The 68,951-nt window shown below is 38.8% G+C and overlaps 7 protein-coding genes and 1 long non-coding RNA gene across 13 annotated transcripts in view; 6 read left to right on the top strand and 2 right to left on the bottom strand.

The window, feature by feature from the left end:
* Positions 1 to 392, bottom strand: part of LOC132111544 (uncharacterized) — a 3,588-nt gene extending 3,196 nt beyond the window's left edge. For both annotated transcript variants that reach the window (XR_009424822.1, XR_009424824.1), the window contains exon 1: positions 191 to 392. This is a non-coding gene — a long non-coding RNA (uncharacterized LOC132111544). The remainder of the gene's footprint in view (positions 1 to 190) is intronic.
* A 280-nt stretch (positions 393 to 672) lies between these two features.
* gcat (glycine C-acetyltransferase) lies at positions 673 to 4,826 on the top strand. The gene is made up of 9 exons (XM_059551592.1): positions 673 to 996; positions 1,755 to 1,885; positions 1,971 to 2,072; positions 2,162 to 2,308; positions 2,548 to 2,702; positions 3,444 to 3,526; positions 3,671 to 3,842; positions 4,136 to 4,257; positions 4,365 to 4,826. Exons 1-9 carry the CDS (start codon positions 774 to 776, stop codon positions 4,514 to 4,516), a joined length of 1,287 nt encoding a protein of 428 aa, XP_059407575.1. The 5' UTR covers positions 673 to 773; the 3' UTR covers positions 4,517 to 4,826.
* A 7,221-nt stretch (positions 4,827 to 12,047) lies between these two features.
* On the top strand, positions 12,048 to 19,111 carry LOC132141927 (DNA replication licensing factor mcm5-like). Its single transcript, XM_059551580.1, has 16 exons — positions 12,048 to 12,390; positions 12,934 to 13,060; positions 13,331 to 13,459; positions 13,615 to 13,787; positions 13,960 to 14,115; positions 15,279 to 15,448; positions 15,535 to 15,706; positions 15,787 to 15,898; positions 16,712 to 16,855; positions 16,955 to 17,020; positions 17,118 to 17,294; positions 17,386 to 17,498; positions 17,571 to 17,699; positions 17,826 to 17,968; positions 18,492 to 18,619; positions 18,721 to 19,111. The coding sequence occupies exons 1-16, from the start codon at positions 12,221 to 12,223 to the stop codon at positions 18,820 to 18,822; spliced, it is 2,211 nt and encodes a 736-aa protein (XP_059407563.1). The 5' UTR covers positions 12,048 to 12,220; the 3' UTR covers positions 18,823 to 19,111.
* Positions 19,112 to 19,150: 39 nt separating this feature from the next.
* Positions 19,151 to 28,503, bottom strand: LOC132141939 (heme oxygenase-like). The gene is made up of 5 exons (XM_059551586.1): positions 28,361 to 28,503; positions 20,385 to 20,600; positions 20,020 to 20,292; positions 19,627 to 19,675; positions 19,151 to 19,543 (listed from the first exon to the last, which is right to left on the bottom strand). The coding sequence occupies exons 1-5, from the start codon at positions 28,403 to 28,405 to the stop codon at positions 19,428 to 19,430; spliced, it is 699 nt and encodes a 232-aa protein (XP_059407569.1). The 5' UTR covers positions 28,406 to 28,503; the 3' UTR covers positions 19,151 to 19,427.
* A 1,767-nt stretch (positions 28,504 to 30,270) lies between these two features.
* Positions 30,271 to 36,210, top strand: foxred2 (FAD-dependent oxidoreductase domain containing 2). Its single transcript, XM_059551570.1, has 10 exons — positions 30,271 to 30,406; positions 30,799 to 31,030; positions 31,612 to 31,917; positions 32,028 to 32,279; positions 32,510 to 32,839; positions 33,635 to 33,801; positions 33,894 to 34,059; positions 34,697 to 34,923; positions 35,032 to 35,202; positions 35,626 to 36,210. Exons 2-10 carry the CDS (start codon positions 30,804 to 30,806, stop codon positions 35,856 to 35,858), a joined length of 2,079 nt encoding a protein of 692 aa, XP_059407553.1. The 5' UTR covers positions 30,271 to 30,406; positions 30,799 to 30,803; the 3' UTR covers positions 35,859 to 36,210.
* Positions 36,211 to 36,833: 623 nt separating this feature from the next.
* On the top strand, positions 36,834 to 41,803 carry ankrd54 (ankyrin repeat domain 54). The gene is made up of 8 exons (XM_059551560.1): positions 36,834 to 37,483; positions 38,504 to 38,551; positions 38,648 to 38,746; positions 39,690 to 39,761; positions 39,844 to 39,891; positions 40,001 to 40,125; positions 40,402 to 40,509; positions 41,465 to 41,803. Exons 1-8 carry the CDS (start codon positions 37,120 to 37,122, stop codon positions 41,537 to 41,539), a joined length of 939 nt encoding a protein of 312 aa, XP_059407543.1. The 5' UTR covers positions 36,834 to 37,119; the 3' UTR covers positions 41,540 to 41,803.
* A 236-nt stretch (positions 41,804 to 42,039) lies between these two features.
* Positions 42,040 to 57,937, top strand: LOC132141874 (HMG box-containing protein 4-like). 5 transcript variants are annotated; one of them, XM_059551538.1, is made up of 14 exons: positions 42,040 to 42,086; positions 42,247 to 42,356; positions 46,023 to 46,102; positions 46,186 to 46,325; positions 47,479 to 47,557; positions 48,453 to 49,082; positions 50,680 to 50,895; positions 50,993 to 51,165; positions 51,252 to 51,333; positions 51,418 to 51,482; positions 53,512 to 53,614; positions 56,502 to 56,671; positions 56,752 to 56,874; positions 57,018 to 57,937. In XM_059551538.1, the coding sequence occupies exons 3-14, from the start codon at positions 46,060 to 46,062 to the stop codon at positions 57,060 to 57,062; spliced, it is 1,869 nt and encodes a 622-aa protein (XP_059407521.1). In that variant the 5' UTR covers positions 42,040 to 42,086; positions 42,247 to 42,356; positions 46,023 to 46,059; the 3' UTR covers positions 57,063 to 57,937. The 5 variants fall into 5 exon arrangements, with proteins under 5 accessions (XP_059407521.1, XP_059407525.1, XP_059407537.1 ...); XM_059551554.1 differs by lacking the exon at positions 42,040 to 42,086 and adding an exon at positions 46,541 to 46,791 and having other exon boundaries at positions 42,106 to 42,356; XM_059551542.1 differs by lacking the exon at positions 42,247 to 42,356 and having other exon boundaries at positions 42,047 to 42,086.
* Positions 57,938 to 59,028: 1,091 nt separating this feature from the next.
* On the top strand, positions 59,029 to 63,841 carry si:dkeyp-69e1.8 (uncharacterized protein LOC100001340 homolog). Its single transcript, XM_059518856.1, has 3 exons — positions 59,029 to 59,610; positions 61,713 to 61,867; positions 62,894 to 63,841. The coding sequence occupies exons 1-3, from the start codon at positions 59,517 to 59,519 to the stop codon at positions 63,668 to 63,670; spliced, it is 1,026 nt and encodes a 341-aa protein (XP_059374839.1). The 5' UTR covers positions 59,029 to 59,516; the 3' UTR covers positions 63,671 to 63,841.
* The last annotated feature ends 5,110 nt before the right edge of the window (positions 63,842 to 68,951 follow it).

The following is a 68,951-nucleotide window of genomic DNA, read 5'->3' as shown; positions in this document are numbered from 1 at the left end:
AAACATACGAGTTGCACATAAAATGTTTAATATTTGTAACTAACCTTAGTCTAAAGTAGATCATAACCACTAATAAAATACTATAAATAACCCGAACTGCTCTGTGTTCGTAATGGCTGCAAGTACATTCTTTTTTGTTCTAAAGATAAAAATGTAGGGAAACACTAACGTTAGTTTCATTAAAGCTTACCTTTTAAAGTTTTCCCCTCTCGCTCCTTTGCCTTCAAGGAGGTCCAATACAGTGCTAAAAAGGTTAAAGACGTACGTTGCCATGTTTAACACACATTTTCATAACCCTTCTCGAGAGTATTTTTTCTTCTGCAGAGCGCTGTTGTTGCGAGATATTACCGCGAAAATGACGTGCTCAAGTTCCACACTCACTGGTCAAACGGAAGTCCTCTGTCCAACATCTCTTTTTATCTGGTTCTACATTCGCCCATTAATTTTTATGATCCTTCAGGTGTACAATAGAGCTTACAGTAGCAGTCGCTGACAATAACATATCTATCTATCTATCTAGAAAGCTAGAGCGTGTGTAAGTTGCTCGTTAGGCATCATATTTCTCTGCTGAAGCGCTGCGTTATAGTTACATTCTGCAGCCTGTTTCTTTAAATCGCAGACACCTCAGTTGCGCTACCATTGGACAAAGAGTGCAGCGCCCGCTCAGTGGCTGATATGTGGACGCCCATGTAAGTGACATATATCCGCCACCACGTCACTTGTACAGTCCCAATACTTCTGCTGTACTGACTGTGACAGACAGTGCTGGAGAAATGTCCCTTCGCTCCGCGGCTCGTGTCCTCAGTGCTCCCCTCAGGAGGGTGTCTCAGCCCCGCGCTGCTGGTGCGAGCAGAGCGTACGCGTCCGCGGCTCAAGCGGCGCTGTCGGTGCTGGAGAGCGAGCTGGACGCGATCCGGAACGCGGGCACATGGAAGGGGGAGCGGGTGATCACCTCCCAGCAGGGCCCGCGGATCTCCGTGGACGGCAGCAGAGGCGGTGAGCAGCACAGCAGAGTCTGTTATCACACAACATAATCCGTGGCTAATACAGAAGAATGATATGATTAGGCTGTGCATTCCTGGAGACCCCTGTCCTGGGGAAACGAAGTCAATAGCTTGCTGCTGCTTTAGTTTTCAACTTGCTGCATAAAAAAAAAAAAAAAAAAAAAAAAAAACTATAATTATGACAACACCTGTTTCCCTTATAAAATTCAACTTTATTTGTAGCTGCATGAGAAACTATAAAGCAAAGATATTTGAAATGAGTAGAATTTATGATTCTCAATATTTTAAAACTTTTCTATAGGTTTATGTTTTGATGCCTGAAATTAGTACTGCAGAGTAGACAAAAACATTATATTTAGTAATGTTATATACAATAACAGTAGTATTCATATAAAAATGTATTGTATGTTTATTGTATGCACAATTTCTTTAACCAAAAATATTTATTTTTTTATTAAAGATTTTATATATGTAATCATTATTATATATTTTAATACAATTATTTATTTTAATACAATTTAAGTTAAAAGTTTGGACGCATATGACTGAATTTGTTTATTTATCCTCTTAAAAATCTTCTAAAAGTTCTATGAGTAGTTCTCTGTTTACTAGTGTTTTATATTAGTTATTAAAGTACTTTTTGTAAATGTGTAATGTCCAAATGTGTAATGCACAACTACCGTAGCAGAGCTGAATTATTTTTTGTTTCTCTTCATCTTCTGATCCCATATTCCTCCCTTTTTGTTTCAGACATATTGAATTTCTGTGCAAATAACTACCTGGGTTTATCCAGTCATCCGGAGGTGGTGAAGGCAGGAATAGATGCCCTGCAGAAGTATGGCGCTGGCCTTAGTTCAGTTCGCTTCATCTGTGGCACACAGGTGAGAACAAATACTGTATCTGAACACACTGATAGCAGTGCTTACTGATGCCTTAAGATATATCTGTTAACTGTCTGTTCTCTAGAGCATCCACAAGAACTTGGAAAAGAAACTAGCCCAGTTTCATGAAAGAGAAGACTGCATTCTGTATGCAAGCTGCTTCGATGCTAACGCTGGTCTGTTTGAGGTCTGTTTTAACCGATCCTTATGTTATCCTGAGGTAAATAGCACCACTGCAAATAAACTGTAACGGTACATTGGCGCTCGTTGCATTAGGTCCTGTTGGGTCCTGATGATGCGGTGTTGTCTGATGAACTAAACCACGCATCTATTATCGATGGCATTCGATTGTGCCGTGCCAAGAGGTTCCGCTACAAACACATGGATCTGAATGACCTGGAAGAAAAGCTGAAAGAATCACAGGTAGATCACTGGATTTCATGCAAATCAGAGGTTGCACTGAAAGCTTCAAGCGGTTTATGCACATGGTGATATTTGAGTAATGTTTGTACTAAACTGACTGTGTTTTGGCTTGATAATGATTGGTTTGATGCAAAACAGAAAATATAATGCAACAATTTAAGTAGAAATGTAGAAACTTAATTCAAAAATTTTTTAGAAAATGATTTCTCGGTTCATGCACTGTATTTGTTTGTTTACAGTCCTCTCGTCTGAGGTTGGTGGTCACAGACGGCGTGTTCTCCATGGATGGTGATGTGGCTCCTCTGCAGGGTATCTGTGATCTGGCTGAGCAGTACGGTGCCTTGGTCTTCATTGATGAATGTCATGCCACGGGATTCTTGGGTCCCCGTGGTCGGTGAGTAAAAGAAAAACGTTGGGTTCCAGAAATAAAAATGCATGCTTTCATGTTCTCCATCAGGGCTTTGATTTTTAATTACATAAAATGTATTATATTTATTATATTTTATTTTCGTATATATATATGTGTGTTTGTGTGTTAGTATACATACTGTATTAGGGCCGTGTAAATAAATTTTATATATATATATATATATATATATATATATATATATATATATATATATATATATATATATATATATATATATATATATATATTATTTTTTTTTTTTTTTTTTTTTTTTTTTTTTTTTAATATAATATATATATATATATTTTTTTCCCAGCTTTTCTTCACTATCATGTAGGCCCATTTGTGTATATGTATATATATGTATGCTTGTATTGTAATATTTTGTAAAACATAAAATGCATTGCTTCTGTATGTATAATTAATAGCTTTAGATCAATAGTTTTAAATGTATCCATCGTTTTTATAGATTATCATTAGCAGTGCTTTATGTAAGTAGTTCTATCCTTCACTAACTAAGTAGACAGTCTATTTTTTTCCGAATTTCAAAAACCTTTGTAGCTCGTTGATTTGGTTCATGGCTTTATTATTCTTTAATGATTATGCTTTTTTTCCTGGAATGAAAGCAACAGAAAAAATGAGCAGGCATCAGAGTGTGTCACTCAAAGCCAAAATATCATATTATATTATTCTCCAAGTGGATGTTCATGCATTAATTTCCCACAGAGGAACAGATGAGTTGCTGGGAGTGATGGACAGGGTTCACATTGTGAATTCCACTCTGGGAAAAGCACTAGGAGGAGCTGCTGGTGTGTATAAATATCAAACATCATCTTTATGTAGTTAAGCTACTATGTCAGACAAAATAACACATTACATCGCAACCTTTCTTTGCTAAGAAGCCTGAAGCAATTTCAGTCATTTCAAACATGTACATTTCTAACTCTCTGCAGGTGGTTACACTGTCGGACCCAAGGCTTTGATTGAGCTTCTGAGACAGCGATCTCGTCCGTACCTCTTCTCAAACTCCCTCCCTCCTCCCGTGGTGGGCTGTGCCACTCGTGCTGTGGAACTGCTGCTGGCATCCAATGAAATTGCTCAGTCCATGGCAGCTAAAACCATGAGGTTGGACTTGAGTGGGCGCTCTGTGACATTTGTAGATTGGGTTCTGCCTTTTAGCTAGCGTTCGTGATCTCTTTTTGTGGAAACTAGATAAGCAGCCGAGTTTATAAAACAAACAGAGTGTGCTGTTCAAAGCAGCAGTCTGTCTGGGATGACATAGCTGTCAAAACAAAAAGAGCTGACTTTTGCTGGTTCAGTATGAAAGTATGAATGCTTTTAAGAATAAAGGTTTTTTTGGAGTTCATTGAGCTAATGATAACAATGGTCTGTTTTGTGCCTTTTCTTCTTTCCGAAAGGTTCAGAAACAACATGACCCAGGCAGGGTTCACCATTTCTGGCACAGCTCATCCCATCTGTCCTGTGATGCTGGGAGATGCTCGTCTGGCTTCACTTATGGCTGACGACATGCTAAAACTAGGTAAGAATTCAGACGTTGTATAGTCCATCTACATTTTTTTTTTTCAAAACAAATTATGCAAGCCTGGCAGCCTGTTTAAAACAATGGCTTTCTCACTTTGTCATCAGGAGTTTATGTGATCGGTTTCTCCTACCCAGTCGTTCCCAAAGGAAAAGCCCGAATTCGAGTCCAGATCTCTGCAGCGCACACTGACGAGGACATTGATCGTGCCATAGATGCCTTCATACAGACCGGCAGGAAGCATGGTGTCATTTCCTAATGTCAGCAACACAACTGACAAAGCTGTGGACTATTAGAGTGAGGCTTAAGTTACATATCATAGCAAAAAAAATTATCCTGCGATCAGTTAAGGTCAAAGATTATTTGTATATTTTTTGGTATTGAAGGAATAATTGACTCTATGCTTTAATAGTTGCTTTTTACAGCAGTCTTCTACACCAGAGATATACCAAATGTGTCGACTTTTTTTCAGCTAAGACGTCACATTAGCATTATTAGCACGTTTGTACTGATCATGCTCATGCGGCAGCTGTCCAAAGGTGGGTAAAAATTAAATGTCTCCTAGATTATTTACATGAGTTGACTACTTTATTTTACTACTTTCATAACCTACAAAATACAAGTTCTCTCATACAGCTGTATGAAATCAGACCTTGATCTTGATGTTTAATAAACAAAAATTTGTGTAGTGCAATGTCCATACAAACAATTTATCAAACAACATGCCCAAAGGGGGCATGCTTTTACAATTGAAACATCAAAACGGGTAACAAAATTTTAATATTTAGGTCTGTGGATTTATTCAAAATTAACATGGAAAATCCATAGTGACTACATTGTGAAGAAGTGTGGTAAATTACTAAATCTAATGAGATGTATAGTAGGCCAAGAATGGGGGGCAAATAAACAATCAATGATCACCTTATACTGTGCACTTCCACAACCTGTTTTAGATTATGTATTATATATGGATCTGCATCAATCAGTATGCTTATAAAGTTAGATCTTATTCAAGCATGATCTTTGAGATGTATTACAGGTGCAATTAAGACAACTCCAATCTCAGAAATGGAAGTTGAAACAGGAGACTGCCCGTTAAATATAAGATGTAAAAAATGATCTGTTGCTTACTGGATAAGTTTACAAGGGCATAATTCAGATCGTCCTACAAAATCAATATTCGAGGAGAGTTGTGAGACTATGAACTTAGCAGGAACAGGGTTTGCGTTTTAAGTAAAGGATTGGGTTTAAAAATATACAATTCATAATATGTACCTAGACTGAAATCACACTCCAGCACAGTCAGAAGGTGGCTCTATGCAACCCGCCAATAAACCCATGTAGTGTATTTTCGTCGGCCATGGATCTGAGGAATCAAATTGTCTCAGGGTTCTGTTTCCAGAAGAAAGATTTTATTCTCAAGAGAAAATAAAACCGAGAAAGCTCTGCAGAACAGTCTGTCGAGTCTGTGTCGGTTCTCTATTTTATACAGTGCTTCTGAAGGCGTGCCCATGTTCAATACATTTCATGCATATGGTTCTGTTTATCAACTCTTTTACCTTTTATGGCGGTCTCTCCAGCTTGCTTTTAGGATGTAGAATTTATTTTAAGTGAAACGAGGAGGCCTAATCATATATTTTGTCTTATGTCAAAATAGGGTGTCCAACTTTACTATATGCTGTATTTTGGTAATGTCTGCACCAAGGAGGTCTGATCATATATTTTGTCTAATATCCAAATAGAGTGTGCAGATGCACCATATACTACACCCCTGCACTCTCTGCACATTCCATTCTCAGGCAGGCCTCTACATACAGTCAAAAGCATGATTATAACAGTAGAATAACTTGATACATAAATGGCTAGAGTCACATTGATTATGCCTGATTAGTTTACATATTGACCAATAAAAATCTTCCACATTCTCCCCTTTGAGACTTAATAGGTCTCACATTTGATTATTTTTATCCAGAGTGCTACTCCATAATCCAGTCATAATAGTTACACTACCTAGTGACTAAATAAGTCACATTGTATTATCACCAGTGACTAGATTATGAAATTCCACTCTGAGGGATTACTGGACCAAACATCTCTCTTCTAATTTGACAAGGAGGGAGTAAAAGATCCAGTCTCCCTAACCCCTCATTAAAGATAAAACAATGTTCAGCACTTCAGTAAATGCTCCTTCTGGAGCAGTATTATTTGGTATATAAATACAGCATTGTCCCCCAAACATAACACATACTTTTCCTTCTTCTTCAGTTTCCAAACAATCTAGAGCTTTTCCATTTTGCTCTTTTCATTCTATTTGTTGCATCCAATTGCTCTATATTTTCCCTTCAAATCTTCCTACATCCACATTTCCCTTCTCATAACCTTCAAATTCTTCATCTGCCATTACTTGACATTATCTTTCTACTTTTTCTTTTCCATTTCTTGGCCCACATCTGCTCCCAATATTTTGATCTCAGTAGCAGTCCCATCACTCTCTCATTCCATCTTCACCAGGGAGACTCTTTGCGAGTCGTTGCAATGGTCTTTCCATCGTTGGCAAGGGTGGGTCGTTACTAGCATGCCCTTCATCCCTCACTTCATGCTGTGTGGAGTTGTTGAAGCTGGTTGGCGTATTTTAAGGTTAGAGATGTGAACTCAGGTGTCACTCTGTAACCGTTTTGCTGATTAATGCAAGGCTCTCCCTTGAGATCATAACTGCACCCTCACTGGTTCTCTTTGATGGAGCGAAGCATTCCTTGGCCTTACTAGAACTGCTGTCACCTGTAAATGGAAAAGAGTTTTTTGTTAGTGATATAAAGCATGCTAATTTGTTCATCTTGCTAGTCGTCCTTCTTGGTGAGACCTGTGGAAATGTAATGTGGGTTGAGGGCTGTCTTGGCCCCTTTTTGAGCTTTCACAATTCCAGTGCTGTCCTTACAATGAGAAAAGAGTGAATACCCATTTTCTATAATATAATAAAGAATTTGGTTTTTAGCATCCTTGCTATTTTTCAATTCATTTCAAATTTATTCTCGACAATTTGCTAATTCAGTTATCTCTTTTTGTTTTATAAACTGAGTTCAATTATATTACTGGATAATTTCCTATCTTGCTCAGTAGCATAGGCCTTTTGACCTGGAAAACACTCAACCCACTTTATTTATTTTAACAGTCAGAAAGACAATATTTTATCCTTTTGACACAGAATCAGCTCCATCATGATATGCTGAAAAAGAAAGTTAGATGTGGGGTGGACAGAGCAAGCTTGCTTTGCTCTGCCTTCCCATGTTATACGCTGCGCATGTGTGGCACTGTTTTTCTTTCTGCCACAACAATGACCTAGGTACTGACCAGGAAACTTAACCAAATTCATCCATGGTCATTATTTTACTGGGCATAAATTTGCCCTGTGGGCCCACATTCATATTTGTATACAGCTGTTTTGGCAAATTGATTGAATTGCCTCAGTGTCTCGTCAGACACTCTCTTTCATGCCATACAAAACCATCATTCATACTTTTTCACACAGACTTTCACACCCCTTTTTGGCCAAAAACATATTTTTTCTCAAAATGTCATCTGATTGTGAAATTAATTATTTTAGCTGTGGAACGGCACATTTTGTGTAGGATAACATGAACCTTTTATGTTAGACTCTACTTAGCGTAGACCTGGTATCCTTCCACATAGTTTCTAGATGTCACGCAGCTGGGCAATATCAGTCGCCATAAAGTTTAGTTTAACACCGCTCTATAAACTTCTTTTTCTTTCTTTCCTTTCTTTTTCCAAAATCTAATAGATTGATTTGTTTAGAATATTAGGCCTAGGCATTGGGCATTTGAGAGAGCCAATTATAATTTCCCAAATGTCTCTTGTTTGTCTAATTTAAAGTTTAGTCAAATAATTTTTTGTTATTGCTCATGAGCTACTCTGAGAAGAGGATTGGAGATCTCTGCATAATTTAGGATCCATGACCATCAACATTTCCATCTTGTTATCCCCAGTGATTACAGCATATGTGATTTCATGATTTTGGATCTTTGGAATAATTTTTATTATTTTATTAAATCTAACCCTAGAAAGTTACCTTTAAACAAAATGGAGTGACCAATATTTCTATTTTCTCAACCATATATATATATATATATATATATATATATATATATATATATATATATATTTATTTATTTCCCTATTTTGCATTTAGATACCCTTTTTTATTTTTTTTTTATTTTCCCCCAAAAGGGTTCAGCATTGTTGTCAAGTTTTCAGTTGTGCTTTTTCCCCAGTTGGTTAATGAAACAGCCTTACTATGCCAAATCCAGCTCCATGTTTATCTGATTGGTGAGTCAAGTACTCACTTCTGTCTGTCAAAATAATTTTTTCTTTAAGATATAAGACTGGACTGGTACCTATTGAAAAGCAGATTGAGAGAGTTAGTTAAAACACTGAATTTAAAGAAGTGCTGTGAGACCAGTGAATAATCAATATTTAAATAGTTAATAAAATAATAAAATAAAATAATTAACATTTGAAGCAGTCTCTATAGTGTTCATTGAATATGCAGCACCTGTGCACTGAAGGGATGGAAGTCCTTCTGGTGACATCATCAGCCTGGGCTGTTGTACTGGGTCATCAGTCTGTGATGGCACTCAAAGACCTGATGTTGTGGTGTACGGTCTCCATTGTTTCTCTGCTTCTTCTCAGTCTGGCTTCTGGTTGCTTTCTGCCAGAGTTCTGTAGTTCACGATGCTCTCTTCACCCTCAGGAAAAGTCTCAAGTGAAAGATTCACCTTTTCCTGCTTTAATTCAGTCTTTCTCCTTGCTGAAGAGTGCTCTCCTCTTTCAGGAGGGTATATCATCCATCAGCCCCTCCCTCTTCTTCTCTTTGTAGCTGTGTTTGCTGCTTTGCCATTTCTCGACAGACTCCAGTTCATTGCGTCCTTTTGTCAAGGCACTGTTCCAGAAGTCATCTGAAATTTTAACACTCAAGAGACTGCATTAATCAAATGTAGCTATGTAACTTCTGACCAAATTGTGTCTGAGCAGTCAGCTCTTTTTATGATTTTCACTTTTCAACCTCTTCTTTCAGAGGTCCCTTTAATAAAAACAAAATCATCTGGCTGAAAACAGCAGTTCTCTTATTCTATGTTAGTAAAGCAAGTTCTTCATTGCAGAAAAATAGCAAGCATTTTTTTCTCTTCTTTGCAAGATGCAGAAATCATCTACCTTTATTATCAAAGTATACTACAATAAAACAAAATAAACCCTTTTATAACAGCAAGACATGCATATGGTAAAATAAAGGCTGATCATCATTTTTCTTCTAAATTTGCATACATGATTCAGAAAAATCTGGTATTGGTGAATTAATGTTTCCTAACCAACATAAAATCATTCCTATTATTGTAAATAAAATAATTTAATTTAAATATTTGAGCAACTAGTTCCCTTCCTTTTTGTAACCACAATTCCTATTAACTTGGTCACCCAATCTTGCTCTCATTCCACATTGCACTACACAGGTAATTCTTTTTTATTTTTTATAACTCAAGCCCAATCTCTGAAACTCTGTAATGGATTAACTTCCATACTGTGTCCCAGGGATAACAAGATACAAATTTTAGATGTCTTCACATATTAGATATAAAGTTTTAAGCACATGCATCTTCTAAATTCATCTATTAATATAAGTTATTAAATAATAAATGCATATCTTATTTTAATTAATTTATTATTATTTCTATATTCCACCATATCTGCCATCTCTATATTAGTCCATTTCTTGGAACATCTTTATTTATTTTTCTCTAAAACAACCTTCATACAGTTAACTTTATTGTTTTAGGGCTCCTGCACTTATCCTTTCTCAACACCAGCCATGCACGCCCGTCTCTGTAACCTAATCACTCCCAAGTGATGGTCCAGGAGGGGAGTGCACCTCTTGCTCCACCAGATATAGGATCTATTTTCTCACACCAACACAGCCAGTCACACAGACACTTACATTAAAACGTACATAAATACAGAGTACTCTACACTCTCCTGAGTGACCTGTCAGCTCTACTCGCTCTTTCACTGATACACTTCCTCAACAAAGTAAAAATCAGTACTATACAGGATTTTCTGCCTTCCCTAAGGACTTTTTCCGCCTTTCCGTTTCAGACCTCTGTTTCTTACATATACAGAGCGGTATCCAAAGCTCTTTTCCTCTATAATACATCTGGCTCACGTGTATTGCTGTCCCTTATCGGCCCAGCCCACAATGAACACAGACCATTGCATGCAATGTATTTCTGCCTACACTATCCAGATTAAAATCAGGCCTTTTCCAAAAGACCTTTCAGTAAACCAAATATGTATATGCAGTTTTTCTTCTGGAAACAAAACCCTCCATTTTTATTTAATTAGTTCTAAATTTGGAAGAGCAGATTTTAAGTGACCTTACCGCTCAGAACTGACCAGTCAACAACACACACTAATTATATAAGCAAAAATGCTTACCTTATTCTATGGTGGCCACCACTGTGTGTGTGTGTTGCTCATCAGTCAGCTCAAAAGCGGCCGTCCACTCTGCTGCTCCTTTCCAGTCCCATCTGGGGTGCCAAATGTAGTGTATTTTCGTCGGCCATGGATCTGAGGAATCAAATTGTCTCAGGGTTCTGTTTCCAGAAGAAAGATTTTATTCTCAAGAGAAAATAAAACCGAGAAAGCTCTGCAGAACAGTCTGTCGAGTCTGTGTCGGTTCTCTATTTTATACAGTGCTTCTGAAGGCGTGCCCATGTTCAATACATTTCATGCATATGGTTCTGTTTATCAACTCTTTTACCTTTTATGGCGGTCTCTCCAGCTTGCTTTTAGGATGTAGAATTTATTTTAAGTGAAACGAGGAGGCCTAATCATATATTTTGTCTTATGTCAAAATAGGGTGTCCAACTTTACTATATGCTGTATTTTGGTAATGTCTGCACCAAGGAGGTCTGATCATATATTTTGTCTAATGTCCAAATAGAGTGTGCAGATGCACCATATACTACACCCCTGCACTCTCTGCGCATTCCATTCTCAGGCAGGCCTCTACGTACAGTCAAAAGCATGATTATAACAGTAGAATAACTTGATGCATAAATGGCTAGAGTCACATTGATTATGCCTGATTAGTTTACATATTGACCAATAAAAATCTTCCACACCCACAGAAGACAAATATTCAAGTCAAGCATTAAAGAAAAAAATAATGTAACAACCGCTAAAATGGAAGATGGTTATCTAATTGTAAAACCCATAAATACTGTAATTAAGGTGTAACATTTAAAACCTGACAATTACAAGTAAAACTCTTGTCCTGACACCGTTCAAGTGTTAATTTAAAATCTACTTTTATTTCATATATGACTTTAGTATTGTTGGTTTTGAGTTCACTTGTTTATGAAACTTGCTTTAACAATTATGTAATAACATTTGAGTTTTAGTGTAAGACTAAATTTAAAAAAAAATTTAAATTCAGTTTTGTGTGTCTTAAAACCTTACAGTAACTTTGCTTTCTATTTCATAACTATTAACATTCATTTTTATATAAATAAGATTTTGTTGACGTGTTAGTCTCCTTCCAACAAAAGCTGAAATTCCGCGCCAAACAGAACATCTAGTTCCGGTCCCTGCTCTTTGCTTTGTGTGTTTCCCGCCAGTACGCTACTTTGGTGCCAACTTTTTCGTGACGTACATCTTCAGAACGCCCTGTGGACCAATAAGAGGGTCGGAAAATTGAATGTGGGCGGAGTCTGAGTTCAGCGCGAGGCAGGGCTAGAGGTTTTGCCGCGAAATCCAGCGCGCGTGTTGCGAGGAGACACTGCTGTTTCTGATCCACACAGCGTTATAATAACAGTATTGAAGCTTAGCACTGACAGCACGTATTTAAGTAATATTTTATTGAACGTTTATTACAAGGAGTCGGAATATTAGCAGAATGTCGGGGTTTGATGATCCAGGAGTTTATTACAGTGACAGTTTTGGAGGAGGTGAAGGCATTGGGGATGAAGGGGTCGTGAAACGCAGCCAGATCAAAAAGAAGTTCCGTGAGTTTTTGAGACAATTCAGAGTCGGCACCGATCGCACCGGATTCACCTACAAATACAGGTAACGTTATCGGTTTATCAAATGTTCTTCTTGCGTCCCGGTGGGTTTTCTTCTTCAAAGTGACGAAATACTGTTTGCATAACTAGTACACTATAATTTGTCTGTGTTAATCATTGACTATTGTCTATGTTATTATTATTATATCCGAACATAACCGCGTTAAATTTGCCGCAGATTCTCCTTTAACTTATGTCCGGTTCGCGAACGCATTGTTCATTTGAGTGATTCATTTGAATCGATTCACAACATGTTAGGTTGTCTTCACAACACGTTTATCTCACGTAATTGCCTGCGTGCATCATAACCCTGCAATTACTGTATAGAAATACAAAAAATGAATTCTGAGAGCAAATAAATGATGTCACTAGCGAAGCTGCAAATCGTTTTTGAGTCGTTTGAATGAAAATATTTGTTCGAAAGAATCGATTCATTTTGAACGAACTCCATTTTGCCTAATATAATGAACATTGTAACTTATAAAACAGTTTGACATCTTTCATTTGGTATTTTTCAATACTTGTTAATTGTGTGTTTGGTTTCCAGAGATGAACTCAAGAGGCATTATACTTTGGGAGAGTATTGGATTGAGGTGGAGATGGAGGATCTTGCCAGTTTTGATGAAGATCTGTCAGACTGTCTGTACAAAATGCCTTCTGAGAACCTGCCTTTGGTAAGGACAGACTTACAAAAATAACTTTCTTTCCATACAAATATTGGAACTCTTACTGAGGTTGTGTTGGATTTGTTTACACAGCATACAATTATTATTTATGGTTTTATTTTATTTTATTGTGTTTTATGTTTATATTAAACTACTGACATATTCTAATTTATTATCAAGTGTTTATAACTTTCCAGCATGCTGTATTATATTTCTGAAATGCGTGAGTGCTGCTTGAACATCATCTGTTTGTTATATTTTACATTGATTGATTGACAGTTGGAGGAGGCGGCGCAGGAAGTGGCTGATGAGGTCACACGTCCGCGGCCAGTAGGAGAAGAGACTGTGCAGGACATTCAGGTCATGCTGAAGAGTGACGCCCACCCAGCCTCCATCCGTAACCTGAAAGTGAGGAATCAGACTAGTAACAAAAGCATTATAAATCAAAACCGATGCATCATTTTTACTCTGCTTCTAACTTGAAGTGTTTTTGTGTGGCACGTTCATACTTCTACATTACGTTCATACGTGTTTTTTCTGCCCGTCTCTTTCATCTTCTGCAGTCGGAGCAGGTGTCTCGTCTCGTGAAGATTCCCGGTATTATCATATCCTCTACGGCTGTGAGAGCCAAAGCCACCAAAGTGTGTCTTCAGTGCCGCGGATGCAGAGCGGTCATCAGCAGCATCCCTCTGCCCCCGGGACTGCAGGGTTACGCTCTGCCCCGCAAGTGCAACACGTTAGTGTTTTGAAAAATACCTGCTTCATTCTGTTTAGAAATACTGTAGCACTAATTCAGTATGCGCTAGTATGACAACAAACTTAGATACAATAACATCTGTCTTGATACAGAGTTATAAGCATGTTTTTATACCAATAATTTATTTCTTTACATTTTTTTTGTCCTGCAGTGAGCAGGCGGGCCGTGTCAAGTGCCCCGTGGATCCGTATTTCATTATTCCAGACAAATGTGTGTGTGTGGACTTCCAGACTCTACGTCTGCAGGAAGCTCCTGATGCTGTTCCTCACGGAGAGATGCCACGACACATGCAGCTCTACTGCGACAGGTGCAAGTTGTCACATGATGCTGATTTTTATTTTTTTAGTATATGTTATGGCTTGAATGCATGCATTCACTGCATTATGAATAGAATTCAGCAGTTACAATTTAAACTAAATATATTTCTGAGCAGAACCATTTCACATCTCCAAGCGTATCTGAACTAATCATTTGATTTAATGATCCAATGACGCATGCTGAATTTGAAACTGCATGCTGTTTTTACTATTATTATTTTGCCTTTTATGACAGAAATAGTAGTAATAGCATGTTAGTAAGTGGTTCCGAATTTAGCAAGTTACTATTTTATTTTCTGAATGAATCAGCTGTTTTGAATGAATAGTTTGTGACTAAAGGGATGGTTCACCCAAAGATGGAAAAATGTAATCATTTTATTTCTTCTGTGGACTGCAAAGCAAGTGATTTTGAAGAATGGTAGTCACCAGGCAGTTTCAGTTCAGTATGTTCAGACAGTCCAGTGGAAATCAATGGGAACCAAAACTGTTGAGTTCTACAGACAGAAAGAAATGTATACAGGTTTGGTGCGACGTGTGGGTCGATGATGACCCATGTTCCATTTTAGGTGAAATATTCTTTGAAGAACTTGGTGAACTTTAAGATGCATATTTTACCTTTGTGGAACTCAACGAATCATTCATTAAGACAGGGATTTTTCCTGCCACCTAGTGGACGTTTTAGTTTTATATTTAAAGTGTCATTTCATTTGGCTAAAATTTGGATTCAACATTTTTTTTTTTTTTTTTACAATTTTAGTTATTAATTCAAGTGTAATGTGGTAAGAGCATTTATGCCAGCTATGGACTGCATGAAATAGTAAATTACCTAAATGCCACTTCAGCTATTTTGCCACATCTGCATTGCAAAGATGACTTTTTTTCATTTGGTTGGTAATAGCCTGTAATTTCTTGCCTTTTTAATAGAATGCAATTATTAAAATAAATTTTAACACCGTGTACATTGAACACTGTAATCCAGAAATGAAAGGCACAGAACAAAGAATTTTTTTTTTTTTTTGTAGCAGTAGTGTTTGTATATTGAATTGAAATGTTTGATTATAAATTAAGAATCAGTTTTAAATCAAGTCATGACCCCAATACTCAAATTAATGAGATTTCAAGCCCCTAACTTTTTCCACTTTTCCATTCCCAGGTACTTGTGCGACCGTGTAGTACCAGGAAACAGAGTGACTGTGATGGGCATCTACTCCATCAAGAAGGTGGCGCAGACCAAGGCCAAAGGTCGTGATAAGGGCGCAGGTGTGGGCATCCGGTCCGTGTACCTGCGTGTTGTCGGCATTGAAGTGGATACTGAAGGAGCAGGTGAGCCTTTTGGCAACACTTATTTTTCTTGGTTGAAAACCGCATCTCTCTTCAGCCATTCTCATGTCCTCCTCATCGTCTTTTAGGCCGTGGAGCCTCTAATTCAGTGTCTCCTCAGGAGGAAGAGGAGTTGAGGGCTCTGGCTTCCTCTCCCTCCGTCTATGATTCGCTCGCTCGCTCTCTGGCCCCGTCCATCTACGGAAGCGATGACCTGAAGAAAGCCATAGCCTGCCTTCTGTTTGGGGGCTCCAGAAAGAGGTAAACATAGAAACTGCCTCCTCTTCCCAGCTTGTGTTTTTTTGCCATCTTTCTAATCGATGTGGAACTGTGTTTGTAAGGTTGCCAGATGGTTTGACACGCAGGGGTGATATAAACCTGTTGATGTTGGGAGATCCAGGTACAGCCAAGTCACAGTTGCTGAAGTTTGTGGAGAGATGTTCTCCGATTGGGGTAAGACCGTGACAAAGATACACCGTCATATTGTTGCCTTTCAATGTCATTCAAATTAATTTCTTCATACGTGCAACACAAAAAGCGATGTTATGTAAAATGCTATATACATCATTTTTTGTTTGTGTGTGTGTGTTTATGTGTGTGTATGTATATATATTTCAATATTTCAAATGCATCTCACATACATATATATATATATAAATATATATATATATATATATATATATATATATACACACACACACACACACACACACACACACACACACACATACACACACATACGTATATTTATACATACATACACACACACACACACACACATATATATATATATATATATAGAGAGAGAGAGAGAGAGAGAATATTGCATGTCATATATAATTAAATATTTACATAATATAATTTGACATTTAAATAATGACATGCATTATTTACAAAATAATGGATGCTATATTAAACATAAATATGTATGTCTTTATAGGAAAGAAGCATATGTATGTTGATTACATTTTAATGTGGCATGTTATATCTAATAATATTTTATCATTATTATGCATGTCATTATTATATGTCATAAATTGTATAATGAATATTTAACATGGGGGATACAGTATATTTTATCTCATAATTTTATTTAATTATATAATATAGTATTAAACTTTGTATGTGTAGTAAAATTTTTAGTTTGATAATCAGTTTGTTTAACAAATGTAATAATTTTATAATCATATAATGATAAATTGTGTATGTGAGTGTGCGCTCTTTCCTATGATGGAGAGTCTGTATTAAAGTGATTGTGTCTGTTAGGTCTACACGTCTGGTAAGGGCAGCAGTGCAGCTGGTTTGACCGCCTCAGTGCTGCGAGACCCACACACTCGTGGTTTCGTGATGGAGGGTGGTGCCATGGTGCTGGCTGATGGAGGAGTGGTCTGCATTGATGAGTTTGACAAGGTTGGACTTCTTAGCAGCCTGGATTTCCAGACTCCTCTTGCAGTCTTAAGAAATGCTTTGGGCTTTATGCTAAACTATTGCTTTTATCTTTTTTGCTAGATGAGAGAAGACGACAGGGTCGCCATCCATGAGGCCATGGAGCAGCAGACCATTTCTATTGCAAAGGTACCAGGCTTTTCCACTTCATGGCATTAACCAAATGAAATCCGTTCTCTTGAGACTGGTTCATTTCTTTGATTAACACTTGTGTGTTCACCTCAAGGCCGGCATCACCACCACTCTGAACTCCCGCTGCTCTGTATTGGCCGCTGCTAACTCCGTGTTCGGCCGCTGGGATGATACCAAAGGAGAGGACAACATTGACTTCATGCCCACTATTCTGTCTCGATTTGACATGATCTTCATCATCAAAGACCATCACGACCAACAGCGAGACATGGTGGCTGAACCCAACAACCTCTGCTTACAGATTCCATTGTAGAGTCTGGTTTTATTTGAACTAATGCACATGCCCGTGTGTTTTTCTTTAGACTTTGGCCCGGCACGTGATGAACGTTCACCTGAGCGCTCAGACGCAGATGGAGGGTGTCGAGGGAGAGATAACTCTGGCCACGCTGAAGAAATACGTCGCCTACTGCAGAGCGTAAGTCTGAATCATAGTCTATAAACACTGTGTGAATTTGTACATCAAATAATAATGCATTAACTCACACAGGAAATGTGGACCTCGTCTGTCTGCGGCGGCCGCAGAGAAACTGAAGAACAGATACGTGGTGATGAGGAGCGGAGCGAAGGAACACGAGAGAGAGACCGACAAACGTGTGTCCATCCCCATCACTGTCAGGTGAGCACTCTATGACATCTGCCTTCGCTCATTTTGTTCCTAGATGTATATTTATACATCCGGCCTGTAGTTATTCACAGTATACACGTGTTGACGTTAACTAGTCGGTGGTCTGTCGTCCTGCAGGCAGCTTGAGGCCGTGGTGCGCATTGCAGAGTCTCTGGCGAAGATGAAGCTGCAGCCCATTGCTGGAGAGGAAGAGGTGGACGAGGCTCTGAGACTCTTCCAGGTGTCCACTCTGGACGCAGCTATGTCCGGCAGTCTCTCCGGTGAGTGCGGTGGGCTTTCAGGCTGGGAATAAACTGCAATATTGTGCCACTTATAAAATTTCAATCAGTTTAACTGATTGCCAGATCAATTTATTAAATAAAAAATAATATAATTGTTTATTTGGCGGGAAAAAATGTGTGTGTGTGTGAGTGTATTAGTAAATTAAATAAATGTAAATACATTTATGCATTTAGCAGATGCTTTTATCCAAAGCGACTTACAGTGCATTCAGGCTAACAGTTTTTAGCTAACGTGTTCCCTGGGAATCGAACCCACAACCTTCCACTGCTAGCGCAATGCTCTACCGCTTATAATTATGTATAAATCATTTAATAAAAAAAACAAAACCAGTCTTAAGTCGCTGGGGTATAAAAACATTGTAAGTGTCAAAATTATCGATTTTTCTTTTATGCCAAAAACCATTAGGATATGAAGTAAAGATCATGTTCCATGAAGATATTTTGTAAATTTCCTACTGTAAAGATGTGGAGAGTCTGATGTAGCAGTGCTGTGTGTTTGTAGGTGTTGAAGGGTTTACCACTCCGGCCGATCAGGAGCTGATCTCTCGCATAGAAAAGCAGCTGAAGAGACGCTTCGCCATCGGCTCCCAGGTGTCCGAACACAGCATCATACAGGACTTCACCAAACAGGTCAGTTAAAGCTTCAGGAGCTGGACACAAACTCCTCAATACATTGTGTATATGTGTGATTACATCATCAGTAAAATGCTCTTCTCCTCTTCTCTGAACAGAAATATCCAGAACACGCCATTCACAAAGTCCTTCATCTGATGATGAGGAGGGGTGAAGTGCAGCACCGCATGCAGAGGAAGGTTCTCTACAGAGTCAAGTAGACACACGTTGTGTGATTGTGTTTGTGTCACATTGTTGGGCAGACGAAAAATCATATACAATTCAGATTTATTGTACATAGTTGTTTGGATGCTTTATTGCTGGAGAAATGATTCTCATCTTGCTCTGTCAAGGCTAGGTATGAATCGAGTGTGTTTCCATTGTGACGGTATGCTTTACTGTCTTAATGTGGTTTTTCAGTGGAAAATCTCATTTGATTGTCAGGTCTGTGTCAAAGTAAAGATATGCTCATGTTTTGTATGGACACATAATAAAGCATTTAAGAAATTATTTGTGTGTCTCTTATCAAAAAAACGAACAAAATCAGTGTTGAATGTTATAATAGCTTTATTGCATTTCACAGAAATACATGGAAAGCAGTTACAAAGGTAAATGAGCATTTTTACAATGTAAAAGTGTTAACATGATACTTGTTGTCAAAATCTGTTTGAGAATTCACTTTTATTTTTAATTACTTGATGCACCTGATTTATTACTGGGTGCGTGTTATATAATATCCATGATCAGTGTTTGTTAAAGATCAGCCTGTAGATTTGATCTCGTCATAGTATTAAGATGTTAAAAAATGGTCGAAAAAGTGATTGAATTAAAAAGCATAAACTCCCATTCCAACAGTTGCCAAAGTGAGTCCCACACCCAGAGCGAATTGTAGCACTGGAGAGCTGGAGAAGCTTTTTGACTTGTCCTCATTCCCTTTGTCACCTAAACAAAAGCAAAATAGTATCATTAACTTGTATATTTACTGTTTCAAAGATGATTCATGATTTGTGTGTCTTCAAACTCACTTGAAGCTTCCCCCGTGATGCTCAGCATCTTCTGAAGATCATCAAAAACCTGTTTGAAATGACAGATTAAAAAAAAAAAAAGTTTTTGACAAGCTAAGTTTATCAAGGCTGTATTTATTTTATCAAAAATACAGTAATACTGTGAATATTCTTTTATTTAAAATCACTTTTCTATTTGAAAATATTTAAAAATTTAATTCCTGTGTTGCTTAATTTTTTTTGGGAAACAGCTTTTGTTTTTGAGAATTATTTGATGAATAGAAAGTTCAAAACAGTATTTATTTGAAATATATATATTTTGTAATGTAACTGTACTGTGACTTCTGATCAGCTAAATGCATCCTTGCTACATAAATATTAATTTCTTCTTAAGTGTAAGATGTCTTTGCTGACCTCGATGTTGAGCTCAAAAGCCGTGGTGGCCTCGTCCAGCAGGTCCTGTCTCTGCTGCTCTGTTAACTCAATGCTGTTCATTCTGCTCCTGTACATCTGCTTGAATCTGTTGGGGCTCGTCACTCCAGGAAACCAGAAGAACTGAGCTCCCTTGTTGCCACTCAGTCCCAAAGATTTCTGGGTGATTTTGCCCAGCACTTGTCCTCCTGACAAATCACCAAGATAGCGCGTATATGCATGTGCCACCAGAAGACCCGGGCTGTTGTTGCCAATCTAAAGGGGAACCGAGAGCACAGAGTTAGGATCAGAATCACTGGAACATTAATGCAGTTTCATTTCCTGAAAGAGATGGTTTCCAGACTCGCCTCTCTCAGTCTCTGGGTGTATCTGTGAGTGGCGGCAGGCACTGTTACTCTCGTCCTCCAGTGGGGTCCGAAGAAGTGCTCCAGGTCCCGCTCCAGAGACTCCAGTCTGGCCAGCTCCTGAGGGAAGTAGATGGGCTGAACCGCAGAATGAGAGGCGTTCCTCTCCAGCTCTTCCTCGAGCGCTCGGTAGATCTCGTACAGAGAACACAGCAGGAGCTGGAAACACATACATTTACAAAGTTAGCTTTTACTACTCAAAACATTACTGTGGCTGTACTTCAGACGTCTTCAGGGATATTTCACCCCCCACCAAAAAAAATAGAGAAAAATTATAATTTACTCAGCCTAAGTTGTGCCAAATCTGTATGGAAGTCAGTGGCTACCAGAAACGGTTTGGTAACCAGCATTATTCATTATATTTTGGGATCAAAAGAAGAAACTACAAAAAGTTATATATTCAGTAATAGTGCAAAATATGTTTCCCTCTAAACATAAAAAGTACCAAGTTTGGGCTTGGTAAGATATATATATATATATTTATGTGTTTGACGAGTTCACCAAGGCTGCATTTATTTGAGCAAAAATACAGTAAAAACAGCAATATGACATTCTTACAATTAAAAATAAAATAAAAACTTTAATAATTTTTTTATATATTAAAAAATGTAATTTATCCCTCCGATCAAAGCTGAATTTTCAGCATCATTCATAACTCACTAAAATGTTTTTATAATGTAGGTTAATTATAAATATAATGTTTACTATTTTAATCCGGTGTACTTATATTGTTAGTATGATTTTTACATTTAAAATGTAGAAATAAAAAGCATTTTTATATCCTGAGATTAGCCCTCTGGCTTGAATGCTCTGTTTGAAGGGGCGTGTCTGCTGTGAGACTCCGATTAAACGACAACTGTTGTGATTGGCTGACATCTTTGCATTCGAAATGAACGAATCGTGGATTTGTTGATTATCTAATTATTTTTTCGATCTTTTCCCATCACATGAAAGGCTGCAGTGATGAGTAGACAGAGTCTGTTTATCGCGTGAATGCAGTGATATCGTCATTATTGCAACACGTTTTCTCTCAAAAAATGCTTTCACCACAACTAGCAGCAAACACATGAATACACCACATGAATACAGTAAGAGCTTTGTTGTGCAGCATAACAGCGTCATTCATTGTAACGGCAGTTTGGGCAAGTGTGCAGATATACTCGCGATGTGTGAGAGCTCCGAAAAAAAGGGAGCGTTCTTTGATCGCTCTCTGTAGTTAAATCACAATTTAAATAACAGATTTGTTTCATGCTACTAAGAGAAACAACGTGAAGTTGATCGTTTAGTCACTGGCTTGATTCACTGATGCATAAACAGTATTAAACGATTTAGAAAGAAAGTCTGTGTGAACTTGAATAATTAGCTACACATCAGAAATCACTGATCACAGATCAGGCATTAATGAACAGGGTTACTCACTGTTTGTGCCGGTGCTGTCGAATCCATATCATAAAAGTCTGTTTGTATTACAATTTCTAGAAATGTGGGGACCATATACAGGCTAGGGGAACGTACTCGGTTACTAACGTAACCTAGGTTCCCTGAGATGAGGGAACGAGTACTGCGTAAGCTAGCTTACGCTATGGGAAAAGGTCCCCTTTTCTCGAGAATATGAAGCCAAAAATTATCCTTAATTTTTAAATAATGTAAAACGCAGTGCTGCAGCACAGCAGACCCAAGCGAAGCGGCTCGCGCGCTTATTGGCTGTGCTGCGGCAACTGCAGCAACCTATGGTGAGGCGGCGGAGAGTAACGAACCAATGGGGGCGCTTCGCGCCCATTGGACGTCAGAGCGCGCCAAAATAGGCGTGGCTGGAACTATATAAGCCACCGCTTCACCATAGGGATCAGGTTTTAAATCGACTGAAGCGATCACCCGGTCCGAGCACATAGCACGGCAGGTTACGCAGTACTCGTTCCCTCATCTCAGGGAACCGAGGTTACGTTAATAACCGAGTACGTTCCCTTTCGAGAGTACTCTCGTACTGCCCTTACGCTATGGGAACACAATGTAAAACGCCGTGCGTGCTCGGGAACTTCGACCTGTCACAGCCCGAGGCGAGAGCTCGGGGCTTTATAGCAGGAGAAATCCCAGTCCCAACAGCCAACCTTAGTGAGCTTTATATAGGGAACGAAAAAAGGGGGACGTGATAAGGCTTAGCACGTCTATATAGAAAGTACCCTGGCCTGCAGGGCAGGGACTTGCAGATTATAGAATCTAATAAATGTGGACGGAGAGGCCCAGCCTGCCGCCGCACAGATATCATCCAGTGGTATCCCGCAGGACCACGCCCATGACGAGGCCATACCTCGGGTGGAATGGGCTCTGATGCCGAACGGGCAGTGAAGGCCCTTAGATTTGTAAGCCAGCGAGATAGTGTCTACTATCCATCGCGATAGGCTTTGCTTCGTGGTGGCGAGACCTCGGGTGCGCCCACCAAAGCATATGAAGAGCTGGTCCGACCTCCTGAATAAGGCGGAGCGCGCAATATAGGTTTTAAGAGCCCTGACGGGGCAGATGAAGCTCGCGTTGCTTTCGTCGCTTTGCGAGGAAAGGGCTGACAGCGAGATGACCTGCGCTCTGAACGGTGTTGAGAGCACCTTGGGGACATAGCCGTGTCTTGGTCTGAGAATGACTCTGGAGTCATTAGGCCCAAACTCGAGACAGTCAGCGCTTACAGATAGCGCATGTAAATCCCCCACTCGCTTGACTGAGGCCAGAGCCAGTAGAAAAGCGGTTTTGAACGAAAGAAGCTTCATATCGACAGACTGAAGCGGTTCAAAAGGGGGGCCCTTTAAGGCCTCTAGGACCGTAGACAGGTCCCAGGAAGGGATTGAAGGGGGTCGGGGAGGGTTCATCTGACGAGCTCCCTTAAGGAAACGAATGACCAGTTAGTTTTTTCACAGTGATAGGCCGGCCACCGGAGCATGAGAAGCTGCAATGGCTGCCACATACACTTTGAGCGTAGACGGGGATCTGCCCGCATCTAAACGCTCCTGTAGGAAGGAGAGTATCTCCGTCACGTCACATAAGTGAGGGTCTAGGTTCCGTGTCCCGCACCAGGTGGAGAACACTGACCATTTCTGCGCGTATAGGCGCCTGGTTGAGGGCGCTCTGGCTTCCGTAATGGTCTTTAACACTCCCCCAGGGAGGTTCCCGGGTACCCGTTGAGGGGCCATACATGAAGGGCCCAAAGTTCGGGGTGGGGATGCCAGAGCGCGCCCTTCAGCTGCGTGAGGAGATCTTTCCGCAGCGGTATTGGCCATGGGGCTGTACTGGACAGCTGCATCAGCTCGGAGAACCAAGGTTGGGTCGTCCAGAGTGGGGCTACTAGCAGCATAGCACATCTGCTCTTCCTGACCCGATCGATGACCTGCGGTAGCATCGCGACCGGTGGGAAGGCATAAAGCGGGCGTCTGGGCCAATCGAGGGCCAGCGCGTCCCTGCTCTTTGAAAAATATATTGGGCAATGAGCGTTGTCTTCTGAGGCGAAGAGGTCGACCTCTGCCCTGCCGAAGATGCTCCACATCAACTGAACCGTCTGTGGGTGAAGAGACCACTCCCCAGGGGGAACATTCGCCCTGGAAAGCATGTCCGGGCCCCGGTTCAGGATGCCAGGTACATGCGCTGCCTTTAGCGAGCGCAGATTGTAATGTGCCCATGTCAGAAGACGCTCGGTCAGGGTGTGCAAGGTTTCTGACCTGACACCACCCTGGCGATTTATGTAGGCCACCACTGACATGCTGTCTGATCTGACCAGAACGTGGTGGCCCTTTAAAAATGGGAGGAAAGCTTTCAGGGATAGTTCGACCGCTATCATCTCCAGACAGTTTATGTGTAACAGTCGCTCCGGGCTCGACCAGAGGCCGGAGGCAGACCTGCCCTCGTACAGGGCGCCCCAACCGAGGTTGGATGCATCTGTCGAGACTACTTTCCATTTCGAGACAGCGCCCGTGCTTACGCCTAACTGATACCAGTTGGCTATTTTCCAAGGGGCCAGAGCTGTGATGCAGCCGTGGGTCACCCTGATGCGCGCGCGGCCGGAAATCCAGGCGCGCGCTGGAACACGGTCTCTCAGCCAGCGCTGTAGTGGGCGCATGCGCAGCAGGCCCAGTTTGAGAACCGCAGAGGCTGATGCCATCAGACCTAGCATTTCCTGAAATCGTTTGAGCGGGTAAAGAGACCCGGCTTTGAACGACACGGCTAAATGCTGAATAGTGAGAGCGCGCTGTGACGTCAGACGCGCTGTACATGTCACAGAGTCTATGTCTATCCCTAAAAAGGAAATCCTCTGGCTGGGAGACAGAGTGCTCTTGACAGTGTTGATCGTGAGACCCAGGCATTCTAAATGGCTGAGGATCCAGGATCTGTGTGTCGTCAGTAGTTCCTCGGAATGGGCTAAAACTAGCCAGTCGTCGAGGTAGTTCAATACTCGCACTCCCCGCATTCTCAGGGGTGCGAGAGCGGCATCCATGCACCGTGTAAACGTACGGGGCGCTACGGAGAGGCCGAATGGAAGAACCATGTACTGATAAGTCTGCCCCTCGAAGGCGAATCTCAAGAATGGCCTGTGATGGGGTGCTATTTGAATGTGAAAGTAAGCGTTTTTCAGATCCACTGAGAAAAACCAATCCCTCGGGCGAATTTGCGCGAGTATTTGTTTGGTAGTTAACATTTTGAACGATCGCGTCATAAGCGCTTTGTTCAAACGTCTGAGATCTAGGATGGGTCTGAGACCGCCATCCTTTTTTGGTACGAGGAAGTAGCGGCTGTAAAAGCCTGTCTCGCGCTGCGCAGGGGGGACAGTTTCTATCGCCCCTTTTGCAAGAAGGTTTATCAGTTCGGCGCGAAGGACGTGTGTCATTTCGCTTTTCACTTTCGTTTCGACCACGGCGCGAAAGCGCGGCGGTCTGCGAGCGAACTGGAGCGAGTAACCTCGTTTTATTATATTCAAAACCCAATTTGATATGCCGGGGATGGCCTGCCATGCAGCGGCTCGTGCGGCTATGGGTTGAATGTGCATCGGGCACTGGCCGCCTGTTATGAGGGGACCAGTAGCTCGAGTATGCTGTGCTTGTGACACTGTGGTGACAGCGCTTATTTGTAGGGTTGCGCACTGAGAAGTGGGCACGCGCGCTACATTTAGAGCACCTCCGGCGCGAGCGGGAAGGTGGGCATGAAAGGAGACCCGAGTGAGTCTTTGTGACACTTGGGGGAGTGTGTATACATGTAGGGGTGCGTACTGTGTAGTGGGCACACTGCCTACATAGAAAAAGCTCTTTTTGTGCTTTATTGAGGTCGCCGTGAAAACGGCGTTTGTGTGCAGGCGTGCCTGCATTGTAACAGGCTCGTTTACTGCAGTATAGACATCTCCAACCGCCTTTAGTGAGGGGATTGGAGGAAGCATGTGAGGTTTCTTGTGTGGTGGTCCGGCCGCAGCGGGACTTAACCACGGTCTTTTCAGCCCGAAGGTCAGGAGGGCTTCGGAGGCTCGGGGTTCAGCACAATCCTGGGCCGAGGTCCCCGTCTCTCTGGCGGTTTGCGGCTCGTAGAGCGAGAGCGGTGCTGGGTTTTGGTCGCTGGGCGAGACTGTAAGTCTGGCTGCGATGGCTTCGAGGTCTGAGGGGGCGGCGCATTTCTACGGCGTCCCGCAGCAGAGCTAGAGCGTTTCGGCAGGAAGTGTCTCATTGCCTGTGACGTTTTCTGAGCCTCAGTGAAGCGTTCAGCGAAACCCTTAACCGACTGGCCAAAGAGGCCGGAAGGCGAGATAGGAGAGTCGAGAAAGGCGGATTTGTCGGCGTCTTTCATCTCCGTGAGCGTGAGCCAGAGGTGTCGCTCTAAAACAGCGAGGCTTGCCATGCTTCGGCCGATCGCTTGTGCTGTGGTCTTTGTCGCACGCAGGGCTAGATCAGTAGCGCTGCGGAGATCTTTAAAGTCATAGGTATCTGGGGCAGACTCGTCCAGGTTACGGAGAAGTCTGGCCTGAAAAACCTGCAGCACAGCCATGGTGTGTAGAGCCGAAGCAGCTTGACCAGCGGAGGTGTAAGCTCGGCCAGCGAGAGCTGAGGTGGTGCGGCACGGCTTGGATGGATGCACAGGCTTCGACCGCCATCCAGCGGCTGAGGGCGGGCAGAGGTGTGCAGCAATAGCCTCCTCGAGAGGGGGGAGGCTCTCGTAACCGTGGTCTCGGGCGCCGTCGACAGAGGAGAGCGCTGACGAGACAGAAGTCTTCAAGCGTGCGGAGAATGGGGCTTTCCACGACTTCGTGAGTTCATTGTGAACTTCCGGGAAGAAGGGGGCGTTTCTTTGCGGAGGGGCCGAAGGGCGCCCCTGCAGGAACCATTCATCCAGCCTGCTTTTAGCGGGCTCGTCTGGAGGAGACCAGTCGAGCTGAAGGTCGCTGACAGCCCTTGTAAGCACGCGAGTAAGCTCCGCGTCGATATCGGCGCGTTGTCCGGTGCAGCTGGGTGCTGTAGAGGGGGGGGGGGTCCGCAATGGAGCCCGACCATTCCTCACTACTGGACGCGGCGAGAGAAAGGCTGTCGTGTCTGTCCTCTTCCGCCTCAGGCGCTCCGAAGGAGAAGGGGGCGCTGGTGAGCAGGGACTGGCGCTGCTCGTCCACGAAGAGGACAGGCGAAGGAGAGAGAGCGGGCGAGGCACGCGGGGAGTGTTCCGGCGTGAGCTCGCGTGTAGCAGTATGCTCAGGCATTCTCTGATCGCGGCGTTTCTTACGCGGCACTTGAGAGAGAAGAGGCGGAGCCGGTGGAGCATCGTGGCTGGTTTGAGCTAATCGAGCCCGCAGGGTCGATATAGCCATGTCGTCGCACTCAGGGCAGCCGCCCTTGAAGAGTGCGCTCTCAGCATGCTCGCGGCCCAGGCAGGAGACACAGATGATGTGACGGTCCTCGCTGGGCAGAGGGCCTCGGCAGGAAGCGCAGGCCCGAGGCATTTGAAACAACGCCTCGAAATCTGGAGGAAAAAAGTGTGATGCAGCGGCAAACACACTAGCTTTGAAAAGGATATAGTCACGCCGGATGGCGCAGCAGGAAGCGAGTGCTGAAGGCGGCGTCGAGATGAAGCACGAGCCGGCGTCCTCAGATCTGCGTTGCAGTGCTATCCCGCTGAGAGGCTTTTCGACGGCGTGTAGAGGCTTCTCCAGAGAAGACATCGAAGTGCAGGTGAGATCGCTGAAGGAGATGAAATCTGATCCCTATGGTGAAGCGGTGGCTTATATAGTTCCAGCCACGCCTATTTTGGCGCGCTCTGATGTCCAATGGGCGCGAAGCGCCCCCATTGGTTCGTTACTCTCCGCCGCCTCACCATAGGTTGCTGCAGTTGCCGCAGCACAGCCAATAAGCGCGCGAGCCGCTTCTCTTGGGTCTGCTGTGCTGCAGCACTGCGTTTTACATTATTTAAAAATTAAGGATAATTTTTGGCTTCATATTCTCGAGAAAAGGGGACCTTTTCCCATAGCGTAAGCTAGCTTACGCAGTACGAGAGTACTCTCGAAAGGGAACTCATACTGCTAAAAAACATCAGAAAGTGAAATTTTCATGTCATAGGACCTTTAATAATCAATCATAATAATCAGTTATTAGCCCTTAGATGGTATTACTACAGTTGTCAGTTTGATTTAAGCCTTAGCTCTGAATACTGTAATTGTTACTGTATTACTGTGGTATATTTAGGACCCTAAGCTACTTAAAATACTACCATCTTTTGGTGCTTTGCATGTCTATGACAGCGCACTGCGTATTTAAAGTCAAAATAAATCTGAATATCAAACCGCAAACTATCTTTACTGCGGTCATATACGAATGTTCTAAAACGTTTCTTAAAAACATTAATTTAAGTGCCGTTATTGTTTGCTGTGTAGTTCATCTAACAGTTGCAGTACAATTAATTGATTGTAGGTTTACCTTGTACTGTGTTTGTGTGATCTGTCCTTTCTGGTAGTTGAGCATCAGCTGTGTGTTCTCAGCTCTGACATGACTGTCTTTGGTGGCTGCTTTTATTTGCTCAGACAGATCACTGTGGAGAAAACAAGCCACAATCCCTCATTAGTACTTAACTGAACAGATAAGAATCACCGTCTTGACTTGTCTTCATAGAGCCTATATATCTAGCACTGCAACATCCACGTTACATCTGCAATTGCTACACATCTGCTTCGTATTTGTGGTATTATTTACTTAGATAGTATTCATAATTATTAAGATGAACATAAAACGCATTTTACCTGCCAGTGGCCTTGCTTTTCATGGTTTCCATTCCTAAAAAAAAAAAAATATATTTGTTATATAATTTAACAGATGTCACCATGTGCCCTGTAACGCATATGAATGCAGTTTCGGTCTTACTTGTGCTGTAGTGTTTCTTGCAGTAGATCTGTGGTCCTGTATTGTCTTCACGGTGCTCGCTGTGGATATGATTTCCCTGAGTGCCTCACTTCATTTTTATACGTTCCCATTCCTCTGTGTGAGTCGCTGGATGTGGCGAGAAGGGAAGTGAAAATGTTGAGGCAGTCCCACATGCTTACACTAACCGTGACTGGGTGTTTTTTTTTTCCGCCTGAGAAATCTCAGCAGTTTCTCATGACTAAGCAATGCTAAAACAATCCAGAATGTGACCAGCATGACAGGCTGTTTGAATCCGTTTGTTTATAGGGTTGTAAAATGATAAAGTGTGTTGAAAAGTATATAATGTATTACGTCTTATAAAGTTAAAATGTTTCTGTGTTGTGGGTGTCTGAGTGTGAACTATGATTTCATGACTGTGCTGTTTTCTGCTATTGGTGCTTCTAAACATGACACAGCAGACAGTGAAGCATTACTACCGTAAAACCTCAAAACCATGACAGTGCACACAGTTACTGACTGCGATAACACTACCATGCAGTTAAAAATACATATTTTATTTTATTTGTAAAAAAAATATATATTTTTAATTGATTAAATAAAGAATCAAGAAATTTTAAATAAAAATACTTTATATTGAAGAAAATTCACACTATACTCATTTTTTTATAGTCTCACTGTTTTAATTAATCTACAAACAATGTCCACAATGCACAAATTTAAAACAAATAATAATTATTATTATTTAAAAAATAAAACATTTTGATGCAAGGTGTTTGACAAGTAGCAAAAGTAAATAATAAGGGCATGCTAAAATAGTTTTAATGTAGCTTAAAAAAGGGGATAGTAACTAAACTAAACATTATTTTTATTTCCTGTGTTTATATATATATAAAAATTAAAACAAATGTGACCCTGGAGCACAAAACCAGTCGTAAGTATTACAGGTATATTTGTAGCACTAGCCAATACATTGTATGGGTCAAAATTATAGATTTTTCTTTTATGCCAAAAATCATTAGGATATCAGAGATCCAGGTTACATTAAGATATTTTGTAAATTTCATAACGTAAATATATCAAAGCTTAATTTTTGATAAGTAATTGGTACATTGATAATTGATAATAACTTAAAAAGGCGATTTTCTCAATATTTTGATTTTATTTGCTCCCTCAGATAACAGATTTTATAATAATCGTGTATCATCCAAATGTTGTCTTGTCCTAACAAACCATACATCAATGGAAAGGTTATTTATTCAGCTTTGTTGTATAAATCTAAAAAAAAAAAAAAAAAAGACTTTTACGACTGGTTTTGTGGTCCGTGATCACAAACAGCGCATGTGATGCCATAAGAACAAAGTCTTGGCATTAGAATCAGCAGGAATAGCATCAGAGTGGGCGTGAACTATGTTTCGTTTAGCCACACCCCTCTACTCTCTCATTGGTTCGCTTTCGACGTCGTGACGTCAAAAGTACGCCCTGTCTTCTGCTTGTGGAAGATGTTATGAAAACCGTGCACTCGCAACGATGTAGTTCACAGAACGCCTGCTGTTTATTTCTCTATTTTCTGTTTCTGAAGTTTCGCAGGAGCAGCTGTAGTTGACGGTATGTTTATTTAATGCCAACATACTAACACTATACAGTGGTTTTTCCTCTGTCTTTCTCGCGTGTGTTGGATGTTGCCGCCGCATCCTCAGTATTGGCAGCCATAATTGACTGTATCAGTAAAGAAGTAAACATATTATATATTGTTTATCATTTTATAGTTCGTATTCTTAATTACTGTCTTTGCCTTTATGGTTAGTTGTGTGTTTATTGTATGTACATTTTTCATATGAGGTAGTTTAAAAGCTTATTCATGCATGTTACCATCTGCATTTAGTTTCTATGAAACAGAAGAGAGTGCTTGATTAATGACCTTTAATGATCTTAAGGTAAAGCCTCTGTTATAGATAAAACTTTTGGCTTCAATCGTTTGTTTTTTTGTCCATCCCCAGGCCTCATGAGTGTGATTCAGCCTCTCTTCAGGCTCCTGTGTGTCCTGTCCCTGGTCCTGGCCGGTTCTGGTTCTGGTTCTGGTCTTCATGGCCGTAACAGCAGCGTTAGCCATGAGTACTGTGTGCTGGGGGCTGGACCTGCAGGGCTCCAGATGGGCTACTTTCTGTCCAGGAGTCAGAGAGATTACATCATCCTAGAGCGAAACACAGGACCAGGCAGCTTCTTTCAAATGTACATGACCTCTGAATGAAAAAAGGACATTTCTCAAACTGAGCTAGAATGATTTTACTAGGTTTTTAAATGAAATAATTGCAAGCTACTACAGTAAAAAGTGCAAAATTACAGAAAACAAATAATAATATATATTGCGGCCACAAATTAAGAATTTGTCTGCAATGTTCATTAGTTCTTTCATTTTAGGTAAATCATTGTAACAAATCAAGAATCTGTTCTCTCCCTTTGGTAAAGTGTGACCACATAGTACTAATTAACTTCCTGTTTTAATTAAATCAAACAAGGGAACTTAATTCATGGCTATGGTAAACATATTTTTGCCTGCATGTCATATAAAAGGCTTAATAATTTTTTTTTAATGTAAAATGTATTTAAGGCAATTTTTCCTTCAACCTTTATTAATATTTAAAGTCAGCAAGACATCATTGTTTCAGTATTGCATATTAATCCACAGAAAAAAATATCCTATTTAAAGTAAAATTGGAGAGAAAAATGTAAATACGTTGTTAAAGTCACCTTTTTCTTCTTTCTTTGTTTCTTGAAGTTCAATCATGTTTTATTTACTGTATTCTCTTCAGATATCCTCGCCACAGAAAGCTCATCAGCATTAACAAAATATACACCGGGAGGAGGAACAAGGAATTCAACTTGCGTCATGATTGGAACTCGCTGTTGAGTGACCGGCCCGACCTCCTGTTTCAGCGGATAAGCCAGGAGCTTTATCCCAGTGCCGATGACTTTCCACATTACCTCTCTATGTTTGTGAAGGAGCTAGGGCTGAAGGTTAAATATGGAGCTGATATAGGGAGAATCAAAGCTTCAGATTCCAATGGAAACCAAGGCTACATTCTGACCGATCAGAATGGTGTCAGCTATCAGTGCAGGTCATTTAATTTAACATTTAATTCATTTTCAGGTGATTTTCATGTGTCTCTGAAATCCCCTCATGACGTTTCATATAATTTCTAATCTTTTTTCCTTTTTGTCTTTGTAGTGTCCTGTTGGTGTCCACTGGCCTTTGGGTTCCTCAGCAGGTGGATTTTCTGGGCTCTGATCTGGTGGAGGGTTACGAGTCTATTCCCACTGATCCCGAGGAGTTTAAAGACCAGGCTGTGTTAATCCTGGGCAAAGGAAACTCCGCCTTTGAGACAGCGCAGAGCATCTTGGGTAGAGCGAGCCGGATTCACTTGTATAGTCCCAGCCCTGTGCGACTCGCATGGCAGACACACTATGTTGGGGACCTCAGGTATTTATTCCACCCTGTCCGACTTATTGCATAATGTATAAAATGAATGTTTTCAAGCCTGCTTATAGCTGTTACATATGTGTAATGCACAAGTGATGTATGAAGTTTCATGAGCTGTGCTTTATAAATCTTTACACTATTGTCAACAGACGATGGACCTTTTTTGGCCGTGGAACTTCACTAATGTGAGCGCACATTAAGTTGAAATGAACATTTCTGTTTTTTTTTAGGGCTGTAAACAATGAGCTGTTAGACACGTACCAGCTGAAATCTCTTGACGGTCTCGTAGAGGGAAGACTGGAGGATATTGCCATCGTCCGTAGAGAAAAAGATGGAAGGAGGAGAAGAACAGCAAAGAAAAGAAGTCCAACATCAACGGAGGGAAAGGAGCAGCTGTATTTAACTCTTACTGAACTTCTTGACCAGAATGGCAACAACATTTCAAAGGTCACCGGGCAAAATCTGCCAGGTTTCCACACAGATAACTTCTCACTCAGACAGCCGTATGATCGGGTGATCCGATGCCTGGGCTTTCGCTTCAACTTCTCCATTTTTGATGGGTAAGATCAACGGTTGAAATTATGAACAGCCAAGCAGCTTATTACATACACACACCTGGTCCAAAGTTTGGTAGTCATTTTTTAAAATGTGTTATTTAATCAAAAATACAATAGAAACAGCAATATTATGAAAAATTGTTACAATTTAAAATAACTGTTCCACTATTCCATTTTAAATACTGAATTTTCAGCATCATTACTTCAGTCTTTCTTCAGTCACATGATTTTTCCAGAAGTCATTCTAAAATGCTGCTTTGCTTACAAGAAATATTTCTTATTATGAATGTTGAAAATAGAAACGCTAATTAATATTTTTGTGATATGCCACAGTACCGCTCAAAAGTTCGGGTAATATTTAATAATAATAGTACTATTATTTAGCAAAGAGGCATTAAATTGGTAAAAAGTGACAATAAAGACATTTATAACATTACAAACATTTCTATTTCAAATAAATGCTGTTCTTATTTTCACTTTCTATGCATCAAAGAATCCTGAAAGTAATTTGTCATGGGTTCCAAAAAACAACAACATTTCAACATTGCTAATAAAAAGAACCATTATTAATAATTCAGCACCGGTAATAACTGATAACAACTGAGCAGCACGGCAGCATATTGATGATATCTGAAGGATCATGTGGCACTTTTAAAATATCAAAATATAAATATTTTTTTATTTAACACTGTTACTACTTTGCTGTGTTATTTAATTGTTAAATATAGTCTTGGTGAGCCTTTTGACTGGTAATATAATTACTTTCACATTGACAAAAGTGTGTTGTTATTTTTCCAGATCTGCACGGCCTGCCCAAAGCAGCGGTGCCCGAGGCCGGTTGCCAGGAATAACAGCCTGGTACGAAGGCAGAGGGACGCCCAACATGTTTGTCCTGGGTACAGCAGCCCACTCCAGAGATTATCGCATGTCTGCTGGTGGGTTTGTTCATGGATTCCGCTACACTGGTAAGCATTTCCCCTCACTCAAACATCACATTTCAGGTTTGCCGTAAGAACGTAGGAGGCCATATTAAAGGTCCTCTGTTTTGTTACTACAGTGCGTGCTGTTCATAAAATCCTGGAGCAGCGCTACCATAACATTGCCTGGCCTGCTACAAAATTACCCATCAGTCAGCTGCAGTCCTGGATTCTGAGGAGAGTGAATGAAGCCTCTGGACCGTACCAGATGTTCGGGGTTCTTGGGGACATTATTCTACTGCGAGGGTAAGGGATGTGTCAGAGGATGCATGAACAATATATGTATTTGTTGTATTTTTTTTTTTTTTTATACATTTAACTTTTACATGGCCAAGGTTTTAACTTACCAATGCTTAATTTATTTGATCAAAAACACAGAATTTTTTTAAAATATTATTCTGAAGTATTATAAATAACTGTTTTCTATTTTAATATATTCTGAAATGTAATTGATTCCAGTGATGGCAAAGCTGAATTTTCAGCATCATTACTCCAGTCTTCAGTGTCACGTGATCCTTCAGAAATCATTGTTGTGCTGTTTCAGATTCTCAGAGAAACTTTGATCTTTTTTCTGGAATCTGATATGTAGAAGGTTTAAAAGAACAGCATTTATTTGAAATGTAAACCATTTTTGTAACATTATAAATCTCTCTACTGTCACTTTTGATAAATGTAATGCCTCCTTGCTGGAAAAAAAAAAATAAAAAAAAAATCATACTGAACAGTCAAATGTCCAGTGAACACAAAACTCATGGGTTGTCAAAATTCTATCTAACTTCTGACCTTGACGGCACATTAAATGGATTATAATACTATCGCTTACAGCCTTGTTTTCATTCAAATCCATTGGCAACTATGATGAATGTCTGTTTTTCCTACACAGATCTTACTGTGAATATCTGGAGGAGTTTCCTCTGCAGGCCCTGCCCCAACTGTCTGCTCTATCTGGACGGCCCCTTACAGATAATGGTCTTCTGGTCTTGGTCATGCAGTATGGTCTGAACCGGACTGATACACTAGGACCAGGTCGAGCTGAGTCTGAATGGACCAAAGCCTGGAGGTCCAACTTCCTCCATCCGGTCCTGTACTACTACAACACACTACCCACAGGTGAAGAGCTGCTCTAATGTGTTCTGTTGAGTTCTGCAATGGTGTATATGTTCTATCAAAAAATAAAATACTGGAATATTGAAATAAGTGTGCCCTCTGTTTCTATAGAGAAAGATATGAGGCAGCATCCAGTTGGCTGGCCACTACCACGACCTAAGGCTGTTCATCACATGGTGGAGGACTTCTTAACTGAATGGGATCAGCCCATATCACACAGCCAACCTCTCCGACGCTTCCTCGAGCACTGCCTCCAAACTGACCTCAGGCCCTTTTATGCTGGTCCGTACAGAAATGTTCTTCTGACACACTGGGAGTGCTAACTTTGAGTGCTAAAATTAAAAAAAAAAAAACGCTGTTCGTTTTTAAACCTTTCTATTCATCGAAGATTCCAGGAAAATGTATCAGTTTCTACAAAAATATGAAATGGCACAACTGTTTTCAACATTGATGATGATGATAATAATAATAATAATAAGTCTTTCTTGACCAGCAAATTATGTAAGGAGTAAAGATGCAAAAAATCCAACACTGTTATTACAGTTATTTAAAATGTTAATATTTCACAATATTACTGTTTTAACCATTAAATAAATGCAGCCTTGATAATCAAAAGAAACTTCTTTCAAAAACATAAAAAACTGCATAGAGAAGTACTTTTTATAACACATTTATCATGTGCCTTTCTGTGTCCTTTTTCTTCAGAGTCCTGTTTCCTTCTGTCCCTCACACGTCGTACTCCACCCCTCTTCTGCCGTCAAGGTTATTTAAGAAAGCAGGGCATTGTGGGAAACAGCCACCTGAGGCAACATGCCCGTGAGGCAGGACTCATGGCAGATCATCAGGGAGATGTTACACCTGGCGATGATACATCAGTATCTGAATACCTAAAACATGCTGGTGCCGCAGTCATTTCATCTGTGAACTTTGACCTTTGAGGGGCATTAACACTAACGGTACCAAAGACCTAATCTCTTCTGCTAAAATCATGTTCATCTACCTCTCATTTCTCATGGAATTTAACTTACCTTCATTTCCATTGAAATACATCCTGAGGCGATGATCAAACATACAGTTAAGGAAAATAATTAGTATTACCTTGCCGTAGTTTTTATAAGCCAAAGTGTATAGCTCTATATACTGTTTTATAGTATTGGGTTTGGTGTTGCAAAATAATGCATAACTTATTTTTTATACAATTGTTTAAGGTATATTAGAAAAGTATTTTTCATGGGTTGACATGCATGTACTTTTATTTATAACTACAATAAAGCTAACCCATCTCAATAATTAATTTCAGAAAGGTGTGTTTGTAGTTTATATATATATATATGTATGTATGTATGTATATATATGTATAAATATAATATATGGCATTGTAGCATAGAAGTCATTTATGAAATTGAAGTTTTATTATAGAAAAGACTGACATATTGGAAAGCGTTTAACTCTGAAACATTTTGTTCTTAGAGACAACAACATAAATTTTCGTCAGTTTTGTTTGTCGTGTATAATGCTATTAAAATGAGCGCCAAGCATGTTCCGAGTTCCTGATTTTAATACAGAGTACAAAATATTATACACACATTTTTTAAATCAGATTTTGCAAGTGAATTTATATATTTTTACTTTTACATTTTAAGCCCCCTAATGGGGATTCCATGTGCAAATAAAACTAACATACATAAAATAATTAACCATCCATTCAATTTATAATCTTTGCGTTTATAAAATAAAAAAAAAGTAAATCAGATATAATATTTTCAAGAAATTACGTATGTACACGTTATTATTATACGCTCTCCAATTGGACGAGAGCCTTAACAACATCTATGTTGATTGGCTGCCTAGGTCATGATGAATTCAGACTAAGCAATGCAGACGTGTTTTACTAAAAAGCAGCGCAAATCATTGATACAGCGCCATTTTGGCTCAAATGGGCTCAGCGTTCAGCGCTTGTTATGGTTACAACACGGAACGGTTTGTATTCAAGATTACAAAATGAGATTGCAATGAATAGAAAAGAAACGTTTCTTTCTTTTTAATCTTTATTTAAAAACCTGGCTCGAAATGCAGTCTTGAAGAATGGCGCTTGTGTAACAATGCTGCGTTAGGTCTGTGCAACAGATACAGTTTTTACATTCTGATGGTACGGACATGTACATGCTGACATTAGTCCAGTAAACGCCTTATATTAACATGGAGGGGTCGAGTCCGCTTGTCTCAGCCGCGTCGGATGTCGCCCGGTCCGGTTCGGAGGGAGAGTTCACGGTAGCGAACGGAGCTGCTGTGAGAGACGGCGAGAAACGGGAGGAAGAGGCGCCGATGGAGGCTGCAGGTGCGGTCGGGTTCAGTATCTCGCGCCTCGACACGCTGAGCGCGCTGAGACTCAACCGGACACGACCGACGGCGGACACCGAGCTCCGGTACCTGCACTTGTTATGGCAGCCCGGTGAACTGCTGCAGGCGGGACGGAGCTCGCCGGGCAAAATCACTTCGAGCAGGGTGAGGCGGCTGGGAAGAGCTCGGAGGAACATGGGGCCCATCGGAAAAGACCTGTATGGTGTGTGCATGAACAGACATGTCATACAGTAATGTAGTGTATATATACACAGTAGTGTCCAAAATTATTAGAACACTAGTATTTTCAGCAGCTAAAAAATGGTTTTAAGTCAGTTATTTCTATTTTTAGCTTAAGTGTGTCAGTAGGAAATATGTTTACATTTCCAAACATTCATTTTGCCATTAATTGTAATAATCCAGTGAGATTTATGTCTGACAGCAGCCAGTGCTGCACACGACCTGATCTGATCATCATCAGTCTGTCTGGAATAACATGAAGAAACCGAACAAACTGAGACAGACTCAATCCAGAAGAACTGTGGTGACGTCTCTAAGACGCTTCAAGAAACCTGCAAAGCTACAGTTCTGTTAAAAGCTTTAGACACTTGTGTAAAAATGCTGTAAAATGAGGATGCTGTCAAAAAAATGTTGCAAGTAGATTTTCTTTATCAATTAACTTCTATTAATTAAATTAAATCAACATGTGGTGTGATCATCCTTTGTGTTTAAAGCAGCTTTTGTTCTAGGTGCACTTGCGCATTGTTTTCTTAGGCAGTATTGCAGGAAGGTTTCTTAAAGCGTCTTAGAGACGTCACCACAGTTCTTCTGGATTGAGTCTGTCTCAGTTTGTTCGGTTTCTTCATGTTATTCCAGACAGACTGATGATGATCAGATCAGGTCGTGTGCAGCACTGGCTGCTGTCAGACAAAAATCTCACTGGATTATTACAATTAATGGCAAAATGAATGTTTGGAAATGTAAACATATTTCCTACAGACACACTTAAGCTAAAAATAGAAATAACTGACTTAAAACCATTTTTTAGCTGCTGAAAATACTACTGTTATGTATACAAGATATATTGGTAATATTGTGGCAACACCAGATTTTTTTAGTTATAGTTCCTTTCTTCTCTCTCTCTCTCTCTCTCTCTCTCTCTCTCTCTCTCTCTCTCTATATATATATATATATATATATATATATATATATTAATCAATTCCATATTATTTTCTTCTCCAAGCTGTGAAGAGGCTCAGAGAAGCTGCCAACTCCAATGATATTGATACAGGTGAGAATCATCGGCGTGACAGACAGTAGTAGTCACACTTGATGCTTCTAAATAGTAAGATTTAGATTCTAGTCGGTTCACTTTTTTGTTTTCTAGTTCGTAGATTGCTGGAAGATGATACTGATCCTTGTGCTGCTGATGACAAGGGCAGGACAGCCTTACACTTCTCTTCCTGCAATGGCAACGAGAGCATTGGTAAGCTCGGACAAAATTGTTTGGTATTAACTTTTCAAAGCGGCATTCAGTGCATGATAAGGTTTTTTTTTGGGCTTAATTACTGGTACCAAAAAAGTATTTAGCTACCCAAGAAACACAAAAAATATATAAATATAATTGCATTGCATAATAAAATGTCAAACCAAGTGGCATTTATTTTCCAGTTACTACATTAGTAATCTAAGCATGAGTTTGTTTCTTCATCAGAAAAGATTTGGAGAAATGTAGCATTACATCACTTGCTCATCAATGGATCATCTGCAGTGAATGGGTGCCGTCAAAATGAGAGTCCAAACAGCTGATAAAAACATCACAATAATCCACATGACTAAATAATAATCGTGATAAGTTCGTCACCAAGATGTTTTTAACTTTTTTCTGTCCATAATATTGCTTTCTCCAATGAAAAAGTTGTCTTGTCTGAATCAGGAGTGAAATATTTCTAAATAAATATGTCAGTGTATTTTGATGCAAGAGGACAACAAGGATAGACTTTTTAATTGGAGGATGCGTTATTGTGAATTATGAACCAGAAGCCATGGTTTAAAGACATTAATTGATGGACAGGAGTGGTGTGGATTATTGTGATGTTTTAATCAGCTGTTTAGACTCTCATTCTGGTGGCACCCATTCACTGCAGAGGATTGTCTGTTGGTAAGCAAGTGACATAATGCTACATTTCTCCAAATCTGTTCTGATGAAGAAACAAACTCATCCACATCTTGAATGACCTGAGAGTGATTACACTTTCAGCAAATGTTAATTTTGGGGCTTTTTCATTAAATATTTTTTAATGTGAACTATTCCTTTAAGTGTGGCTTAATTATCCAAATACTTTTTGAGGCCACTGTATTTCACCTTTTACCACTGTATTTAAACTTTTTCCACTTTCTCTTTCCGTCTGTACTTTTTAACAATGCAGTTCAGTTGTTGCTAAGTTATGGTGCTGACCCAAACCAGAGAGACAGCCTCGGAAACACACCACTCCATCTGGGTGAGAATGTGCATAATTAGTATAATTATGTATAATGAAATCTATGTTCAAATCACATGGTGAGTTAAATTGCCTTCTACAGCTGCCTGCACCAACCACGTGCCTGTCATCACAACCTTACTGCGTGGAGGTATGATCGATTAGTCATCCAAATCTTATTCATCCAAGATATTTCTGCTATTAACACCATTCACAAATCTAATTTAGTACCAGTTCACACATTATAAACGCCCCCTCAGGTGCCCGTGTTGATGCTCTGGACCGTGCTGGAAGGACTCCTCTTCATCTTGCCCGTTCGAAGCTCAACATCTTACAAGAGGGAGACTCACGTAGCCTAGAAACCCTCAGAGGAGAGGTCACACAGGTGCCTGGGAAACCTCATGCACATAACAAAGACATTGCGGAGACTGTGATGTTCATGCTTCTTGTGAATATTTCTACTGTGAAGTTTGCTTGGGATAAAAGTATCTGCCAAATGCATAATGTAATGTGACATGATGACTTCTAGGTAAACATGAGACAGGTTGATAAGTTTTATATTATGTGCCCTGCCCACACTTTTGCTATGCTCCTGTTGTAAAGACTCTTATGTGTGCTGTAATGCAAAAATGAAACGGTGATCTTTGAATATGTCCTGTAGATTATTCAAATGCTGCGGGAGTATCTGAATATAATGGGACAGAGTGAAGAGAGAGAGAAACTGGAGCACATCTCAAACCAGCTGCAGAACACTTGCACCAGAGAACAGGTAAAACAGCTGCTGGCTTCATCTACTCTTTCCCTTTGAAATTTTAAAGAGGAATGTTTCAGTTTGCATCTGCAGTCTGTTAAGCCTTTAAAGCCTGGCGTAAAAAAAAAAAAAAAAAATATTATATATATATATAATTGTTTTTTTTTTTTTTTTAAATGGAACCATTTATTATACTTTTAGACAAAAAAAAATCTAAAAGCATTTGTGTGTTTATTTATTTTTTGAGAATCATATGGGATACAACAGGCTTTTATGGCTCATATAGAATTATATAATCACAGAGAAAAAAAAAAAAAAAACTTATTCGGAGGAAAATAAGCAAAAATATGTTATTTTGTGCAGTTGCTGATATTTATACAGCCAAAATTTAAATTGAATTCTGATAGCTTGTAATGTAAATTAATGAGATCTTTATAACAGACTACATAACATGCATAAAAATATCATTGTCACTGTATCTCCTAATAATATGTCTTAGTAAGCTTATATTTAAATGCTTAGTTTTATGTTCAAGGCTTTGTAGTTTTTATTGTGGGTGCAAAATATGATGGGAAACATGCAAATACAAATTCCTCAAGCCTGATGTGGCATATTTCAGACTCGCATTTTAACATGATTTTTCTAAAAGATGTATGGATAATCAAGTAAACCTGAGTGGCTTCAGTCCAGTATGGTTTCATTTTCAAAATATTGTGTAATGGAAAATCTACCACTGAAGGGGGCATTTAGAATGAAACTGGAAGTCCTTTTCTTGCTAAAAAAAAATGCCAGAAGGGATTGTAAACTGTGTACAGTAGGTTTTTCAGGAAGGTTCATGTTGATGATTTAGAGCCTATAGAAATTAGTGTTATCAGATGAGATACAGTAGGCTTTATGCGGTTAATTGTACAGTTTTGTGTGTGTGATATCACTGTAGCTTTTGGACATAGTTATTCTTTCATGTGATCCGCAGGTAGACGAGGTGACGGATTTACTGGCGAGCTTCACGTCTCTCAGTATTCAGATGCAGAATATGGGAGACCGGTAGAGATGGATTGAAGAAGAGGATGAGACAACTGGGTTTTATTGGGAGAACAGGAGAAATTATTTATACATGCCATGCCTACATATACAACTGTGTAGTAATGATTATTTAAATCCAACTTTGACTAAGAAAATATATAAACTGTCTATATTTTGTTCCTGAAACCATTTTTATTCATTTCTGTTATGCCTTTTATTGTAGCCTGTTATGTCACCGTTTACTGTATATTCATTTTTTGTAAATGACTGAAAAACGGCCAAATAAATTCCATAACGCCAACAGTATTCAGCATGTGGACTCTGTCTTTGAATCAACCGTGTAGCAAAATTCACACTTAAGTATAAGCTGTGCGTTTACAAATCGCTTTTATATGGTAAATATCACTAACGGTAATGTTTAATGCAAGTTTTTGGATGTAAAAATGGGGGCTTTCATTGTTGTGATAGACTCTCTGGTCTCAAAGTCCCTCCTCCTCGTCTCTGGCTGCTTTTGTTATTGACTCCCATCAAAGATGGCGTCGCGCGCCAACTAAACACACATCGAAGCAGAGGTAATATTTCACTCATTATTGCACAATACTTCTGATATCGCCACACAAATCGCATGCATTCCGTGCCATTTGTGCAGTACTGTAGAAACCCATAAAATTGCATGGTGGGAACGCATCGTTAGTCGAGTTGTAAACCGATACCGGCCTTTGTGCACCGCAGCTGCGGGACCGAGCGCGCTGGACGAGCCGGCAGAGACGCGCGACACGTCCGCAGCTGCTCAAATCCTCTGGTGCTGAACCAGGGAAGCCTGATGAAGAGAGGGGAAGGGGGTGTGTGAGTGTGCATATCTTCGAAAGTAGGCGGGAAATGTGCATTTAATGAATGTTGAGGCTGATCTTGTTCTTGTTGTTTGGATTGCTGCAAGTGTCATTGGCAGCTTGACTAAAGTTGTGGACGGAGGAAAGCTGATGTGTGCTGCTGATCCGGATCTGTGACTAGTGAAGTGTGTGTGCACTCTGTAGCGAATATTCAGAGTTCAGCGCTTCTGCAATGCAATGTTATTGCAATAGAGGAAAGATTTTAATAGAATTAGAAGATGAGGTGACTTTTTTTTTTCTGATGAGTTTAGTTTTCTCTTCTTTTTCTTTTTATTTTTTGCAGTATTAGTGTTTATTTATTTGGTTTTATATCTTTGATGTTAAGCATTATATTATATGGCATACAGTTGAAAACTTAAATTTAATTCATAGCATAATGTTTTTATAGCAGTTTTTACAAAACGTCGTTCTGAAGAAAACCTGTCACCTTTAGTCCATGATCGAAATGTGAAGTGAAGTGAAAGTGACATACAGCCAAGTATGGTGACCCATACTCGAAATTCGTGCTCTGCTTTTAACCCATCCAAAGTTCACACACACAGCAGTGAACACACACACACTGTGAACACACACCCGGAGCAGTGGAGTCAGCAAATGTGTGTGTGTGTGTGTGTGTGTGTGTGTGTATGTGCATGCCGGTGCCTACCTACATTTGTCTAGTAAAATGTGCTTTTGAATGAGAATGTGACTTCACCTAAAAATGAAAATGTACTCACTCTCAAGCCATCCAAGATTTAGATGAGTTTGTTTTTTCTTCAGAAATGTAGCATTGCATCACTTGCTCATCAATGGATCATCTGCAGTGAATGGGTGCCGTCAGAATAAGCATCCAGACAGCTGATAAAAACATCACAATAATCCACAAGTAACCCGTATGACTCCATGGCTCAGCTCCTGGTTCACTTCATCAAGATGTTTTTGACTTTAATCCAGCTTCCAATTAAAATATAAATCATCTGTCAATAATATGTTTTCTCCAGTGAATAAGTTACTGAATCTTGAGAGAAATATACACCGATCACCAGGGGCGTAGCACCAAATTTTGGGCCCTGGGTACAAACCATCTTGCTGGGCCCCCAATACCATAGTGATACCAATGGGTAAGGTATTGCATTTTTATCATAAAAACACTTAAAATGTAAACAAAATAGGCCACACTCTGATTAATATATTTTTGTTTTATTGTCGAAAGTACTACTTACTGAGATGACAAAAGGTCTAGCAGGTCCAAACCTGGACTAAATCAAATATACTGTAAAGCAGTTCTGAAAATGACCATACCAAATGAGAAAAACTTTGGTCTGAAACACAAACTAAATAATGTCAGTTTTTACTAAATGCCCATTGACGGGTCTTTGCATGCGCAAATTTGCTGATCAGGTCCTTAAAGTCCAGTTTTTTGGCCAACTGACTTTCTACAGAGAGTATGGCAAGGCTGTTCAGTCTATCCTGGGACATTGTTGATCTTAAATAGTTCTTTACAAGTTTAAGTTTACTGAAAGCACGTTCCCCTCCAGCAACAGTCACTGGTAGTGTACAAAAGATCCTCAAGCCAATGCAAACTTTTCCAAAAATGCATAATTAACATAAACTAAAATTATTAATGTTTTAGTTCACTGACTTCATATTCATTTATGTAGTTTTAATTAGAGAAATTGTTCATAGTACAGTACATTCATATGAAAATAAGCACCTTTACAATAAGAATTTTTGCAACCACCTTGTTTATAAAATAAGGCATTTGTAAGCCCAAAAACCGAGGTACAATCCATAAATTTTGTGTGGCCTCACATCCCTAGTTAACACTGAGTCTCAGTTCTGTTTGCTGCTGGTTATTAGATTATATATGATAGCATAGAAATCATATTATTTCGCCTTTAAATCATATTGTTTCACCAAGATCTGAATTTAGATCATAACCATAAAATCTGTAGCAAAAGCCTCAAGCTAAAGCTCTTCAATGTCAATATTCACATCTGTTTTCTTTCTACAGTATTAATTGTATAAAAATGCTTTCTAGCTGCATTTTGTATATGGCATTCAGCAGCTCCAGTGGTGAATGAGTATTTGGAAATGTGTCTGGAGTGGCAGTGTGTTAAGCTCCGTCTGCTTCTCACTCCCTGTTATTTACGTAAGGGATAATGTATAACGTTAGATTACATTATCCTCCGCTTCGTGTCGGGGTCCTGTTCAGCCTGTCGGGGTTGTTATTCGTTATAACGACCGCCTCTCTATACATTATCCCGCTTATTACATGACTACCCACAAAATAAATAAATAATTTGCCACGAATTATTGATTTAAAAGGAGTTTATTGATTTAAAAACGATTGTATTGCTTCCGCCAAAGAAAATAGTCCGTTCCGCGTCCATAGCAACGCGCTGTTTTTCATGGCAACGGTCTGTTATACTTCGCAGCGGTCTGTTATCAAGAAATAACAGACCGCCTTCTACATTGGAATTCAGCCAAGCCATGTAATAATCAGAAACATTTTTTGCTCGCTATGAAGGGTGTGATACTATAAAGTATTGGTATATTATTCATAAATGCAAACATAAATGTATGCTATTCTACCGGGAGTAGATATTTATGTTAAAACAATGTCAATGCTTGATGATGCATTTGGAGCTCACCTCTCTTTTCAAAAAAATTTGTGAGCAACTGCTTGCCCTCATTTGCCCTTCTCTCTTTATTCTGCTTCTCTTTTTTCGTTTTTGAGCCCCTGATTTTCCTTTCTTAAGGAGAGACATGACTCTTCACGGCTCACTCCAGCTCCTGTCTCATCAACTGATTCAATCACCGCGGGTCCGCAGCAGAAGCACCTGACCTGCGGGTCGTACCATTTGCATTGATTCGAGAGGGGTGTGGGGCCCTGCACAGCATGAAAATGATTTTTTTATACCAAACCAGCGCCTAACTACAAGTTTAGTTTTGCACAGGAACTTTTTTAGTTGTACATAAATGCTATACAAATGTTAGTGCATGTTTATGTATGTATAGAAAATTGACTTCTAAGGGCCCCCCCCCTGCCTCGGGCCCTGGGTACTCGGTACCCTTTACCCCCCCAGTCCGACGCCCCTGCCGATCACGCACAGTTCACAATCCAAAACCGCTAAACAAATATGTTGATGGACTTTTTCGCTGGATGAAGCATTTTCATGGATCATGGCCTATAATTTCAAGTTAAAACGCCTTTATGATGGATTTGTTTCTTACAAACAATTCTCACTTCACAAAATGTTAAATGATGGACTGGAGTCATGTGGATTATTCTGATATTTTTATCAGCTGTTTGGACTTTCATTCTGACGGCACCCATTCACTGCACAGGAGCCAATGGTGAGCAAGTGATGGAATGCTACATTTCAACAATTGTGTTTCAACAAAGAAACAAACTTGTCTACATTTTGGATGGCCTGAGAGTGAGTGCATTTTCATTTTTGGTGAACTTTTATGTTTATATACACTTTCGTTGCTTTAAAAAAAAAAAAAAAAAAAGAAAACCTTCAAAAGGATTTAGATTTTTCTAACCAAGCTAGAGAAGAATACACGACTTGTTTCAAATCAAGTGTTTTTAGATTGAACTTGATAAATTGAAAATCTGTTCTTGTGCATTAGAGTCACAAGACTGACCAATCCCACCTGAAGGACCAGGATGACCATGGCTTTTGAGGAGTTAAAGAAGAAAGGAATGATGGGTAATGATTGTCAGACAGAAGCACCATGATGCACTCAAACATGTCCGATCTAAACCTACTGTGAAACATGGTTTTCCTTGTAGATATTTCAGGGATGGAAGGAGAGGTCGGTCTTGTTGCGGGTCGCAGCCAAAGAGAGAAGAGGCGCTCGTATAAAGATCTGCTGAGAGAGGAAGAAGAAATCGCAGCGCAGGTGCGCAAAACCTCCAAGAAACACCACAAGGTAACAGCAGGGAGTTACGGTAACATCTAACATCAAGTTGCATTATATCAACAAGTGGCTGACAGGATCCACCGATTGTCATCCATTGATTTATCAGTACGCATATATATTTCATAGCTGTGTTATGCGAGAAATAATACCTGTAATAATCACAAAAGCTGTCTGTAGACTCTAATGACATTAATAAACATGCAACTTGATGTTTTGTTACCTAGGTAGATATGACTTCTGGTCTGAGAAGGATTTTTCAGGCCACTTGTCACTGACTCATGCTTAGGGATGCTGCGATCAGTGGGCTGATAATCACTTCCTGTGACTCAACTGGAAATCCCTGTACTGCCCGGTCACCTAATTCGACAAAATGTCGCCTGCTTTAAGACTTTAGCATTACTTTCATGCCATCACCAGTGTAATTAGTGTTGAGGAAAGATGAAAAATGCATGGTGCTTCTCAGTCTCCATAAAGTGTAAGTACAAAATTAATGTGTGTTACAAAGTGGAATACACTTTAGACATCTGTATTAAAAAATAACTCCAGTTTAAAGTGCATTAACAGTAGTAGTTGTTAAATATTACTGGCATCCCTCAAAATGAAAAGGCGGGGAAAGTACACTTCCTTTTAAAGGTTTGGAGTCAGTATATATTTTGTGTTTTTGAAAGAATTCTCTTTTGTTCACCGTAGCTGCATTTATGTGATATATAGCAGAAAATATTTAATCAAGGTTTTGATTTTAGGCCATAATCGTCCAGCCCTATTATAATGCAGTAAATATCTTAATTATATATTTAGTAAATAAATTATAAATGAGTAAAAATAAATTCACAAATGAAATATTGAATCGATACAAAAGGTCATATTATGTTTAATTATATCCATTTGTTATTTTATATTAGCCTTGTAGGATAAGGGTTTTCTTCATAGGTTTATGCATTTTAGTGCTGATAAGCTTTTGTGTAAGCCTGCTTGTTCTGTATCCCGCTTCAGATGAAGTAAAAAAGCCTTTCATTAGTCTGTAAAAAGCCTGATCAGAGCATCCCTTCTCTTCCCATTGTAGGTCTAGTTGTAGAGCAGTAGATCAATATGTGGATTGTGTCCTCACTAACATCATATTTCTGGTACAAGCCTGTTTCAACATGCACTGTTGTCTTTTTAGGATTCTGACCTTTTCTTATTAGGAGGAGATTCTCACAAGAAAAAAAAGAAACACTTAAGTGATGACCACTATCACAGAGGTCAGGAGGTTTGTCTTCTTCAAAAACTGGGCGTAGTAGTCCAATATTAGATATAATATGAATTAGTTTAATTGATAGTTCTGTCATTAATTAATCACCCTCATGTCGTTCCAAACCCGTGAGACCTTCGTTCATCTTCAGAACACAAATTAAGATATTTTTGTAAGTAGTAGTAAGTTGTAGTAAGGACATCGTTAAAATAGTCCATGTGACATCAGTGGTTCAACTGTAATCTCATGAAGCTATGAGAATGCATAAAGACTGTATTCATGTGTCACAGTACTCTCAATAGTGGGGGAGGATGGTGACACAGAAGAGAAGAATTGTTGTATAAAGTCGTTTTTTTTTCTTTGCACACAAAAACTATTCTTATAACTTCATAAAATTACGGTTGAAGCACTGATGTCATATGGACTATTTTAACAATGTCCTTACTACCTTTCTGGACGTTGATTGTGGCAGTATCCTTGCTGTCTATGCAGGGTCAGAAAGCTCTCGGATTTTATCAAAAAATATCTTAATTTGTGTTTTGAAGTTGAATAAAGTTCTTACAGGTTTGGAATGACACGAGGGTGAGTAATTAATGACAGAATTTTCATTTTTAGGTGAACTATCCCTTTAATGTGTAAGCATATGATTTTTATAATCAGTTTTGTGATTTAAATGCAACACATAAATCACTCTGTCTGCAGTGAACGCAGATCTTCACATTGCACTATATATTTCTGTTTCCATACTACTGTATCTATGTATTTTATATTTAGCGCAGCTGCTTTTTAAGTTAATATATCAAAGTTATTTAATTTTGCACCTTTTTTTTTTCTTTTCGAAAATTTTAAAAATGCAACCTTCACTGAATCAAATATGATTTGGGATTTCTAAACTCTCACCGTAGACCATCACAGCTCCGGTCAGCCGCCCCACAAGAAGAAGCGCAAGTCTTCAGATCGCTCGCCTTCCCTCTCCTCCTCGTCCTCCTCTCACCCGTCCCACTCCACAGACACGGCCATGGGCCTCCTAGAGGCCATCACCTCCCCACTGGCCACAGGCTCCGACCCTGCTCCTCACCTCCACAAAAAACCCTCCTACCCTCCCCAAGCCTCCTCACACTCCTCCAAAGACCGCAAACGTGAAAGCAGCTCCAAGAGCAGCCACTCGTACTCGCACTCACGTCCGCCCGGCTCGTCTTCATCCAAAAAACATTCCTCCTCCTCAAAGTCACTGCTGTTCCACGGAGGAGCTGGGAAAGGAGAGCCGCTGACGCTCTGTGAAGCTGAAGGCCTCAAAATGAAGCTCATCCTTTCCTCAAAAGAGAAGAACGAAGGTGTGGGGATGAGCGAGGGATTCTCCTTTCCGAAACATTCTTCTTCTTCTTCAGGTGTCATAGGCCATCATTCGTCCTCCAGCTCCAAGAAAGGGATAAAGAAGGAGAAAGACAAAGATAAAATGATGCCGAAGACACCAAAGAAAAAGCAGCACATCCGAGAGCCGTTGCCTGTTGTGGGGAAAGAGGTGGAGGTTGTGGGTAAGAAACAACAAAACAAAAAAACACTGTAAGAGTTTCTTTCTTCTGTTGAACATAAAGCAGATATATTGAATAATGTTAATAACCAAACAGTTGTTGCTAGCCATTGCCTTACATATGATTTATCTATTTATTTAGAGTAAATCAAGGCATCATTAAAAGTTTTGGGTGAACTGTCCCATTAATAATAGCAAGTTAATGCTTATAGAGAAGCCAGTGTTATTCTTCTGTTATTTATTACTAAAGTATTTCATTTAATTGAGTATTTAATTAGATATTTATATTTTAAAGATTTTTTTATATTTTCAATATTTAATCTGTTTTTAATGTTACATTTTAAATAATTTTTTGTGCGTTTGCCATTTTTGTGATTTTATATGTAGCATTAATTTATTTTCATTTTTTAAAAGTAATTCTAGCATGTCAACTAAATTATTTACTACAACTTTATTCACAGTTTATTTTATTTTTTATCATGATATATTAATATTTTTTCAGCTTTATTTCAATTAAAAGGAAAATGCTTTTTAATAATTTTAGGTTTAGTGTAAGTGCACAATAACAAAACCGAATAATCATAGCAAATAATTTGGAAAATCATGGCATTATCTGAAGGAAATAACTAGTAAAATGGGTTGTTTCATGTTTAATGCTTGAATTGCTCTTTATGATAAAAGATAGACCTGTATTATACATTTTGATTTAGTCAGTTCTTTGATATCAGCTCTACTGTAAAACATTTAAAAAAAACACCCAACAGCTGTATTCAAATGTAATAAAATGTAGTAAAATTACACTTTAATAATAATAATTAAATAATAGTCATTTGTTTTTAAATGAGAAACAAAGATGCATACAATACTGATCAAAAGTCTGGGGTCAGTAAGAACTTTTTTACTTGATCAAAGAATCCTTTAAAAGAAAGTATCAGGTTTTCCACAAAAATATTAAGCAGTGCAACTGTTTTTAACATTGATCCTAATCATAATGTTTCTTGAGCATCAAATCAGCACATCAGAATGATTTCTGAAGGATCATGTGACACTAAAGACAGGAGTAATGATGCTGAAAATTCAGCTTTGCATCACAGAAATAAAATACATTTGAAAATATATTCAAATAGAAAAGTTATTTAAAATTGTACTAACATTTCACAATATTACTGTTATTGCTGTATTTTTGATTGTATAAACGCAGGGTTAGTGAGCATTAAAGACTTCTTTAAAAATCAATCAATTTAGAACATTAACAGCAACTCTGCAGAAATATAATGACATAATATTTTTATTTTGCTTAACTGAAAAAAACATTATCTGTATCAGTCATAAAAAGTCAATATTGACCAATCTTCACTTATGGAGTCTGTAAAAAGTCAAACGTTCAACATCCATTTGTTCAAACGCTCTAAAAAAATAAATACCGGTAAATAAAAGCAAATAAAACCATCAGGCACCATTAATGTTCACATGTTCTGGTTTTGTTTGCACTGTAATTGTGTTGATTTTCTGCATGAATGAGGCATGCTATATGAAAATCATCAGCTAAGCCCTAACATGAAGTTATTGCAGCATTAAATGTGTGTGTTTGTGTTCATCAGGGCATTATGGCAGCATGGGAAGAGACAGCTCATCTTCAGGAGGAGAACTAGAGGCCGGCGAGCTGGTGATTGACGACTCCTACACACATCTGTCTAAAAAGAAGAAAAAGAGCAAGAAGAGCAAAAAGAAAAAAGAGAGAGACAGAGACCGAGAGAAAGGATCCAGGGAGAAGAAGCACAGCAGAGGAGGGAGTGGAGGGAAGAAAAGCTGTCCAGGTGAGACACGTTTCACTTACTTTAAACCTAATGCTGATTGGTTGGTATTGTCATTTTGTCATCGTTACATAAAATTGTCTCTTTCTCTGCAAAACAGGTGATCCGTCTAGAAGCCACTCCCACTCTCAAAGATTATCCAATCACAGCTCTTCTGGTGGCATGTACGCTATGGCTCCACCCACCTCATCCCATCACCATCAAAGCATTGAACTGGTGGGCGAGAAGAAGAAAAAGGAGGAAAAGGACAGCGACAAACACGACAAGGACAAAGTAAGTTAAATCACTTCCCTACTCCAGTGGAAATGCCTCGACTGGTTTGATTTTATCATTAATTAATGTTCTGTGCATCTCGTCAGCCGAAGAAGAAGAACACGACGGCCTATCAGGTGTTCTGTAAGGAGTACCGGGTCAATATCAATGCAGAACAGCCCGGGTTAGGTGAGTGCTGTTGTTCTGTGCACACCTGTCAATCATCTGTGCTGTGTCACGATTGGTTGAAATGTTGTTCTTTTTTCACCTCAGTCTTTGGGGAGCTGAGTAAGAAACTTGCAGAGGTGTGGAAACAGCTGCCTGAAAAAGACAAACTGGTAAAAACTTTTTACCTTTGCTTTCAGATTTCATATAAACAGTGACTTATATATGTATTTTTTTTTGTTGTTGAGTAAATCAAGACTATTAATAATAGCAATTTAATGCTAGGTAATGCTAATAAAGTAGCCAGTGTTATTTTACTGTTATTTATTACTAAAGTATTTATTAATAATTTGAATTGTCTTTTTATGTTTTGAATGAAAATTTATATTTTCAGTTTTCATTTGATTTTTAAGTTGAAAGTTTTAGTAATTTTGTAATGTGCTTTTGCTTTTTTTTATATATATATTTTTCTTCTAATTTGCTAATTTAACATTGTTCAATTTTAAGTTTTTCCACTAATAATTAAATTTTTATTTTATTTAAATGACTGAAAATAACAAGTAAAACGGGTTGTTTCAAGTATAATTTCTTGAACATGTGCTTATGCAGTGTTTTCAGGGCTATAGACTAACTGATTGCACTGGTGTGCCTAACATTTTTTCTTTGGTGCACCAGCACAAATGTTAGGTGCACCCAAATTTCCGTCCACATTGCATATAACGTCGCAGTTTTAGAAAGTTTTTTTTAAATTGCTGTCCATATAGGCAATATTGACTTGTAGCCTAAATGATTTTTGTATCACAATATCAACAAAACGTTGTTTTTATAAAATAAAGAAAACAAACATGATGCGCTTTCTGCTGTCTCGTCTTTAACAGGAGTACAATAATGAACCTAACCTCAATTTACATTACTACTTAAAGGGTTAGTTCGCCCAATTTGCAAAATTATGCAATTAATAACTTACCCTCATGTTGTTCCAAACCCGTAAGATGTCACATGGACTACTTCGAAGATGTTTTTCTTACCTTTCTGGACATGGACAGTATACCGTACACGCAGCTTCAATGGAGGGACTGAGAGCTCGGACTAAATCTAAAATATCTTAAACTGCGTTCCGAAGATAAATGGAGGTCTTACTGGTTTGGAACGACATGAGGGTGAGTTATTAATGACATAATTTTCATTTTTGGGTGAACTATCTCTTTAACAAAATAGAACAAATCTAAAACAAAAACTCTTTCATTTTAATCATAATCCATAAAGATGCACTTCTCTCTAAAGGTCACAATATCAACAAAACGTTGTTTTTAAAATAAAACGCTTTTATAAAATAAAGAAAACAAACATGATGCGGTTTCTGCTGTCTCGTCTTTAACAGGAGCACAATAATGAACCGAAACTCAATTTAAATGACTGCTTAACAAAATAAAACAAACCTAAGACAAAAACTCTCTCATCATAATCATAATCCGTAAAGATGCACTTTTCTCTAAAGGTGTGTCTAATGAGGAGATGGCGACTCAGGATCGGCAACTTCATCCTTGCCACACAGACTCAATTCTAGAAAACACTAGTTTATTAGTAAATAATTCAAATATCTGTGATATTTCTAGTTATATGTAATAATATTATAGTTTACTATTTCCCCCGTCACATTTATGGTTTTTACTTTTGCTGGTGCTTTGCGGCAAGCTTAAGCTTATTGTGTGTATTTGAATGCAGAACTGTTCAGCTGCTGACGGCACGCACCTAACGGCTGCTGCTGGCGGGACAATAAACACCGTTGAACCACTCTTGATGGTCACGGTAGCACGGTCTCGTGTTGTATCACCAGCATGGCAATTTTTTTTCATCACTAATTAATGAATAGCTAAAATATAAAAGTAAGGAGAAGTCTAAAACAGGCGAGAGGTCCAGCCTCCGTCTAAACTATGACCTGAAAATTGGCCCGAAGCCTGACTCGAGGGGCGTTAAAAAGGCGGGGCCCCTCCGGTCGGGTTGAAATGCAGGGCTCTAGTGTCTGTTGTTGAACCACAGGGAGACTTTTTTTTTTCTCTCTCTCTCTAACGGCAACCTGCAATTTTTTAAGTTGCACCACAGAGAAATTAGGTCAAATTCTCTAGAGCCTTGGTTTGTGATATCAGTCAGTGGTTGGACAGTGATGCATATCCTCTTTTTGTCCTCTTTCTCACACCGAAGGTTTGGAGACAGAAAGCTCAATATCTCCAGCACAAGCAGAATAAAGCTGAAGCTATGACGGTCAAGCGAAAAACTTTAACAACATCAGAAAGTAAAAGTAAAGGTGAGACCAAAGCTGATCAGTTTATACAAAGTTCTGTCATGAATCTCTAGATGGCGCAGGTTCTAACTCAATCTGATATAATCACATCATTATTCACGTGGCACAGCTGATTGGTTTCTTTTCATATCAGCAGCCAATGATCTGCTGCTCAACATTCAGATACTTGGTTAGTACTTGCTGCAGCAGTTGCAGCACGCTTCATAAACCCTCCATCTTCCCCAGCTTCACCTGTCTAGATCTGCTATGGGGTGATCATGTATACCAGGGTCCCTCAATAGGCAGCCCGCGAGAGAAAAATGTTTGGCCTGCGCTAATTTAAAATAATGTGGCATGAAGTTTCAAACGCAGCATCAGAAAGCGATATTAACTTAAATTTTGTCTACATCGGACACGAGAGGCGTGGCGCAACAAAATACAACAGAACTTACTATAATCAGTGAAGCGGTCTACACTGGATGCGGCACAACAAATCCCTACAGTAAATTGCTGACTCGTTCCATTTATGATGTGCTGACATAAAAGTTTAAATGATTTGCGATGCTTTGTCAGTGTAGATACGATGTGACAATGTGACAACTGTGGAGAAAAGAAAAGAGGACACTGAAAATGGAGGTTTCAAATATGAATGGACTGAACAGTTTTGAGTGAGTGAGTGATAACATCTTTGTTATGGATGTTGGTTCACAGTGAATTCAGTTTTAACGTTTGCTTTATTTTCAAGATTTGAGGTAAAATATCTATTGTTGCTTTCACTATGGTTATAAATAATATTCAAAATAATATTCAAACTTGCATTAGACAGTTGTAACATTGAATAAAGCACATAATCATTACCTGAGATTACAACGATCATATTTTGTACGTCGTTCCTGCCGCGACATCGCAGAAAATAAAAACCATTTCTAAAATAGAATTCCGTGTCGCATATTGTCACGTGTTTCTGTCACGGAAGGTAACATGCAAAAGATACTTTTTATTGTGTCATATCTGGTTGGGACACACAATGTTACACAAAAAATGTAAGTATTAAAATATTAATGCTGACAGATCTAATAATTGAATCTGCAATTAGGTAAAGTTGAGAGAAGAGATCCAGACTGGAGATAAGCAGGAACAGTTGATTTGCATGACAGACATGGAGATAGTTTGTTTTTAATATTCAACAGGCAAAGTTCTTCTTTATCTAAATGCAAAAATGTTCATAATTATTTGGGGGGGGGGAACTGACTTCTGGTGGAAAAAAATCGGATTATTTATCTTGTGACCATCTTTCGATTATTTTAACAAGAGCAACAAAAATATAAATAAATATATGTATATTGGTCAGTGGCCCTTGGCTTGGTATTGTCGGCAGAATTCAGCCCTCAGCGAAAACTAATTGAGGAACCCTGATGTGTGCTATATATGGTAGTTATTTCATATACGTTATGTGTGCAGCAGCAGTATTTTCTACATGCTCACGGCAGCATGTGCCGAATGTATTGGCAGCAGCAGCAGCTTCGCAGATCTATTCCTCTAAGACCAAACTCATTAACATTGTCACATACACTCACCTAAAGGATTATTAGGAACACCATACTAATACTGTGTTTGACCCCCTTTCGCCTTCAGAACTGCCTTAATTCTACGTTGCATTGATTCAACAAGGTGTTGAAAGCATTCTTTAGAAATGTTGGCCCATATTGATAGGATAGCATCTTGCAGTTGATGGAGATTTGTGGGATGCACATCCAGGGCACAAAGCTCCCGTTCCACCACATCCCAAAGATGCTCTATTGGGTTGAGATCTGGTGACTGTGGGGGCCATTTTAGTACAGTGAACTCATTGTCATGTTCAGAAACCAATTTGAAATGATTCGAGCTTTGTGACATGGTGCATTTTCCTGCTGGAAGTAGCCATCAGAGGATGGGTACATGGTGGTCATAAAGGGATGGACATGGTCAGAAACAATGCTCAGGTAGGCCGTGGCATTTAAACGATGCCCAATTGGCCTAAAGTGTGCCAAGAAAACATCCTCCACACCATTACACCACCACCAGCAGCCTGCACAGTGGTAACAAGGCATGATGGATCCATGTTCTCATTCTGTTTACACCATATTCTGACTCTACCATCTGAATGTCTCAACAGAAATCGAGACTCATCAGACCAGGCAACATTTTTCCAGTCTTAAACTGTCCAATATTGGTGAGCTCGTGCAAATTGTAGCCTCTTTTTCCTATTTGTAGTGGAGATGAGTGTTACCCAGTGGGGTCTTCTGCTGTTGTAGCCCATCCGCCTCAAGATTGTGTGTGTTGTGGCTTCACAAATGCTTTGCTGCATACCTCGGCTGTAACGAGTGGTTATTTCAGTCAAAGTCGCTCTTCTATCAGTTTGAATCAGTCGGCCCATTCTCCTCTGCCCTCTAGCATCAACAAGGCATTTTCGCCCACAGGACTGACGCATACTGGATGTTTTTCCCTTTTCAAACCATTCTTTGTAAACCCTGGAAAGGGTTGTGCGTGAAAATCCCAGTAACTGAGCAGATTGTGAAATACTCAGACCGGCCCGTCTGGCACCAACAACCATGCCACGCTCAAAATTGCTTAAATCACTTTTCTTTCCCATTCTGGCATTCAGTTTGGAGTTCAGGAGATTGTCTTGACCAGGACCATTTGCCTAAATGCACTGAAGCAACTGTCATGTGATTGGTTGATTAGATAATTACATTAATGAGAAATTGAACAGGTGTTCCTAATAATCCTTTAGGTTACTGTATATATAACCATGCTAAACTCTCCTGAGTTGTTATGGCAGAATTCCAAGTTACCTATCTTATGAATTTCATTTTTACTCATACATAAAAAAAATTTCTTGAGTCATTTCTTAAATGTCTGTGTATCTCAGGCCCGAGTAAAGCTGTCAGTTTAGGGGCAGGATTGGCCCCACAGGGCCGCTCGTCTTTGTCACTATCTCCGGTGCGGGTTCCTGATGTGGATCCCATAGATGCAGCAGCTCACCTGCAGCTGCTGGGAGAATCGCTGTCTCTGATTGGACACCGACTTCAGGAGACAGAGGTTTGTGCTGCAGACATTTCCCTTTTAGGGGCCTGTCCACATATAGATCGTGTCCTTAAGCATCTCTGTTCATTCTGTAGGGGATGGTGGCTGTGTCTGGCAGCCTTTCGGTGCTTTTAGACTCTATTTTGTGTGCTCTTGGTCCATTAACCTGCTTGACGGCACAAGTTCCCCAGCTCAACGGCTGTCCACGCAACATCCTGGTGAGACATGCTCACACAATACAGTTTTTTTAATCCCCAAAAATGAAAAAAAAAAATGTTTATCCAAAAAATTTACAAAAGTTTCCTATTTGCAGTTGATATGCAAAGTCTATGATTTCAACTCTTGACCCACTTTTTTGCAGTCAAATACTTTGGACAACATCGCTTACATAATGCCTGGACTATGAATCTTCTAAAAGGCACTTACAAGAGACTGGGTTACATTTGGACGCATTCCCAGAAGCACCAGAGGACCAGAGTTTCCTTTGTTTGAACTTTTTCTGATCAGTGGACAATCTTAGCCTCTGACGCGTTTTTAAAAATAGTATTTAAAATGGTAGTCATTTTTTATTGTTGTAAAAAAGATATCCAATTTTTAGAGAACACTTTTGAAGCTACTCTTTTGTGTGTGTGTTTAGTTTCGATGTCTGTGTTCGAGTCTATGTGAGTGTGATCTGGTTCACATCCTTTCATAATGTCCAAAACATTTGATGTTTTATACAGTTATTTGCAGTTTCATTTTAGGGCCATATGTCATTGTTTTTTTCTAATTTAATGTTGAGTTAATTTATATGAACAGCAATTTAACTGCACTGTCTTCATTTTATGTCTTACATATTGTATTTTTGTAATGCAAAGGATGTTATAATAGAGTTTTCAACTTTTAGAACGTTTACAGGGCAAGCATGTATAAAATCAAAAGGTGCAGTAAGTATTTTTTTTTTATGAAATACATAGTTAATTTCACAAATATTTTTATAATGATGTGCACAGACATAAAGATCCCAGTCAAATCAGTGGACAAGGTCCTCCCTCACATAATAACCCTCCTTTATAGTACACTTTTGGTTGCATAGTAACTGGTATGAATATTTTTTTTGTGACGTCATTGATTGAAAGGTTTAGCTTAATGCAGTATCCAGTTCAACAAGTATCAGTATGCATTAAAAAATTACTTACTGCACCAACAATTTAGTTTACATTTAAAGTGGTCATTTTAAACAAGTGATTGTTGGTAGTTTTAGAAGATGGAGGAAAAAAGTGAAATATATTTGCATTGATACATGTGCATTTTGCATCGACTTCTTCATGCACATATATGGGGACCCCCGAAAAAAAAAATTTGGACATGTAAGTCTGAATTTTAATGTAGTATTGAAGATATTAAAATTTTCTACATTTATTTTGTTCATCACATTAAATATGACCATGTTTCATTAAAAGCGTACGTTACATCTCTTTAAAATGAAAATCCCATCACAATGAACTAAATCCAAACCTGAATGACTTCTTTTCCTTCTGTGGAACATTAAAGGTATTTTTAGAAATGATGATAACCAAGCAGTTTCAGTTATGGGCAAAAAAATAAAATAAAAATACAGTGGAAATCAGTGGGAACTGAAACTGTTTGGTTACCATCATTTCTCCAAATATCTTCTTTCATGTTTCACAGAATAAAGAAACTCACAGAGGTGCGTAAATGATGATAGAAGTTTCATTTTTTGCTGAACAAACGCTTTAATGTTTGACATCCAAAGAGTCCGAATATGGTTTGTGCTCATTTTGAAATAAAAACAGGATGGTCTGTAATGTAAAGTCATTCATACATGTGCCTTAAGCCTTAAATGCTGGGGTCAAATTTCAAAATAAGTTCAAACAATTCATTTTTTTCTTTATTTGGTTTGCATGACTTTTTTGTTTAGTTCTTTGCTATTTTATTACAAAAAAAAAATATTTTATTAGAACGCATTATTGTTTTTATGTGTGTATATATATATATATATATATTGCATGTGTTACTATGATACAAACAGGGTTATTGTTAGGGGTTAATATGTATACATTTCAAGTCACATATTACTATACTGCAGCTTTTCCAAGAACATTTTGTGACCACAAGACTAAATTACTCACTAGAATGACACAACAGAGGCTACTAATGGAAAGATAAGAACTACTGCTTTTAGCATGCAAATATATTAAATATTAGTAACTAAACCAGGGCATAGAGTTCTCAACTTCCTGTTTGTGATCACAACTGATAAAAATGCTGTAACACTAGCCCTTTTTCCACGCAGTTAATTAAATCAGACACAACTTTAAGAAGTGTCTGTAAATAAGGCTGTGATTCAGAGACCGAGAGAAGTGGAGGAGGAGGAGGGCGTCCCAACAGTATCACATGTTCAGGCAGAGTCACACTGTCGGCAGTGTTTTGACTGAACAGCAGGAGGAGAAACAGGAAGTACAGAGGAACACAACACAGACCAGGCCAGATCATAAGCACACGGTACACAAAAGACCAGTCTCTCACTAAAGGTAAGCCTCTCGAGCTTGTGTTCTTTATCAGCTTTCACATAATCAAAAGCAGACATCAGTTGTTTCTTGGTATGCCACGCTGCTAGAGGAAGCGAAGCACTTACAGTATTGCTGTTAAGCTGTCAGTTGAAATGTGGCAGTTAAAGTGCAAGGAATGTGAAATGTGTGTTTGTGGGGCCCTTCCTCTGCTGAGTCATCTGAACAGAGTTAACCCCTTCATTTCCACTCTTATTTCCCCACTGGTGCTCTTCCGTGTGCATATTTGAAGACAATTTTTAGTCTACGGCACCATACATTATGTTCTGTTCCCTTTCAAGCTGCAGACTATGGAGGGAAGTACGGCACAAGATCAAATTCACCAGGAAGAGAAAGACAGGTCTGGAAGCAGTGAAGGAGGGCAGACGGATCTGAAGGAGAGAGGTACTAGAGGACGTTTGCTTGAGTTTCAGAAATAATGTCTGATTTACACTATAGCCAAAGCACACCAGCAAGGTTTTGTGGACATGATATTAGCCTACCTTCTTTTTGTACCATGGTAATGCCTTGCTTTTGGAAATTTACCATGGTGATACCTTGTTTTTTTGGACATGCATCATGGTAAAACCTTGTTTTTTTATTTACCATAGTAATACCTTGTTTCTAGACATGTACCATTGTAATGTATCTCAAATCTTCTTGTCTAGTATAATACCTTGGTGTGTTTTGAAGTACTTTGGAGTGCCAGTCTGTAAGAAAAGTGAAAAGTAATTTAGATTACCAGGCAGGTTAAATAATATTTTTAATTCAGATTAATTACCACATAAAGCATGTTTCAAAACATTTTTGCAGTGCTTGTAACATAATGTACACAGTAGGATACATGAACTCTTTGAGTAAACCCTCTCAGTAAAAGGTACAAAATCTGTGGTACTATAATATGTACCTTATTGATACTAAAATGGAAAGGTACTGCCCCAATGACAGCTTTTGAAAAAAAATGTCCCTTTATGAAAGATACATAAGACACATAAAACACGTCATAATTTTGTCCTGTCTCTTTATATAGCTTGCCATTTTTCTTAATAAACTAAAGAAGCCCTTTCTGAGATGCTTGAAACTGAGACAAATATGTTTTTGTTTTTTTGGGGCGTTTTTTCTCGCTTATAGCATCTTACAATATGTTCCTCTTCAACCACTCAAAGTAAAAAATAAAAATAATTTTATAAGCACCCACATTAAACTGTCGGCCCACCCACAACTGTAGAAGGTGGAAGATACTTTTCATTTCAGAAAACAGCATTACCAAATATAAAATGACACTTTTATGCTGACCCACCCACATATTGTGTAGTAATTGAGCTTTATTTGTGTGTTGAAACGGGTGTACGCGTAGCACACAGATACACTCACATCTTTTAGCCAATCGAAGTTTAAATGTGGCAGTTTAAGTTGCATTTCTGATGTATCATATCATGAAAGATGTTATGTGTCCGTTCAGTCTTTAGGCTGCGCTATTGCATCAAAATAATGTGATGCAGAACTAGCAAAATTGGCTTTCACGTTATTATATCCTGGTAATCGGTATGTATAATGCATCATAAAGACCTGCTTTTTTTAAGTAGTAAGTTAAATTTAAATTGTATGTAGTAAGTTAACACACGGTTCACTTTTGATCTGTTTTTATTTTAATAAAGTGATAACGTCAGACATGTCTTATTTATGTTCAGCATTCATTTGAACCTGTTGGCCATGGATTATGAAGTAGCCCATTTTTATATATATAAAACGTTTTTGCATCCCCCTGCATATTTTATTCTTTTCATTGCTCGTTTCATTTTGTTCAGTCAGGTCTGGTGCTATGGGACCAGTTTATTTATCCTGGTTTCTAGGAAGTCCAGCCCATATGTGAAATTACAAGCTCCAATGTTTGTGTGGAAAGAAACAGATTATTTTCATTGAGATATCTAGCTGTTTTGATTTGAAAAACAAGAGTTTCCACTTAAATTGGAAAAATATTAAACTTGCTTTTGGTAAACCCAGATTCGTGTCAGTTTGTCACACCATTAACTGACGTATTTCTTCTTTAAACATTAAAAGGCATTCAATAAAACATTAGATTTCGAACTCTGACTAAAGATAGAATAATCGTTTCTTATTTGCATGTTTCATATACAACAAATCAGCTGGTATTACTAAATAATAGTAAACATACGATGCATAACCACTCAAACATAAAATACTAAGATTTTAAAATAAAGCTCAGTGTTTTAAAGGCAAATCAAATGTGCATTTAATTAATTTCCAATGCAGTGTAAATTTCATGTTTTATTATGCATGTATTGTAATGAAGTTTTCAGAAATTATGAATCAGCCCTCATAGAACCAATAACACAACTTGAGTTTTTTTTTTTTTTACAAAGCTAAATCTAAAATGTAAATAAATCCAATTTTCTAATATTTTTTGTGGGGAAAAGCCAAATAGAAGTGGTTTCTTTGTTCCTCGTGTGTGTTTTTCATAACGCTGTTTCTGTCTGTGGTTGTAGAGTTGAGACTGGTGCTGCTCGGCTCAGCGGGTGCTGGGAAAAGCAGTGTGGTCAATGCCATCCTGGGCGGCCCGACATCTGAGTCTGACAGTCCCGGCCCTGAGACACCAGCCACCGACTGTCAGAAGAGACGTGTGACGCTGGCAGGACGACAGGTGCGTTCACGTCTCACTTAAAACTCTGTGAAAGGCCACACTCACTCTGCACAGATTTGTTTTATGTAAAATAAAGCTGCATCAATGCATTCAAATGATTTCCTAGTATGTGACTAGGCAAAAGCATTTCATAAAATGAGTCACAGTTTTGTTTTCATTATATTCACGTCATAAACCTTAACTGTAATTGTACAAATTTAACTGACTGTAAGGAAACTTGAACTCACTTTTGTTCTTATAAAACAAGTAATTCATAAAACATAGATGCCGCCTGGGAGATTTAAATCCAATTGAATTAAAATTATAGTTTTTTTTTTTTTAAGAAATTCATATGTTAGCTCAATTGATATTTGTCTACAAAACCAGTTGAAACCTTTGATTCAAAAAGAGAAACATAATTAAAAAAAAAGTACATTTATATTTTGTATATTTACCATACAGTTCCATTTGGTAACATTAGATTAAAATTTAATAATTGTTAATTATAACATTATAATTACATATAATTGTTAATTATTATAATTATAGTTATTAACTGCATTAGTTCACATGAACTAACAAAGAAAGTGTATTAATCTCAGGTCATGTTAATTTCAACATTTACATTATTAAAAACAAAAGTTGTATCTGTTAATATGATTATATATTTCTCACCTGACATGAATTGACAATAAACTGTTGTATTTTTTTTAACTAACATTTAACAAATGATGAATAAGTAATGTTAGATGTATGGCCTAATGCTAGTTTATCTCAGTTAATGAACTACCATTATAAATAAAATATTCAATATTTTAAAAAAATTATTTATAAAAATTATTATAACATTGAAAGTGGCTTAGTGTTACCTACAGTTAAACTAATAAACTATATAACATCTCTCTACCATGGTAAAATCACTGTAACACATGATCTTTCATTGCTTTTTTTATTTTTAATGGAGCCAAATAGATCTATGTGTGCTTTATTAATTCATAGTGTACTGAAGGGGCTTTTTTCTACAACTATGTCTTCTTGTCTTCACAGGTGGCTGTCGTGGACACACCTGACTGCCTGTGCATCGAGCGTCCCGCAGACGACGTCCGCCGCCAGTTTTCGCTCTGCGCAGCTTTATCAGCCCCGGGGCCCCACGCTTTCCTGCTCTGTGTCCCTGTCCACCGGCCCAGCAACCTGGAGCTACAGATTTTGGAGACCATTGAGAAGGTGTTTGGCCCCGAGGCGGTCAGTAAACACGCAATGGTGCTCTTCACTCGCATGGACCGACTGCCTGAGGATGTTTCTCTGGACGAGTATCTCGAAACAGAGCGGCCCGACTTGCTAGAGCTTGTGCAAAAGTGCAAGGAACGACATCACCCGCTGCTGCCGGGATCCAGCGTGGAGGAGCTGTTCATGAAGGTGGAGAAGATGGTGGAAGAAATCGGGACACGCTTCTACACCTGCCCTCTGTTGCAGGAGGCAGAGAGGAGAGTGAAAGAGAAGGAGGAGGAGATCTTGAGAAGCAGAAGAGGAGAAGGAGAGGATGACTCGGAGGGAATAAGGGCCGAAGCAGAGAAAAGTGTGACCGATTTGAAGGTTGAGGGAATCGCAGAGCTCTGCGTCTCCACGCCTGACACCTCGTTCTTACGCTGGGTGTGGGCCAGTGTGGTCGAGTGGCTCCTGTGGCTCCCGAATATGGTGAGGGGCAGTACTTTACTGGGGTCGATCGTGGGGTTGTTCGTTGGGGGGCCCTTAGGAGGGGCCATGGGAGCAACGGTGGGCTCTGTGGCGACGGAGGTGGGTAGACGGAAACAAAAAACCAAGTGAGTACTTGGAAATTTGGTAACAGTTTATCAACAGAAACATTAAACAACAGATCAGTTGTTCTTGAACATTGAAATAGGAATATATAGTCAGCTACAGAAGTCATTATAAACGCTAATAATGTTTTTCTTTTAAATACATGCTTTTTTTCCCATTACAAATTGTATTATTAAAGGTCCCATGACATGGATTATTTCCTTTTCTTTAAATGCTTTTTAATGTTTCCTTAGGTGTACTTATATTGTTAGTATGATTTTTACATTTAAAATTTAGAAATAAAAAGCTTTTTTTATATCCTGAGATTAGCCCTCTGGCTTGAATGCTCTGTTTGAAGGGGCGTGTCTGCTGTGAGACTCCGAGGAAACGACAACTGTTGTGATTGGCTGACATCTTTGCATTTGAAATGCGTATTACATATTACATGTGGACCCCTCTAAAATATATATATATATATATATATATATATATATATATATATATATATATATATATATACTAGAGCTGTCGAGATTAACGAATCGTGGATTTGTTGATTATATAATTATTTTTTTCGATCTTTTCCCATCACATGAAAGGCTGCAGTGATGAGCAGCATTGAGTAGACAGAGTCTGTTTATCGCGTGAATGCACTCAATGCAGTCATCTCGTCATTATTGCAACACGTTTTCTCACACAAAATGCTTTCACCACAACTAACAGCAAACACATGAATACAGTAAGAGCTTTGTTGTGCAGCATAACAGCGTCATTCATTGTAACGGCAGTTTGGGCAAGTGTGCAGATATACTCGGTTCTTTGATCGCTCTCTGTAGTTAAATCACAATTTAAATAACAGATTTGTTTAATGCTACTAAGAGAAACAACGTGAAGTTGATCGTTTAGTCACTGGCTTGATTCACTGATGCATAAACAGTATTAAACGATTTAGAAAGAAAGTCTGTGTGAACTTGAATAATTAGCTACACATCAGAAATCACTGATCACAGATCAGGCATTAATGAACAGGGTTACTCACTGTTTGTGGCGGTGCTGTCGAATCCATATCATAAAAGTCTGTTTGTAACGCCTGTGCTGACAATGCGACTGAATTATATGTAAATATTTGGGCGGGCAAAGCAGAGAAAGGGGAGGTAACATTTCTCTTTACAACGTCACAAAGAGGAGATTCAAGATCAGACCGTTTGAGCTTCCATTTTCTCAAAGGCAGAGAAAGATAGTAAAATCTCGATTTGCACCGATTAAAATTTTTAGAAACTTGGGGACCACATACATGCTAGGGGAAGTCATATTAATGTTAAAAAACCTCAGAAAGTGAAATTTTCATGTCATGGGACCTTTAATAGTGCTGTCAAACGATTAATCACGATTAATCGCATCCAAAATAAATGTTTTTGTTTTCATAATATATGTGTGTGTGTTCTGTGTATTTTTATTATGTATATATAAATACACACACATGCACGTATATATTTTGAATTGTATTTACATTTATAATTTACACTATAAATGAATATATTTAATATATAAACATTGCATATTTTTCTGAAATATATACGTGCATGTGTGCATATTTAAATATACATAAACAGTACACACACATATATTATACAAAAACTTTTATTTTTGGATGCGATTAATCATGATTTATCGTTTGACAGCACTTATTATTAACTGAGTCGTATTGAACAATTAATATTAATTCCAGAGTTGTGGATTTTGGTTTGTTCCCCTTTCGCTTTAATTACAGAAGCAATTTACGCAAGTTTGTGTAAAACTGATCATGTTCATGCTTGCTTGTTTTATTTCTGACCCAAAAATAGTTCAGAATACTTTTTATTTTGTTTTAAATAAAAACATTCCATTTATATCTGTTTAAATTAGATTTAGAATTTAGATTTTAAGTCTCTCTCTCTCTATACTGTATATGCACAGTAATTCCAACTATTTGAATGTTCATTAACTAATGATCTGTTAAGCATAAATGTTTGTTAATGTTATTCAAGATTTTATTCAAGATTGTATTTGTCACATACAAATAATATAACATGCAACAAGCAGAGAAATGTAGGTGAAAAATATTCCAAAGCATTCAAATGCTTAAAGAATCTTCATAGCTAATCACCAAAAGCAAGTATAACAAACTCAGTTTCTAATGGTGAGCAGAAGATAAGGGTTAAAATGTCTTTGAGATCCATTTCTCAGACTTTTTGTGTGCACCATTAGTTTTGCACTTAAGCTTTTTTTTTGCCTTAAACACTAGATGTTATGTGTCTTGAGTTTAAAAGGCAACTATTCATAAGCACCGTATATGGAGCAATTGAGTGAATATCACTGTCTTTACACTGTCACCAAAGAGCTGTATTTCTCACATGCACAAGTAAAAATCACAGTATCACTACTAAGCCTGAAGCGCTTTCTTTGAAGTGAGCATTGAACTCTAAGCGCACTATAAACTCAGGATTTGTTTACAGGCCATAAACATCTCCGGATCTAGGTGCATAACAGTGTTTTTATTACATCACTGCTGCACTAAACAACTGCTATGGAACAAACGCATGCTACACATTTTCAGACTGATCGCATGAGCATAAATTTAATAGCACTCCTCGTGTAAGCGATTCTCGTATGCAATTTTGCCACTTAATTGGTTTGCAGTTCAAATGTTTCTGCAGCTGTTCTGGAGAATGAAAATAAAGCGCCATAATGAAAACAATCAGTGATGGTGTGACTAATTTCCGTGTTTTATTTACACATGCATTTGCAATCACTAGTTTCAGCCATTGGTTTGGAGTTAAGAAATAATTTTTAAGAAAGAAGGAAGCAAATATGAAATCCCATGCACATGTGGCCATATATGTAAGCATATGTAAATAAATTAAATACCAGTATTTATTTGTAATTAATTAAATAAGAATTTTCATAATATAAAAAATTATATTTATATAATAATATTTATTATATTTTAAAATATATTTACCTATATTGTAATATCTGTACGTATTATGTAAAAAATATTAAGTAAGTTCAAGTTGACAACTATTTAGACACTTTTGCACAATTTAAAATCACATTTTTCTCAACAATTTTTGCTCAGTGACTTTAATCAACATGGTGTTGTGCCGATTTTTAGTGGGTTTAAGTAAGATCTCCTCAAGTTCGCAGTTGTGTTGTTCATCCCATAAGTTATGGATATGATCCAATAGACTTTAATAACCAGAAAGTGTCCAAATAGTTTATATTATGTACATTATATATATTATTTAAGCATTTATAACCTCACAAAGTATGTTATATGGAATGTTTTGCTTGAAAAGTGTGCTTGTGATATCTTTCTTAAAAAAGGAAAAAAAGATGTTTTTTGTTATATAATACAAAGATTTTCATACACACAAGCGCTGCTTAAGTGTCCCGAAACTGTTTGGGGGCACTATATCATATATCCAAGTATTTACTGTACATGTATTGCCTGCCACATATAGCATTTCTGTATGGGATTTATCAGTTTAAACCGAAAGGATGTGTCTCTAAAAAAAACTAAGATCTACAAGAAACCCAATGAGCCCTTCGGCTTAGTCTTTTAACAGCTTCAGGAGCCACGAGCAGACAAGAATATTGTGAAAACGCTTTTATGCCACTGCAGAAAGACGTCAGACAGACAGATGCAAAGATGTCTCTCTCTCTCACCCTCTTTTGTGAGAGCAGGTTTATGGTTTTGACATTGACATAAGTGATAGTCTGCTAAACCCATCCATCAAAAAAAAAAAAAAAAAAAAAAAACCCATCCCTGTATTTCTCCCTTCAGTACAGCAAGGCGTTTCCTCATGTGGGTGGTCCGCCCAGGGAGAGAGAAAGAGAGAGAGACAAGCCTGCTCTCATGTTTCTAAGCACAGAAAGAGAGAGAGAGAGAGAGAGAGAGAGGTACAGAGAAAGAGCTTGCTGTGGGACGTACATCTGTCTTCCAGATGTGGCTTTCTGCAGTTGTTTGAAACAGGAAAAAAGAAAGTTTAAAAAATAAAGGAAAATTGGTGCTAAACAGATTTTTATTGTCAGGGATTACGGATGTAGTGCTCTATAGATTACAGTATAGCAGGCTGTGTATGACTCAGCCAGTACTGTATATTTTAACCTCAGATCCATCTTCTTAAAGAAACGCCGCAGGAATGATGTAGTGCGGTCCCCTGCGTACTTGGACTTGTGGATAACGTGTTTAAAAAGGAACACCTGTCCAAATATTATTCTGTCCTATTGGACATGCATCTGGAAGAGGACAGGGAGAGAGAGAGCGATGAGAAAATGAGGGAGAAATGTGCAAAAGAAAGCAATGGAAAGAATGAAAAGGAGAGGCTGTGGATTAATATGAGAAAAAAACACTAGAAATATAGAGGGAAAATAATATAAATGGTCGAGTTTGTTCCCTCACATAAAAGATGAAAAAAAAACTGAACATTCTTTTCGTGGCGATATAGTTGCCTCTCAAAGGACCCGATGCCCTTGAGAACCGACACCACGATGATTTGTGCCGGTATGCATAGCACGGGCCAAAGTCTGGCGGAGTCTCAAGTGGCCCATCTTTAATACGGTAAGGATGAGTTATGCCACCGCGCCCCTCAGAGGAGATGTTGTTGTAAGGGCCTTGTGGTCCACTCGGTGAGGAGCAGAAGCAAACTGCAGACGCCTCGACATTATTCTCTTATGATTGCTGCCTGTGGCCTGAGAAAGAGCAAAGCCCAAGCAAAAAAACTAAACGGTGACACATTTTTTTTTCCCACAGCGCGTACGTCATCTTTTAGCCGTTAGCTCGCATGCATTTTTCTAAATCAAAACGCCGCCAACGCTTTGCTAACATGCAAACAAAAAATTGCAAAGCACTGTGGGATAGATTACAAATCTACGTTTCTTACTTTTTTAAAAATCCTTAAAGTAATATAATAAGGTAACAGTTTAACCCAGAAAATACAGTTTAAAACTAAGTTTGTCACAATATGGTCAATGACATAAGTATATATATATATATATATATATATATATAAAAAAAATGAAAGTAGTGTTTTCCGTTGGTTGAAATTTGTAATTGAGATACAAAATATGGATTTTGTTTATGGAAGTAGCTGAATATTTGAACATGAATATTGGTTCTCGTTGACAAAATGCCTAAATTGAGATAATTCACAAATTTAGAGTTTGATTGACAGGCGATCTGACCATTTTGTCTGTCAAACAAAATAGACAGGAGAGCAGATTAATGTCGGTGGACTTGAACCTATGACTTGAACTTTAAAAATGG

Source organism: Carassius carassius, chromosome 1 (genome assembly GCF_963082965.1).
Source record: "Carassius carassius chromosome 1, fCarCar2.1, whole genome shotgun sequence".
NCBI lineage: Eukaryota > Metazoa > Chordata > Actinopteri > Cypriniformes > Cyprinidae > Carassius > Carassius carassius.
The sequence above is the reverse complement of the archived record's forward strand: the minus strand, read 5'-3'. Positions and strand labels throughout refer to the sequence as shown.

What these genes read in the sequence shown, in the direction of transcription:
- gcat (XM_059551592.1), top strand. Translation starts at nt 774, where the DNA reads ATGTCCCTTCGCTCCGCGGCTCGTGTCCTCAGTGCTCCCCTCAGGAGG. An exon ending in TTCTTGGGTCCCCGTGGTCG is followed by an intron (nt 2,703 to 3,443) that starts GTGAGTAAAAGA and finishes AATTTCCCACAG; the next exon opens with AGGAACAGATGAGTTGCTGG. An exon ending in AGCACTAGGAGGAGCTGCTG is followed by an intron (nt 3,527 to 3,670) that starts GTGTGTATAAAT and finishes AACTCTCTGCAG; the next exon opens with GTGGTTACACTGTCGGACCC.
- LOC132141927 (XM_059551580.1), top strand. Translation starts at nt 12,221, where the DNA reads ATGTCGGGGTTTGATGATCCAGGAGTTTATTACAGTGACAGTTTTGGA. An exon ending in CTTCTGAGAACCTGCCTTTG is followed by an intron (nt 13,061 to 13,330) that starts GTAAGGACAGAC and finishes ATTGATTGACAG; the next exon opens with TTGGAGGAGGCGGCGCAGGA. An exon ending in CTGCCCCGCAAGTGCAACAC is followed by an intron (nt 13,788 to 13,959) that starts GTTAGTGTTTTG and finishes TTTGTCCTGCAG; the next exon opens with TGAGCAGGCGGGCCGTGTCA.
- LOC132141939 (XM_059551586.1), bottom strand. Translation starts at nt 28,405, where the DNA reads ATGCTCAACTACCAGAAAGGACAGATCACACAAACACAGTACAAG. An exon ending in ACACCCAGAGACTGAGAGAG is followed by an intron (nt 20,293 to 20,384) that starts GCGAGTCTGGAA and finishes GTTCCCCTTTAG; the next exon opens with ATTGGCAACAACAGCCCGGG. An exon ending in CATCACGGGGGAAGCTTCAA is followed by an intron (nt 19,544 to 19,626) that starts GTGAGTTTGAAG and finishes GCTTTTGTTTAG; the next exon opens with GTGACAAAGGGAATGAGGAC.
- foxred2 (XM_059551570.1), top strand. Translation starts at nt 30,804, where the DNA reads ATGAGTGTGATTCAGCCTCTCTTCAGGCTCCTGTGTGTCCTGTCCCTG. An exon ending in TCATGGATTCCGCTACACTG is followed by an intron (nt 33,802 to 33,893) that starts GTAAGCATTTCC and finishes TTGTTACTACAG; the next exon opens with TGCGTGCTGTTCATAAAATC. An exon ending in GACATTATTCTACTGCGAGG is followed by an intron (nt 34,060 to 34,696) that starts GTAAGGGATGTG and finishes TTTCCTACACAG; the next exon opens with ATCTTACTGTGAATATCTGG.
- ankrd54 (XM_059551560.1), top strand. Translation starts at nt 37,120, where the DNA reads ATGGAGGGGTCGAGTCCGCTTGTCTCAGCCGCGTCGGATGTCGCCCGG. An exon ending in CTCCAATGATATTGATACAG is followed by an intron (nt 38,552 to 38,647) that starts GTGAGAATCATC and finishes TTTGTTTTCTAG; the next exon opens with TTCGTAGATTGCTGGAAGAT. An exon ending in ACACTTGCACCAGAGAACAG is followed by an intron (nt 40,510 to 41,464) that starts GTAAAACAGCTG and finishes TGTGATCCGCAG; the next exon opens with GTAGACGAGGTGACGGATTT.
- LOC132141874 (XM_059551538.1), top strand. Translation starts at nt 46,060, where the DNA reads ATGACCATGGCTTTTGAGGAGTTAAAGAAGAAAGGAATGATGG. An exon ending in AAAGAAGAAAGGAATGATGG is followed by an intron (nt 46,103 to 46,185) that starts GTAATGATTGTC and finishes TTTTCCTTGTAG; the next exon opens with ATATTTCAGGGATGGAAGGA. An exon ending in TGCCTGAAAAAGACAAACTG is followed by an intron (nt 51,483 to 53,511) that starts GTAAAAACTTTT and finishes CTCACACCGAAG; the next exon opens with GTTTGGAGACAGAAAGCTCA.
- si:dkeyp-69e1.8 (XM_059518856.1), top strand. Translation starts at nt 59,517, where the DNA reads ATGGAGGGAAGTACGGCACAAGATCAAATTCACCAGGAAGAGAAAGAC. An exon ending in GACGGATCTGAAGGAGAGAG is followed by an intron (nt 59,611 to 61,712) that starts GTACTAGAGGAC and finishes CTGTGGTTGTAG; the next exon opens with AGTTGAGACTGGTGCTGCTC. An exon ending in TGACGCTGGCAGGACGACAG is followed by an intron (nt 61,868 to 62,893) that starts GTGCGTTCACGT and finishes TTGTCTTCACAG; the next exon opens with GTGGCTGTCGTGGACACACC.